Genomic DNA, 72,089 nt, shown 5'->3' on the forward strand with positions numbered 1-72,089 from the left:
AGGTGGATTGTACAATCTCTATCCATCCTACATGGTAGGCGTGGCCAGAGTGTAGATCCGTCAACACCTCAGTGTGGAGGTCGTATGTCCAATGATCATTAATGAACAATCCTTCTAGAGTCAACGTGTTAACGGTTTCTTGTGAGGTAGAAGCAATGTTGCTCCCCGTGGTTTTACTTGTCACCAACGGTACTCTAGAGGGAACTTCTGAAGGAGGCAGCTCAACAGGGCCTTCTTGGTAAGAAGTTGGCAGGATATCCACATGGACACTCTTTGGGGGTGTGGGATCCACGTGCGATGTGAAAGGAGATTCCACTTCCCCACCCCCTTCGTGTGCTTCATTTGCATCAGGTTCCGAGCGAGTAGCTCTACCTAATGTTTCCATGAAACGGCTAAACATACTAGTACTAGGCTGTGGAGCTTCGGGAGGTGCATGGCCTTCCACGATTTCTGAGTCGGAGGAGGAATCACTAGCGGCTATTTTAGGGTCTTGGGTGGTGCTACCTTGTGTCCCCGCTGAGGGTCTAGAGCTTATCGTGGATGGGTAATGGGTGTCCGTATGAATCGAGGCACCCTCAATATGCTCGTGTTCTAGCACCCGCCCAGAGCGTAAGTGCATGTGCTTCTGATACCCTAAGGTGTCAAAAAGCTGCTCTAGGAGGCCTTGTGACTAGTTTTTAGCATGTTTTTTGTTTGTTTTTTTGCTAGATTTTTTAGAGCGTGTCGTGGAATGGGCCGTGTGATAGCTCGAAACGAGTGTATCGGTCAGAGGGTCGTGCTGTGCTTTACAGCCCTCCGTTTGGTCACTCTATGCCCTCGGAATCCCTAAAACTGTCAATTTCCAGTAGGGAACTAGGCCCAAACTAGAAAGTCTAAGGGTGCAAGTGGGAAGAGAAAGGAGGAGAGTGGAGGACTTGTCCCACATGCTCTCATTCTCTCTTGAGGGGGTAGGGTATATATATAAGAGTGAGTCTAGTATATATCATAAGACTGAGGACTGAGGCCTGGGCTTGGGCTTGGGCTTGGTGGGCTTGGGCTTGGGCTTGGGCAAACGATCCCGATCTACCTTTTATACAAACCAACCCGTCCGTTTTAAGAGTCACGTTTTTTATTTTTGAAAAATTTCGCCGCCCGCTTACTCGCGTTTTTAATTTCCGATTTTTTTTTTTTTATATTTCTTTTTTCCAAAAAAAATTTCCCTTTTTTTTTGAGAAAAAATAAAACGCAGAAATTGAAAAAACGCAGATACGCAGAAAATTGAAAAACGCAAAAATGCAAAAATTGCAGAAAAAACGCAGAAATTGCAGAAAATGCAGAAATTACAAAAAATTAAAAAAACGCAGAAATGCAGAAAATTGCAGAAATTGAAAACGCCGAACTTGAAAATGCAGAAATTGCAGAAATTGAAAAAACGCAGACAATAGCAGAAATTGAAACTTGACAGCAAATGCAGAAAAACGCAAAAACAGAAATCTCCACGCACTCCTTCCCGGCCTTTCCTATGATAGAAATTGCACCACAAGGAAGCGTAAAGTGCTAACCGAGCTTAGTGTAGGGCATATCCCCGGCAACGGCGCCAAAAATGTGCGCTCCTTGCCGCACTGTCGAAGCAAGGGACTTGCCAATACACCGTATGCGAGCCACAAACGGCTCCAAGCACACAACAAGCCTAAACTAGCAAGCTCAAGGAAACAAAGGGTGTGTCACTCACCGCTCTACGCTCGCCTTCGTGGTGGATTCCTCGCCGCGATGAAGAAGAAGCTGCAGTCGTGCCGCGCTCAACCGCTTCGCCGCCGTCGTTCTCTCTCTCTCACACACACACACACAAGGAGGTGAAGAAGAAGAAGATGGAGATGGAGCAAGAGCACTCTTCAATTGCACAAATGAGAGAATGAGTAAAAATTAGGTTTAGTTGGCTTTAATAGGAGCTCACCCCATTCACACTTGGGCGCCCATGCTTAACCAACTAATCCCTTGAATGTCCAAGTTAAAGTGCGCCTCTCATCGGCGATCACTCTTACCCTTTTCCTACTGGTCTGACAAGCCCGGTACCTGACTCTAAATAATACAACGTTTATAGATCATAGGGTGTCCGTGTGCCGTGAGGGTTAACAAGTAGGCTCACATGGAAAGCATTGTGTATGAGCCAATGACTAGGCAACTTGAGTTGATACGCCATCTCATTGATTGGTCTAAGAATCTGGAAGGGACCATAGTACCTTTTTGCTAACTTAGCATAGTACTTTTGGTGTCCCGTAGGATTCTTGCTTGTCCTCTGCCTTAATAGAGCCTTGGGAATTTAAGCAAGACCCAATCATTTTCTTTAAAGGCTTGGGCTCTTCTATGCTTATCAACAGCAGCCTTTTGCCTTTTTTGTGAGATAGAGATAGCATCCTTAATCTTTTGGAAAGATTCTTGTAGATCTCAACTATTCTTCCCGTGTACCTTAAGTAACAGGGGACTTTTGGATCTTCCCTCAATTACCTCAAAAGGTGCTTTTCCCATGGAGGTATATACAATATTATTGTAGGCATACTCCACTAAGGGTAAGTACTTCTCCCATTGGTACCTTTGATCTACTTCCGTTACGTAGGGTTCTAGTAGATAAAAAATTATTAGGTTAGCTATTTCACTTTTGGCCATCTATTTGCGGGTGATAGGCCAAAGAGAAGTTTAGCCTTGTCCCTAAATTCTCAAAGAGACCCTTCCAGAAATTACTGGTCATTCTAGGATCTCTATCCAATACTATGGACATTGGCAAGCCATGGTACTTGAAGATTTGTGATATGAAGAGGGTTGCCATTCGATGGGCTTTGATAGTATTTTTGACTGGTATAAATTGAGTTTGTTTGCTATTCTAATATCATCCATATTCCTGTATTCCCATGGATAGTAGCAATCCAAAGATAAAATCCATGGATATGCTCTCCCATGGTGAAGTAGGGATTGACAAATGTTAAAGCAATCCAGGTTGCTTCCCTCTATCAAACTTTTTCTTTTGGTAGGCCAATCGAAATATGTTTCTATCCCTTTTATGGTAAATTGAATCCCTCTATGCCCCACATAAGGAGGAGCATGAGATTCATACATTACTTTCTCACGTAGTGAGTTAGTAACGCATAGTCTATTGCCATAGAGAAGATAACCATCTTGTAGAGTAAATGGTTCCTCTTTCTTCCCTAGTGCAAGGGCTGAAATCACATCTCTCTAAAATTGGGATCAATAGCGTACTCATCTATCATAGAAGATAGATCATTGTGAGTTGCTATGGAAACGACATTCACTCTCGGCCATCTTGAGAGTGCATCGGCTACTCAACTATGCTTGCCAGCAATGTGAGCAATATGAAAACGAAATTGCGAGGAAATTTTCTCACCTCATTTGTTTGTTGGAGAGCTTGGTCTACGTCATGAAGTACTTAAGGCTTTGATTATCCATCCGCAGAATGAAAGGAGTCTCCAATAAATAGTGCTTCCACAAGTCTAAGGCATGTAGAACTACGAGGAGTTCCTTTTCATATATGCCTATAGCAAGCTCAATAGGGTCGAGCCTTCAAATTTTGTAGGCTATGGCATGCCAAGTAGACTCCACAAATCAAATTTGGTGAAATTTGGATCACAAAATTGAGACTTAAGCCAGATTCTTGGAATCAAAGTCTGCGACGGCAGACACTAAACAATTGATAACTTGGACAAATCTTGTTCAAACTCAACCAAATTTTTCCAGAGACCACAACAAGGTGATTACATGGAAAACAAGCCTAAAAAGCAAAAAAAAAATAGAGAAACGCAAATAATCACGATTATTTACTTTTAAGCCCCAGAAACAAGATTTTGGACTTTTGAGCTTGTACAATGTTAGAACAACATAATACAAGGCCACTGGTCAAGTTTGGGTTAAATTGGATCCAAATTAGTACATGATAACGCAATTTCCAGGTTGCATATTAGTCCTTTAGCTCCTTGCAAGGATAGAATTTGGCAATCTCATTTGCTGACTCACTTACCTCAGATTTAAGAACTAGGTTGTAGGAAAAGAATTGGGAGCTTGACAGGAGTTGAATTCAAGTCAAGTGGACAAACAGATAACAATTTAAATCCGCTGGTTGAGTTATTCAAGGCCCAAATATTTCATCATTTCAAAATTGCAATCAATTTTGACACTTTTGAGCTAAAGTTAATCAACTCTTGTGAGTATGAAGAGCAATCATTTGCAAAGTGCTTTGGCTAAAGCAGTTTTATCAAGCCGAGCAGAAGAAATTCTGCTAAGAGATAGTTTTTACAAAACAAGCCAACATGGGCTCAAATTGAGCCAAGAGTTCAAGTACAACAGAGCAAGCTAGTAATAGTGACAACACAGATACAAGTACAACATAGCAGATATCTGAAGGTGATGCAAAGTCTCAAGCTGCCAGAACAGATGACAAAAGAGTCAAAATCAATGAAAGATAAAGTCCAAAAGGCTACACAAAGGTCCCCACCAAAATATCCTCCGAAGAGACAGATTGTGCTAGAAAGTACAGTGGATCTTCTAAGATTAAAGGCTACTCAGATGCAGGCAGAAAATGCTCAATAGCTGCAAGAAAAAGGTGCAGTATTACAACAAAACAAGCCAACATCAACGAAAGTAGGTGATCAAGACAAAACCAATGTAGAAAAAGCTCAACCCAAGGACACTGCCACAACAGAATCAATCAATACAGAAAGAAATCTTGAGAAGATCAAGTGCAACATCACCAGTGAGAATGAAGAAAAACTCTCAAGCAAAGTAAAGCTAGATTTTCAGCTAGATAAGAACCTGGTGTCTTTTTGCACTTGGAAAAGATGTGGACAACCATAGCTGGAAGATGCTTTTGAATTTTGGATCATATCTGGAAACAAATGAGCAGAATGTTGGGGAATCATCTCCACCACCATTGAAGTAAGTTCACTCATCATCATAGCTCAATTTCACGTGATCACAGTAAAAGATATGCTAGACAACATCATAATGGGAATGCCAATGGCCTAGAAGATGTCAAAGATACAAAATTCAAACATGACAGAGTCATCACAGACAACAAAGAATGAAGACCAAGACTAGTCACCCGCGGATGATAGCACAATGTCCTCAAGCACAATTCAAATGGAAGATCTTATTGAAGATGATTCATCTCCATCAATCAGAATTGTAGAAGAGCTTAAATTAAATCACGCATCAAGAAGTGCAGATCAAATAGAAAAAAGGTCAACCATGATAGCTATTGAGAGCATAAAATTTCACCAAAGCTAGAAGTAAAGAAGAACAGGGTTGCAGACAACCATGTTGCAATAGGAAGTCCAGAGATCAATCACTCATTGCTAGCAGAATCAGCCCCGATGCAAGTCAGATTGGAAAACAGAGTCTCAAGCCACCCTCCATAGAGGCACAGCTAGATCAAGATGAGACCATGGCAAAAGCACGACAAAGACCTTCAATAGAACCAACAAAGAGAATAGTTATAGTTCTCAGTAGTACAAAAGGAGCAAGTGTCAGATGCAATGCTCTATTGGATAAAGACGCAAAGTGCAATATGGTTGCAGACAACATCCAGAGTATTTTAGAGATTACTCCAAGCAAGCTAGGTAACAGAGAAATCATGGATGACACTACAAGTCAAAAAGAGATGGCTGCTACCATTAGCATCCACTAGAGCTAAGCAGCATCAACAAAGGAGATACATAGGTCATCAAGAGATTTGGATTCCTAAGTCTTCCAATGCTCCTAGTCAAAATCCAAATGCCAATAGTGAACAAAGGCCTACAACAGCATCAACGACTCCTATAAATAGGCCTAATTGGAGAATCAAATAGATAATGGAGTCTTCACAGTCAAAGAAGGACAATTGAACCAACGAGAATGCAGATTCAAATAAGATAAAACAAATATGGCAAAAGAAACCTTCAATGCCAACTTGGTCCTTCACTAATCCTCTTTTTGAGGACTCAAGCTTACTTTTACCTGAAGAAATGTTTGTAATAAGCACAAGAATGTAAAAAGTCAAGTCACTATGGTGCAAAAAAACACTCTTTGGCATAGTCAGAGTCGGGGCTACTGAGCCATAAAATGAGCAAAGCATTAGTCCCAAAGCTTCAAGTCACATTAAACTCTGTGCTAAGAATCATAGTTATTAGGCTTACGCTCAAGCTGAAAGAGTTGAGCATATCTAAGTCATGTCTCTCATGCTGGATGAGATGAGCATAAGAATCAGAGTCTATTAACTTACAATTGGTGGAGTGTTGTAGAGTCCAACACTCACGTACAGTGCACAGTAAGATGAGAGCACATATCCTCATCAACAAAAAACATTCTTAAAAGGGTTCCCGCTTGCAAATCCATGTCATATGCTTTTATAGCTACACCATCTTTCTGAAGAACCCCTCAAAATCCTTCATGCATAACATATTCTTTTCCATGCATTTTTGTGTATGCATAAATAGGCCGATGTACCATCATTGGACATATGCATTAGACGCTCTTTTTTGCTTCCACCCATGCACCTTGAGTGGACTACAACAGGCAAACCAATGTTCCATCATGCTAACCTCTCATATTTGTTGCCTTTTGAATTCCATATCTATCAGCAAATAATCCCTTGAGTACCTTATTAATATTTCCCATTCTAATAAGTACCCCAATAATGCGCGTATCCCAAAGACACTTTTTTTCCACTGGGGTTTTTTCCTTTGGTCATCCAGGTATAATGTAGAACCTCATCATTCTACTTTCCTTGTACATAGTTTTCATAAATAAACAACAGCCTCATCATTATGATATTACAACGAACAAATGAAACGTCATCACTCACAACCGACATATTTCAACCAATGAAGATGTTGTAACAAATTGAACCTCATCAACAAACATCTTCATTGGTTGAAATATGTTTTTTCCACTGGGTTTTTTTCCTTTGGTCATACAGGTATTAGACCCTAATTTAGAACCTCATCATTCTACTTTCCTTGTACATACTTTTCATAAATAAACAACAGCCTCATCATTATGCTATTACAACGAACAAATGAAACATCATCACTCACAACCGACATATTTCAACCAATGAAGATGTTGTAACAAATTGAACATCATCAACAAATTCAACGACAAATGAAGACAATGAACCTATCAACACCCAATCAAAAACCTTCCACAACCTCCATAGGCACTTTTCAATAGTGCCCGAGGACGGGCACTAAAATCAAAAGGGGGAAATGTTAACTGAGCTGATGTCAATTAACATGAGCTGCTAAAGATTGAAGCCTTATGAATGCAGATTAAAGTTGAATATGAAGAAGTAGTGAAGATTGGAGTTACACACTTTTCACATTTTTCCAAAATGGCCATGTATTGTAATTTCTTCGATTTATTTAGACCTTGTGATAATTGTAACGTGTTACGGGCTCAATAAGAGTTCCAAGATGTAAAGCATAGGTCAGTTAGTGTACCTAAGTTGTAGATACAATAAGTGTGGAGCCTCAAAGGTCTTGGGTGTCGGACATTACACATTCTAGACTTTGGCTAAGGTATAAAAGCCAACTTTGTAAAGTTTTGATTAAGTTTTGGATAATAGAAACACAGCGTGATCTAACGACACTCACTTCTCTCTTTTCTCGGTTGTCACATTTTGCAGTGCCGTCTGTTGCATTGCAACCGCAAGTAATAGCTCTACGCATTGACGTAAGCATTTCATGGTATTTCGTAGCTTTTGGCGTTGTTGACTCGCAACCTAATTTCATCATAAGTAGGAATTTAAGCTTCAAAATCATAAACTAAGTATAGGCGGGGTATTGGGGCACCATTGCTAAGCATTTAGATGCATTCTGGGTCAGAAATGACTAGGTCCAAAACTCACTGCTACTGTTAATAATCGTGATTTTTGCACTTGACCTAAAATGAGATTTGAGACCATAAGCATGTGTGCTTAGGTCTTATAAACATGTCCTAGAAGTTTTTTAATGTTTGGATGTCGTCTAATGCTGTAATGGTTGTGATTTGTTTGTCGATGGCGACTAGCTTTTGGTGATTTCTGTCATTTGCATGTAGCTTGAGATAGATACAAGTTGTTTGGTGTTCTCCAAGAGATTGACAACCTCTTGTATCCTCTATGCACTAGTCGAGTCAGCTTCGTCCCATGGATTGATAATTATATTCGTGGTTCTCGCTATGTATGCAATAAGATAGGAGTGAGTTTAGACACCCGTCCCACACCGCATAATCTCCTCTTGTTGAGCTTGAGAAACTCTATAAGGAGGTTTATTAGGTGGTGAGCTTCCTGGAAGAAGTTCAATTGCATGTTCATCATTGCCGCATTTAGGAAGTAGTTCAAAAGGGATGTCGTCAATAAAAACATCTTGAAATCCCTTGAGAAAATTGGATAACTCTAATTCCTTGTGATTGTTTTTTTTTTTTTTTGCTAAAGCATTAGGTTCATTTTGAGAATCTTTAATTAAAATCATGTACATGGAAATATATTTCTTTATTTACCTATTGAAGCTTGCGTTTGTACAATGGGTATGGTGTTACCCAACTCGTTGGCATCTATGTACATATAGTTTTCCTTGAACCTAAAGTATATTGGCCTTTGAGGGAATTTAACATTGGCATCCATGCAATCAAACCGTGGTGCCCCTAGGATTACATCCTCACACTTGAGAGGAGAGATAAAGAAGTCCTCCTTGTCCACATAGCTTTGGACATGGAGCCTCAATTTCCCAATTAAGGGAGTGACTGACGCTTTCTGCCCCTTGAAAGCACCATCGGTAGGTAGGACATCTCCCATCTCATAGGCTTGGATGCCTAGCTTGGTGGCCAACTCTGTGGATATGAAATTGTGAGTAGAACCAGGGTCAAAGAGAATAAAAGCATCATGTTCTCTTACCTTTCCCCAAGCATGGCATAGATGAGATCCTTTGTGGTGAGAATCCTCTTCTTGGATTTTGACCAAGGTAGCTCTAGGAGGCTCATTTTGTGTATTCTTGTGGGGACAAGCATGATAAGCATGCCCTTGCTCCCCACTCAAGCTCTTCAGGAGAGAGTTTATTTTTTCCTTTATAAACTCCCTTCTCCTTATCTTTGTTGTTGTTGACGTTTCCTTTAGGAGACTTTTGGACTGTGTCCTTCCCCTTAGGCTCAATATTACGGTCCTTGTTCTCCGGGGCTTAAGATTTCTCTTAGCCCCTTGTTGGAAATTGATTCATGAAGCCAACATGGTATGGTGTATGACCGCAAATATGGTGTGTGGCCTTTGGGAGTTGACATACTCCGCTATATCTTCAGTTAGACCCGCACTAAATTGTTGTTTTTTCTCTCCAAAATCCATCTTTTTGAAGACAGTAGCTTTGAGATGTAAGTCCCAAAACTTGTCTACATATTTGTGAATAGATTCATAGGGAGAGATTTAAGCTTCGCCATTCAGTGAGTACTTTGTCTTTGGCATCGGTAGCCAAAATATGCTTCATGATGGAAGCTCTTAAAGCTTTCCATGTTCGGGGAGCTTCACCGATTGCCCGTACTTAAAAATGCATAGCTACATGGCATAGCTTAGAGGACTCTGTGAAGCCCTCATCTCCAAACGCCGCATCAAATTGTTGAATGAAGGCCAAGAATTTGTCCGTAGCACCAAGGGTGCCATCGTAGGTAAGGAAAGAGATATTCTTTCCTCCCTCTTTGAACTTTTTGAGCTTGGACGACCTCTTCCATGCTGCATAGGATTTCCTATGTCCTCTTCTTTTTGGTGCTTCAAAGGTTGCACTATCACTTTCTTCAGCAAAGGAAGAATTTGAGGAATATGGAGAAGAGGGTGACCTCTTTCTTGCCTTTTTCTTCCATTGATCTTCTTTGTCACTTTCTTCATAACAGGAAGAGGGTGAAAAGGATGGAGAAGAGGGTGACCTCTTTCTCGCCTCTTTCTTCTCTTGTTTTCTGTCATCCCTCTTTGAATTATGGTGTGGAGAAGTGTGCGATGGTCTTATCCATTTAGGGAGTGTTGGAGAGCATTTTGCTCGCCATCTTCCTAGAGCCATCTCTACCGAGGTGGCAAAAGACTCACTTATTTCTTGTTCTTTTGGTGGGGGCTCTACCATTGAAGCTTGAGTTCTCCTTTGCGAAGGAGATGTGTCGTCAAGTAGTAGATTTTTGAGCCCTTCCTATGGATCCTCTTCTTCTTCCCTTATCAAAGAGATGCCTCTTTTGGAAGTCTCACATGGAGGCTTCCTAGGTACTCTCTCTTCTTGCTAGGGAGTTTGGAGAATCCCATGAGCACGTAGCTACCGGTGCACTTCACTTTGGAGGGATGGATTGCCCATGGCTTGTTGAAGCCTAGAAACAAGGTAATTAACAAGCATAGGGGCATCATTAGTAGCCTGTTCAGTAGCAAAATCAAAGCTATCAACATTAATTTCATTCTCTTTACTATTGTCATCCATTCTAACACCTTTTAGGTGTACTTTGGCACTTCAAGCCCTAGTTGCTACTCCTCTTAACCACTTTAGAAAAGCACTCAAGCTCCTATACTCGTGGCCCAAATATCATTAATTGCAAGGAATAGAAGAGAGGATCTCTCAACACCAAAACAATACCGGCTCCTATCAAGCTTCTAATAGCTCAATAGTGGTTAAGCCATAGACAAGTAGGACTCCACTATTAAGACCATAGCTCTCGACGGTGATGCCCCGTTATTTGCATGAATTAGGCACACTACAAGGCTGCATAATCCCTATTCTACTTACTCAATTGCAATTAATAATACCAACCTTTTATAGTTAGCTTGAGGACCTATCTTCTTGAGCAAGAAAAGAGAAACCTTGTGCTCTAATACCAATGTAACATTTAATGGTCTACAAACTTGTGTGTAGCGGAAAATAACATAGACATAGTGAGCATTTCATTAGAATAGATTCCTAATGAGCATAGCAAGAGTGCTTGGATGGAGAGCGAAACAAGTGCATAACACCTAGTTAGATAGGCATGAACAATACTTCAAACAGAGAGAGAAATTAAGCTATTGACAACAGTTGAGGACCGGATTTACATGGAGCCGGTCTCCCCTCCAAAAGGCTTTGTAATATAGGTTCCCCCCATCAAGGGAGACATTTTACAATACAATACTTTGTAATATAGGTTCCCCCCATCAAGGGAGACATTTTGCAATACAATACTTTGTGTTCCTTCAATAACTTGCTCGTGCAATGAATATGGAAGCTTCAAGCATCAAGATCACACTTATAGAACACAACATCAATTCCCTCACGATCTCAAAACCAAGACCTCACACGCCTTCGATGATGGTGAGATCTAGAGGGGTATGAGAGTAGATCGAGAGGAAGAAGGCTTATTCTTACTAGAAAGAAGCATGTATCCTCACATAATCATAATAGCTTAGCATAGCTTAGTAACTAGCATGGTAGAGGAGATGAGCATGCATTGGAGCTTGGCTCTTGGTTGGATTTTCATCACAAAGCCAAGAGTGGTTGGTGTAGGCCTCCCTTATCACAAGCTTAGAGTAGATGATGAGATTTCCATTAAACCTTGAGAAGGATTTAGTCTTCTTTTTCCACACATGAGATTGTGTGAGTGTGTGTGTGATAACTCCTTGACAAAATCAGTCCCCCCTCTCTCTCTTGGTCGACCCCTCTTGCTTTTTACTCATGATGGCATCCTATTGGACCCTGCAAAGCTTAGCCAATGATAATTAAGAAGCATAAGTGATAGCCTTGTGACATGTGTCCCCCTTTCCCCTTTTGTGAGAGCTTTAGGTATTTAAATAATGCAATTAAACTCTCATTGGACCCCTTAGTCTTTTGGCCAATAGGAATCAGGCAAGCCATTAGGCTGCTGAATGCTCATTGGACCCCTTGGGAGACTGTCCAATAGTCTTCTAGAGAGCTTAATTTCTATTGGTTCTTTTATCAAGTGTTTCTAAATGAATTAAAATAAATGTACTCTAGCGTAATTCTCATTGGTCCACCTCTATGGCCATCCAATAGGATTTGAATGCACCTTGGGGGCAACTGGCCTAGGGAGCTGACATGTGTCCACTATGCCCTTTGTGTAAAGGGAGCTTGCAAGAGTGTGTGTGTGTTTCTCTCTCATCCCCTACTAAAAGGGCGCTCGCCGCCTCAAGGATAGGGATGTGGGAAGACTTTTGAGTCTTCCCACAAGCATCCAATTTACCTAGAGTTTGACCATTGAACATAAACAATTTTGGAACCTTAGCATTTTGGAAGTCTTAATGGGCTGAACCTTAGGGTCTTTGAAGCCCATTGTTTCACATTGCTCTTTTTCAAATGCATGGTCACATTCCTTGGGTCATAATCTATCAAATGACCGTTGGATCTTGCAAAATAAATTCTACATCATAAGATATCTGGTGTAAAAAAACTAAGTTTTTGTAAATAGAAATTCTAACAAAGAAAAATGAATATTACTTATACAAAGATCCAAAAAATTATCAATAAATCAAGTTAAATTGCTTGCCAAGTGAACATATCATGTGCAAGAGAGTAAGTAAAGAAGAAAATCCCATAAAAAGTTATAAGTATTTCTTCATCAAGGTCACACTGCTGTGACCAGGTGTGACAGGCTGAACAAGATTAGTCCTTGACTCATTGAGATGGTTGCACATGGGTGTGCCCCAATCCATCTTCAATGAATGAATGGTTTTGTACCACCTAGGACCACTAATGAGCTTACTAAATTTCACTTGTGAACCATAGTGATGAATCCAAATGAGAACCACTATGATGCATCATGGGAGATTGAACCATGGTGATGAATCAAATTGAATCGACACGATGTATCAAGTACATGAATCATGTTAGCCCAGGAGTACACCATGACATGAACACATGAACCCAAACACATGAATTCTTTGTAAAAACCCCATTGCAAGTTTCGCTTAGCGGAGCAATTGTTGGGGTGATGTCTAGGTCTTGTTTTTTTTTTAGGCTCATCTACGTGGTTAGTGCGTTGGGGTTAAATGACCTACACAACTAACATGTCAGGGATATTATCTTGGCTCTGCCTAAACACCCGATGTTGGGCATCAAAGAGGTGTGGCATCTAAACTGGTATGGTTGGTGTTGACACCCTACCACTTGTTGGTATTTGGGATGTCATAATAACAAATACCTAATTCTGCTAAATGATTTTCTCATGTTAAACTGATCATTTAATAAGGGAAAGTGCAAGGGGAGAAAAAGCTAGAATCATTTAATAAGGGAAAGTGCAAGGGGAGAAAAAGCTAGAATAATTATTAAGCTAGCAGCCGGCCACAGTAGGGATCCAAAGGAGGGAAAATAGGGATCCAAAGGGGGGGCCATCTACAAAAGAGCAAGGTGCAACAATGGGCTAAAAATGCCCTAAGGCTCAGCCCATTAAGACTTTCAAAATGCTAAGGTTCCAAAATTTAAAGGTTGTGTCCAAAGGCCAAACACTAGGGAAATTGGATGCTTTGTGTGTGTCCCAAAAAGTCTTCATAATCCCTACATAGGACGGGGCGAGCCTTGCAAGTAGGGGATGAGAGAGAAACACACATAGACACACACACACACACACACACACACACACACACACACACACACACACACACACACACACAAGCTCCCTTTACACAAAGGGAATGAGGGACACAGGTCAAATCCCTAGCCCAGATGCCCACAAGGTGTACTCAAATCCTATTGGATGGCCATGGAGGTGGACCAATGAGAGTTAGGCTAGAGTAAATCTAGTTTAATTAATTTAGAAAACACTTAATAAAAAGAACCAATAAGAATTAAGCTCTCTAGAAGACTATTGGACTGTCCCCCAAGGGGTCCAATGAGCATTTAGCAGCCCAATGGCTAGCCTGATTCATATTGGCCAGGAGACAAAGGGGTCCAATGAGAGTTTAGTTACATTAATTCACTACCTAAATCTCTCACAAAAGGGGAAAGGGGGACACATGTTAGAAGGCTATCACTTATGCTCCTGAAATCCTATTGGGCTAAGCCTGGGGAGGTCGAATGGGGTGTCTGCATGAGCAAATAGCAAGAGCGGTCAACCAAGAGAGAGAGGGGGCTGATTTTTTGAAGGAATTATTGCATTACACACTCACACTAGTCTATGTGTGGAGTAAGAAGACTCTCTCTCTCTCTCTTCTGAAGCTTTAATGGAAAGCTTATCACCTACTCCAAGCTTGTGAGAAGGGAGGTCTACACAAACAACTCTTCGCTTTGTCATGCAAATCCAACCAAAAGCCAAGGTTCAATACATGCTCATCTCCTCGGCCATGCTGATTACTAAGATAAGCTATGAGTGATTATGTGAGGAGATGTACATCTTTTTCGTAAGACTACTCCTTCTTCCTCTCAATCTACTCTCATACCCCGCTAGCTCTGACCATCTTCGAAGGTGTGTAAGGTCTTGGGTCTAAGATCGTGAGGGAATTGATGTTGTGTTTAATAAGTGTTTTTCTTAGTTCTTGAAGTTTCCATCTTCATTGCACTAGCTAGTATTGAAAGAACACAAAGAATTGTATTGTAAAATGTCTCTCTTGATGGGACTCAACCATAATACAAAGCCTTTATGGAGGGGGGACCGGCTCCATGAAAATCCGGTCCTCAACTGTTCTCATTAGCTTAATTTCTCTCTCTTTTGAAGTATTGTTCATGCTATCTAACTAGGTGGTATACTTTTTGTTGCTCTCTCCACCCAAGCACTCTTGTTATTCTCATTAGGAATCTATTCTAGTAAAATGCTCACTATGTTCATGCTATTTTCAGCTACACACAAGTTACTAGGCCATTAAATGCTACATTGGTATCAGAGCACAAGGTTTATGTTTTCTTGGTCAAGAAGGGAGGTCCTCAAGTTATCTATAAATGGTTAGTGTTATTAATTGCATGTGAGTAAGTAGTATAGGTATTTTTAGCCTTGTAGTAACTCCTGCCTTTGTGCAGTTAACGGAGCACCACCATCGAGAGCTATGGTCTTAATAGTGGAGTCGTACGGGGCTTGCGTATGGCTTAACCACTATTGAGCTATTAGAAGCTAGATATGAGTCGGTGTTGTTTTGGTGTTTAACAACCCTCTCTTCTATTCCTTGAAATTAATGGTATTCGAGCCATGGGTACAGTAGCTTGAGCTCTTTTTTTTAAGGGGTAAAGAGGAGTAGCAACTAGGGCTTGAAGTGCCAAAGTACACCTAAACAGTTTACACCTAAAAGTTGTTAGAATGGCTGACAATAGTAAAGAGAGTGAAATTAATGTTGATAACTTTGATTTTGCTAATGAGCAAGCTACTAATGATGCCCCTATGCTTGTTAACTATCTTGTTTCTAGGCTTCAACAAGCCATGGGCAATCCATCCCTCGAAAGTGAAGTGCAACGGCAGCTTCGTGCTCACGGGATTCTCCAAACTCCCCACCATGACAAGAGAGGATCTAGGATGCCTCCTTGCGATACTTCCAAAAGAGGCCTCTCTCCGATTCGGGAAGCAGAAAAGGATCCATACGAAGGGCTCCAAAATTTGTTTCCTGATGACGCATCTCCTTCTCAAAGGAGAACTCAAGAGACCCACTGAAGGAACGAGAAAGAAGTGAGTCTCCCGCCACCTCGACGGAGATGGATCCACAAAGACGGCGGGCTAAACGCTCTCCATCACCTCCAAAATGGAGAAGAACATTGCACACTTCTCCACACCATAATTCAAAGGGGGATGACAAAAAGCAAGAGAAGAAAAAGGCAAGAAAGAGGACACCCTCTTCTCCATCGTCTTCATCCTCTTTCTCTTATGAAAGTGATGGTGAAGACAAAGAAGATCAAGGCGAGAAATAGGTCACCCTCTTCTCCATCTTCCTCAAATTCTTCATCCCTTGAAGAAAGTGGTGGTGCAACCTTTGAACCATCAAAAAGAAGAGGCCATAGGAAATCCTATGCCGCGTGGAAGAGGTCATCCAAGCTCAAGCAGTTCAAAGAGGAAGGAGTATCTCTTTCCTTACCTACGATGGCACCTTTGGTGCTACGGACAAAGTCTTGGCCTTTATCCAACAATTCGATGCGGCGTTTGGAGATGAGGGCTTCACGGAGTCCTCTAAGCTACACCCTGTAGCTATGCACTTTCAAACGTCCGCCAGACAATGGTGGTCTAGCCTACGGGCCCCTACGGGCCAATCCACGAACATGGAAAGCTTTAAGAGCTTCCATTATGAAGCAATTTTTGGCCACCGATGCCAAAGACAAAGTACTCACCGAATGGCGAAGGGTGAGTCTCTCTCCCTATGAATCCATTCACAAATGTGTAGACAAGTTTTGGAATCTAAAACTCAAAGCCACTGTCTTCAAAAAGTTGGATTTTGGAGAGAAAAAGAAACAATTTTGTGCGGGCTTAACTGAAGAAATGGTGGAGTATGTCAACTCCCAAAGGCCACGCACCATATCGGCGGTTATACACCATACTATGGTGGCTTCTTGAACCAATTTCAAAACAGGGGCTAAAAGAAATTCTAAGCCCACCAAAAACAAGGGTTCCAATGAGCCTAAGGGGAAGGACAATGTCCAAAAGTCTCCTAAGGGCCACTCCAACAAATCTAAAGAGAACGAAGTTTACAAAGGCAAAATAAAACTCTCCCATGAAGAGCTTGAGTGTTATCGCAAGGATAACCGTTGTTTCAAGTGCAGCGAGCAAGGGCATGCGTACCGCGCTTGTCCCCCAAAAGAACACCTGCCATGAACCTCCTAGAGATACCTTGGTCAAAATCCAAGATGAGGAAACTCACCACAAAGGATCTCCTCTATGCCATGCTTGGGGAAAGGTAAGAGAACGTGATGCTTTTATTCTCTTTGACCCTAGTTCTACTCACAATTTCATATCCACAGAGTTGGCCACCAAGCTAAGAGGATATTACGCGGCAAGTGCATGAGTTAGTTGAGAAGGGCATGTTTAGGCCTAGCTCATCTCCATTTTTCTCACATGTGCTATCAGTGCAAAAGAAATATGGCACATATCGTATGTGTGTCGACTATAGAGCACTAAATAGGATCACTATCAAGAATAGGTCTCCCGTTCCACATGTAGAAGACCTATTTGGTAAGCTACAAGGGTCTACCTACTTCAATAGGATTGATCTAAAAAGTGGCTATCATCAAATAAGGATAGTTGATCAAGACATTGTAAAGATCGCATTTTGCACTACGTTTGGTCTTTATGAATATATTGTCATGCATTTTGGCTTGACCAATGCACCAGCTACATTCAACCGCTTGATAGAGAAGGTATTCAAGCCTCACCAGACCTTTACTGGAGTGTTCTTTGATGATATCATCATCTACTCTAATTCATTAGACGAACACAAGCAACACCTCCAGGTAATATTTCAGGTTCTAAGAGAGAATAAACTTTAGTAGGACCATTACATGACCTAACAAAGAAAAAAGTTAGGTATACATGGACTGCTAAGGAGAACAATGCTTTCAAAAAGCTTATCTCAACATGTGCTTACACTCCTGGATCTCTCAAATCCATTTGAGGTCCAATCTGACGCTTATAGTGATTGCCTTGGAGCTATTTTGCTCCAAAAAGTGCACTCCATAGGCTAAGAAAGTTGAAGGCTTGACCCTGTTGAGCAAGCTCTAGGCATATATGAAAAGGAACTCCTCGCATCTCTACATGCCTTATACTCATGGAAGCATTATTTGTTGGGGAGTCCTTTCGAACGGATCACCAAAGTCTTACGTACTTCATGACGCAGACCAAGCTCTCCGACAAACAAATGAGGTGGGAAAATTTCCTTTCATTGTTTCATTTTCATATTGCTCACATTGCTAGCAAGCATAATCAAGTAGCTGATGCACTCTCAAGACGACCGAGAGTGAATGTGGTTTCCATAGCAACTCACAATGATCGATCTTCTATGATAGATGAGTATGCTATTGATCCCAATTTTAGAGATGTGATTTCAGCCCTTGCATGAGTGTGTAATTTTTTGTAAGCTTTTGATTTAGGGCTTTTGTAAGAAACTTAGATCTTTTCTAGTTTTGAGCTTTATATGTAGACTATCTAGACATTACATAACTAATACAATCAGATCAAAGTAATTTTCCACCTTGTTGCAAGAGGTTTCCCTCCTTTTTCGATACTATGGGAGTGTCCATTTTTTGTTTAGGAATTGATATTCAATAAATCCCCTTGGAAATTTTAAAAACCCTTTTCATCACTTATCGTTGAAAGGCTACGATGTTTGTATCCACATGATGTAACAGCTTGTTTTTCACCTACTACCATACACAAGACTAAGATCACAATATGGTGTATTATTGAACCCTATTAATCTTATGGCCAACCCTATGGAATTTAAATCGCCACATTGACTTCATATACATTTTGTTTAAAATGTCTAAAATGAGGCTTAACCTTGTTACACACAAACAAAAGTAAATGTCTTGTCTCTTTATCAACTTTCCCTCACTCTCTCTCATCCTTCCAAGGCACTACACACAACAAGCTCTTGGCTACATCAAACAAACTCCATCTCTCTCTCTCTCTCTCTCTCTCTCTCTCTCTCTCTCTCTCTCTCTCTCTCTCTCTCTCTCTCTCCTCTCTCTCTCTCTCTCTCTCTCTCTCTCTCTCTCTCTCTCTCTCTCTCTCTCTCTCTCTCTCTCTCTCTCTCTCTCAAGTCTTATCTACATTATGTTACATATTTATGAAATTCATACAGAGAATCTATTGAATATCCTAAGAGCTTGAACTCCAATCCCTTTGACCTGTAAGGACATTGAGGCTTCTAATCCGATCTTTGATGATAATCAGAGTTACAATAGACTTGAAGCAGTGAATTCTTTCAAATCAGAGATGGTTTCTAATACATGTGAGGGAGTGTAGACAAATGAACATTGTAGGATCATGAATCTTAAAAGTAGCAAATTGCATGATGTACTTAGTGGATCTCTACACCCTAAGCATCTTTGCATTAAAATACTACCCATTTCCACCATTTGTAACAAGTATAGATGACCAAAAACACTTCTAACAATCTACAACCTATTAATAACTTGTAATATGTTGTTTATTAGTGAAGCCTTTTTCACAAGATTCACAACATTAAGGTTAGCACCTACCAAAAAGCTCTCCAAATAACTAATATGAACTTAAGTTGATTAGGAATATACCATACATTTTCTAGAATGTGACTCCCTTAGTGTTCAACATGAGTGAGGGACCTATGAGACCAAACTATTACAAAATTGTGAATCTGATACCATGTCTGGGTGCAAAAAGACTAGACAAAAGTACTACTACTACTAAAATCCATGCTCATTTGCACGCTGGATGTCGAGAGAGTATGGCTCAAATCCTCTGTTCTAGTCTCTGTCGATGTTGTGTAGCCCCTCTCCTCAATCGTGACCATTTGGATCTCCGCAGCTTGAGTGCTCGAACGATGAGAGTGCCGGTAGTGGTTGAATGAGTGTGGGTTGAGCTTTGCAGTGATGGATGCTCCTCTGGCTGTCCCATATTTAGTGAAAAGAAATCTGTAATATGTCTCAAGGAGTATCTCTCTCTAGCTCTCCCCAGTAAAGTGTCTTTATATCTGTGTAGCTCAAGTATATTTAGCCCAAGACATCTTTGATCCTCATAACTCATGATCCTGGAGAGTGCCGGTAGTGGTCGAATGAGTGTGGGTTGAGCTTTGCATTGATGGATGCTCCTCTGGCTATCCCAAATTTAGTGAAAAGAAATTTGTAATATGTCTCAAGGACTATCTCTCTCTAGCTCTCCCAAGCAAAGTGTCTTTTATATCTGTGTAGCTCAAGTAGATTTAGCCCAAGACATCTCTGATCCTCATAATGCATGACCCTAGAGAAAGTACCGAAACCCTCTGTGAATAAGCAGTGAAAACGGCTCCGAATCTCATAGTACATTGTGCAATGACATATGTAATGTAGCCCTATCTCTGGGACTGAACCTGCCAACACGTCCTCTCCAAGCCTCCCAAGGACACATAAGCTCTAGTCAGTCTAGTCTCTACTGCTCTCCCCAAAGATAACCTAGGCCCAGTAAAGACAACCCCAAGGTAAGTGTATGCATCTGCATACTCTGGAATATCCTGACCATATGTGAAAGTCGGTGTTGATCTCCTAATCCACCAAGGTTTATAGACAATCCACTATCCTCTTCATGACTGTGGAATGCATCCAACTGTCATTGCATACCCTCTGGTGAGTCAGAGATCAACCCAATATCATCAATATATAACAACAATGGGAACCATGTCCCTGCCGATGGGCACCTATATCACCCTGTTTGTCAATGTAATCAAACACCTCATCAACATACATACCAAATACAGTAGGAGACAAAGGGCAACCCTATTTCACCCCAATAGTGGAGTGAACTAAATCAGATATCTCCTCCAGGGTGCGTACATGTTGCATCATGAGAAGGGTAAAAAGGGATTATTTGAAATGCATAAAGCTACATTTTTTTCATGTATTTCATTTTTGTTAATGCTAGAACGAGTCTTTGTGGATGGATGGCTCCTCTTATGCTCTTCGAGGAGATGTTGCTTGAGCAACCCCCACAACCCATAGGAAACCAAGGCATGTGAGAGAGAGAATACCCTGCAGTTAGAGAGAAAGAGAGAATGACTCTCTGTAGCGGGAAATAGCCGAGAGCGATAGTCGAGGCGCAAGGTTGGGGCCATGTGGCTAACTGGCAAGGTTGGTGAAGGCGATATGGGAGAGGTAAGAGAAGGGACCCACGAGTTATATGCCGTTGTTGTTGGCAATGGTAACTTCTAGAGGTGGTGTCAACAGGGTATGATGACATCGTGTGTAGTAGTCTCTCTCTCTAGCTTTCTCTTCTTCAGATTCTTCTTCTTCTTCTTTTCTCTCTCCCTCGCTCTGTCTCTATCAAACATTCCATATTCCTAGAAATCACGAGCTATCAACAACTGGCTGTAATGAGGCTAAGGTGCTTGTCTGAGATGCATAATATCTCTCCCAAGTTGGCAACCGTCGTAGAAATTAAAAAGGCTCACAATTTGGGCACAAATCTTAAACGGAAAACTCTATAGACTATTCTCTACTGGGAAACTTCAAATCAAACAGAGGATAATAGACTCGCATCACCAAGCATAATTTATAGGAAATGTACCACTAGCACCATTCAATGTGTTCTCGCAAATTAGGTGCAACACAACCTGAGGATCCAAGATGCAGAAGATCCAACGGAGGTCTTCTACTCCTGATCTTGTGCACCTCTAGTGCACACATCCATGGCGTCAAGAAAATCTTACGTAAATATAACTGTGTGGAGTCATTCGAAGCAAACACTGAGGATATGAGCACCCAAACCGTCCGCGTGCGCGCGGACGCTCTGCGAGCTCATGATTTTGTAGCAAGATTTTGCAGTGATTTGATACATTTTTTTCTTGTTTGTTTATAGATTCTACAACACAGATCATGGAGACCATCTGTGCGCGCGAATGCACTGTGACCTCATAGCTTGTAGGAGGATGCATGCACATGGACGGTATGTCGCCTTCATGTATCCAAATTTAAAACTTCATTAAAATTAAAGTTGAAACACTAGAAATTTAAAAGGAATTTAGTTTAATAATGTATCTATGGGTGCGTTCACACTACTCATACACGCATGCAGCAACACCCCTTTCTTAGAGAAGCAAATATTTTACTCCATAGCATCACAAGAAGGATCACCTAGAAGTGTATTTGCATGTTACATTATTGGTGGAGGTTTGACATACGCCAACATTTCAAACTAAAAATACTATGGAGTCTGGACATGCTTTTGTTTTGAGGGTTGGAGGGCACCTTCATTTGTGGTGGTTCTAGAACGTCATCAGTTTTTTTTTATGAATTGGAAGCTGCCACATCTACTACAGCATAGCTCATGGTCTAGGCAATATGAATTCTGCCTATGCCTAACCTTTCTCATAGGCATGTTTTTCAAGGTGAGTTCCATTGACCTTGTTTCTTGGTCTCCTTGCTAGCTATGCAGGTCCTCCTTTTTTGTAGCTCATGATATTATAAAACAATATGTGGGATTATCCTCGCGGCTTTGAAACGTCATCAATGGCATAGCTCTCATGGTCTAGGCAGTCTGAACACCACCTATTTCTAACCTTTGGCATATTTTCCAAGGCCAGTGCTAGTGACCTTATTTCTTAGTCTCCTTCCTTGCTATGCGGGCCCTCCTTTTTATTAGCTCGTGACGTTATGAAACACTATGTGGGATTATCATGGAAAGTCTAGAATGTCCATCAATTATTTTCTGACCAATTGCAAGCTCCCATGTCTATGGAATAGCTTATATTTCAGGAACTTTGAACACTACCTATGTCTAACATTTTTCATATGCATACTTTCCAAGGAAAGTGTCATTGACCTTACTTCTTAGTCTCCTTGCTAGCTATGCGGGCCTTCCTTTGTCATAGCTCATGATGTTATGAAACACTATGTGGGATTATCGTGGTGGCGAGTTTAGAATGTCGTCAATATTTTTTCACAATTGCAAGCTCCCATGTCTATGAGGGCCCTCCTTTGGCATAGCTCATAGTTCGGGCACTTTGAATGCAGCCTACGTCTAACATTTTCCATATGCATACTTTCCAAGGCAAGTGCCAATGACCTTACTTCTTGGTCTCCTTGCTAAGTATGTGAACCCTTCTTTGTCATATCTCATGATGGTGTGATACACTATGTGGAATTATACTGCAAATATTGTAAAAACTTCTTATGTCTAAATATGCCATTAAGATGGATACTATGTTTTGCCACCTTATGGCATACTTGAGTGTTGCATATCTGAGCATGGTCCAATGTTGATTAAATTATTTTGGTAAGGAATATGAATTATTTATCTATTCTTCTAGATGGGATGGAACATTTGTTATCAATGCTAGCCTTGCTCTTTATCAAAGGGCTTCACCTTATGTGGGATCATTGCTTGGCAAGATCATTAGATGAATACCAAGATAGTTAATAAGCTATTATTGGAAATTATCCTCGAGATTGAGCATTTACTTTTGATGTTTATATAGATGATATATGAAAATCGTTTGGCAGCTTCAAGAATTCAGACGAAGGTTTAATGTAGCAAAAGGTTGCCCTTTCCTTAAGGAGGCTCTTCTAATACCCCACCTTGTTTTCAAAACACATACCTTGAACATATCAATCATACCCCTTGACATCACGGTTAATTAAGACAACCATATCAACACTAATAAAGTTTTTCAAAGTGCACATTTCACTCCTTGTATGCACACATCCATTCCATATTTGATCTTGTTTGTCCTCCATCTTTCCAATCCCCTCCCTGCATCAATCCATTCCCTCCCATTTGCCTCCTTTTGGAACCCCCTCCCTATCTTTTCTGTAATTCAACCACTCTTTTGGACTTTGATAACCCTCCTTACTTCGTAGCTTAGATGAACTTGGAAGAGAATACTTTCCTTGTTTTAAGTAGTCATTTTTAATGGGGCAACCATCTTGATAGGGAAGACTCCATGTAAAACCATATTATGGACTTAGACTCTTCGCATAAGATGCTTCTGAATGTAAGAGAGCTAAATCATACCTCTAGACTTGAATCTTCTTCCATCCATCAACCCTATAATATGAAAGCTAGAATCATAGATTCCCATGGCTATCTAACTACCTCAATTTCCTTAGAATCTATAATTAAACCACCTTCTAGTCAAAGAACACCTCTATTTCCAATCAGGGTCATATGAAAACCAACTCCAAAATCCTATGCCTTCCACAATCTAGCTTAGAGAGGGACCATCATATTCTTAGCATTGGGTTAAGGGCCACAAAGTAGTTTGTATTGTTCTGACATTGTTCCTACAAGCAAAATTCTTGATTTTTCTCCTCGGGGGGTGCACTATGTAAATCATGTTAATGTACCACACGGTTTTTTAATTAATATGTGAACTCACATTGTATAGGGAGGTATTGAATATTGAACCCCCCAAGGTTTCCCCTTGATACATGGCCACCCATCCTCCCTACCAAGAACTATAGTTAGGCTATCCTAATTCAATCCAACCTAAATTTCTTTGCAATGGTAGACTGATCCTCTCTAATCATGCATGTTTAATTTTTGATACATTTTTATTAGTCCAAAACTCTTTCCGCATAAGATATCCCAAACATATGTATGAAAGCTAGCCTAACAACTCCATGCCCTTACTAATCAAAGCATTGGGTTTTGAACCTTATTCTCCTAGTAGTGTGCCCTCATTCAAAGAATTTTGTTGAATACATAAGCTTCCAGCACAAGGCATCGTTATGTGTTTGATGAGACCTAGGGAGGTAAACTGTCTAATCATAATATCATCCATACCTTGTCATCCATGCCTATTATATCTTGTTTTACTGCTTTGGTGGAAATTTTTCATGTCTCTTCATTACCATGGTGTAAACATGAGTTCAACCATGCACACACAAACACAAACATTCACACATAAAAGATATTTTTCCATACAAAAGACACGTTCTATTAATTATGAAAGGTGAAATTAAGCTCCCAACCAAAATAGCTCTATATTTTTTTTAAAAAAACTCTAATTGAAAAGCTCACATACTTATTTTTCCCCCCTTGCATTAGGGAAGAAAGAGGAACCATTTACTTTACAAGGCTGTTATCTTCTCTATGGCAATAGACTATGCGTTACTAGCTCACTACGTGAGAAAGTAATGTATGAATCTCATGCTCCTCCTTATGCAGAGCATAGAGGGATTCAGTTTACCCTAAAAGGTATTGAAACATATTTGTATTGGCCTACCATGAAAGCAAACATACAAGACTATGTTTCTAAATGTGTGGTATGCCAAAAGACGAAATTTGATAGAGGGAAGCAACCTAGATTGTCACCATGGGAGAGCATATCCATGGATTTTATCTTTGGATTGCCTAAGTCTATCCATGGGACCATAGTGGATAGGTTTAGTAAACAAGCTCATTTTATACATGTAAAAAAGACTATCAACCCCATCAAATGGCAACCCTCTTCATATCACAAATCTTCAAGTACCATGGCTTGCCAATGTCCATAGTGTCGGATAGCGATCCTAGAATGACCAGTAATTTTTGGAAGGGTCTCTTTGAGAATTTAGGGACAAGGCTAAACTTCTCTTTGGCCTATCACCCGCAAACGGATGGCCAAAGTGAAATAGCTAACCTAACAATTCTTGATCTACTAAAAGCCTATGTAACGGAAGTAGATCAAAGATCCCAATGGGAGAAGTACTTACCCTTAGTGGAATATGCCTACAATACCACTGTACATACTTCCACGGGAAAAGCACCATTTGAGGTGATTGAGGGAAGATCAAAAAGTCCCCTGCTACTTAAGGTACATGGGAAGATCTTCGCTGCAGATGAGTATAGCTGAGACCTACAAGAATCTTTCCAAAAGATTAAGGATGCTATCTCTATCTCACAACAAAGGCAAAAGGTTGTTTGCTGACAAGCACAGAAGAGCTCAAGCCTTCAAATAAAATGATTGGGTCTTACTCAAATTTCCCAAGGCTCGATTAAGGCACACAATGGGAAAGAATCCTACGGGACACCAAAAGTAATATGCTAAGTTAGCAAAAAGGTACTATAGTCCCTTCCAAATTCTTAGGCCAATCAATGAGATGGCCTATCAACTCAAGTTTCCCAGCCATTGGCTCATACACAATTCTTTTCATGTGAGCCTATTAAATCCTTACAAAAGAGAGCCACCTCAAGAACCAACTATTGAAGACCCACCAAAGATTGAGGACCAAGAAGAGGTGCTGCAGCCCGAGTCCATCCTCCGACATGAAGACAAGGTACTAAGAGGCGGTAAGACTATCTGACAATATCTTATAAAGTTAAAGAATTATCCTTTTAAAGATTCTAGATGGATGCAAGGCATGCAATTAAAGGATAACCTAAACTCTGCCAATGCTTACAATTCTTCCCAAGAGTAAGCAAATGTACAAATGTTAAAAATGAACAAATTTTTTGTCTTATAAGACTCTCTTTTTCTTTATTGTGCACAAAAATGAAGTAGTATGCATGCTTAGGTCAATTCTGTGGAGACGACGTCTCCCGAACACCAACTAGAGCTTGTCACTCTAGTATGGAAGATTGATAGGACTAATGTGCAGACATGCTTGCGGCAGCTTAGGCTCTCAAGCACCAAATGGACTAGTCATCCATTGTGGAAAGATGTCGTAAGGTAACATAGGGATCCTCTATCCGCTAGGAAAAGGACTAATGAATATGCTTTATCTTCTCTACCCCACAGTCGAGGACGACTATGACTTCAAGAGAGAGGTAATGTCATAATAATTAATATCTAATTCTCTTAATGATTTGTTCATGTTAAACTGATCATTTAATATGGGGAAGTGCCAAGGGAGAAAAAGCTAGAATATTGGTTAAGCTGGCAGACCGGCCGCAGTAGGGATCCAAAGGAGGGAAAATAGGGATCCAAAGGGGGGGCCATCTGCAAAAGAGCAAGTTGCTACTATGGGCTAAAAAGACCCTAAGGTTCAGCCCATTAAGAATTCCAAAATGCTAAGGTTCCAAAATTCAAAGGTTGTGTCCAAAGGCCAAACACTAGGGAAATTGGATGCTTTGTGTGTGTCCCAAAAAGTCTTCATAATCCCTACATAGGAGGGGAGAGCCTTGCAAGTAGGGAATGAGAAAGAAACACACACACACACACAAGCTCCCTTTACACAAAGGGAATGAGGGACACATGTCAAATCCCTAGCCCAGATGCCCACAAGGTGTACTCAAATCCTATTGCATGGCCATGGAGGTGGACCAATGAGAATTAGGGCTGGAGTAAATCTAGTTTAATTAATTTAAAAAACACTTAATAAAAGAACCACTAAGAATTAAGCTCTCTAGAAGACTATTGGATAGTCTCCCAAGGGGTCCAATGAGCATTCAGCAGCCCAATGGCTAGCCTGATTCTTATTGGCTAGGAGACAAAGGGGTCCAATGAGAGTTTAGTTACATTAATTAACTACCTAAAGCTCTCACAAAAGGGGAAAGGGACACACATGTCATAAGGCTTTCACTTATGCTCCTGAAATCCTATTGGGCTAAGCCTAGGGAGGTCCAATGGGGTGTTTGCATGAGCAAATAGCAAGAGGGGTCGACCAAGAGAGAGAGGGGGCTGATTTTCTGAAGGCATTATTGCATTACACACTCACACTAATCTATGTGTGGAGTAAGAAGACTCTCTCTCTCTTCTCAAGCTTTAATGGAAAGCTTATTGTTAACCCTCACACACATTTCTATCACCTAAGACGGGTGCCGTATTATTTATTTGGTAGAGTCAGGTACCGAGCTTGTCAATCCAATAGGAAAAGGGTAAGAGTGATCTCTGATGAGAAGCTCACTCTAACTGGAACATTCAAGGGATTAGTTGGCTAAGCATTGGCCCCCAAGTGTGAATGGGGGGTGCCGTATTATTTATTTCGTAGAGTTAGGTACCGGGCTTGTCGGTCCAATAGGAAAAGGGTATGAGTGATCGCCGATGAGAGGCACACTCTAACTGGAACATTCAAGGGATTAGTTGGCTAAGAATGGGCGCCCAAGTGTGAATGGGGCGAGCTCATATAAAAGTTAACTAAAACTAAAATTCACTTATTCTTTCATTTGTGCAATTGAAGAGTGCTCTTGCTCCATCTCCATCTTCTTCTTCTTCACCTCTTTGTGTGTGTGTGCGTGAGAGAGAGAAAGAGAGTGCAATCGAGCATTGCGACGATGGCACGGCGGCGGCGAAGTGGTTGAGCACGACGCAGTGGCGGCTCCTTCTTCTTTGTGGCAAGGAATCCTCCACGACAACAAGTGTAAAGCGGTGAGTGACACACCATCGCCATCTTTGAGCTTACTAGTTTAGGCTAGTTGCATGCTTGGAGCCATTTGTGGCTTGCACACAGTGTATGGGCAAGTTCCTTTGCATTAACACGTGCGATAGACGTGCACATTTTTGGCGCCGCTGCCGGGGAATGCCATACACTAAGCTTGAATGGCATTTTGCGCTTCTTTGTGGTGCAATTTCAATTGTAGGAAAGGTAGAGAAGGAAGGTGTGTGTGTGTTGAGAAGAAGGAGTTTGTTTTGCTGCTGTGTATTTCTTTGTTAATGAGGTTTTGAAATGTACTGTGTTTTCTCTGTCATAAGGTGTTAGTATTAAGGTTGTAGATCCATAATGTTAGTTCTGTGTAAAGTACAGTAAGTAGGAAGTAGATCTATTAGAGCTAATGAAGTGTGTTAGTATGTAACAGTAGGTGTATTAGTTGTAAGGAGGTAGGTAGAGTGTGTGTATGCTCGCGCGCACAGCGCGACCGCGACAACCTTATCCAAAATAAAATAAAATAAAATAAAGGTAGGACCGGGATCGGGAATATCTCCCAGACCCAAGCCCAAGCTCACGCTCAGGCTCAGGCCTGAGTCGCTCTTTAAAATTACGTATTTTGGCCTCACACATACCTAAAAATCGACTTTTTTGAGGACCAACGAGGCTCAGGTGACCGAACGTTGTGCTGTAAAGCACACTACGGCCCTCTAAGTGATATTCTTGTTTCGAGCTATCACAAACTTTAATAAAAAAAACTGATCATTAAAAAACATTTAAAAACATCAAAAAACGAGTGAAAACGAATGCCTAAAAAAGTAAGCGGTTAACCTTCGAGGTTATTCGCCGACACTTGTAGGGTGCCAAAGTCACATGCATTTGCGCTCTGGTCGTGTTCTAGAGACGGAGCAACTAGAGAGAATTTTGACTTACGCGAGTTCTCAATATCCACCTACCTTAGGTTCCGGGCCCTCGACAGGGACCCAAGGTAGTACAAACCAAGACCCAAACGGCTAGTGACTCTTCTTCTGAATACGACATCATGGAGGGTTTCCCAATGCCTAATCCCAATAGTTCAAGCCAAGACATGCATGCCATGGGCCCACGGTCCGGGCCAAGCGTGCTTAGCCGCTTGAAGGAAACCTTTAGTAGAGCCACTCGCTCCGAACATGGAGCTAATGATGTAAATGAGGGGTTTGGGGAAGTAAATTCACCATTCATGACCAACGTAGACCATATGCCCTTAGAGAATGTGCACATGAATACTTCATTCACTGCACCCCCTGACTCTTCAAGCTATTTTCCTCCGAGGTTATATTACCTGATGGTAGAATCCTTACCGAAGTGCAAGAGGTTGAGCGATATATCATTGCAGCTAGGGAAAAGGAAATCGAGAGCTTATGCAAGGCGGAGCAACGGAGAGAGTTAAAAGCAAAAGCTCCTATGTCAATATCCTTGCTAGGAGAGCAATCAAGTGCTCTTGAATTAGCGACCACTAAGAGCCAACCCCTAGAAAGCAACATTGCATCTAGCTCAAAGGACACCCCTAGCACCTCAATCCTAGATGGAGCGTTCTTAAATGAGATCTGGGAATACGAACTACAAACAAAAACTCTAACCGACCTATACACAGGTCACACCTATCACGTGGGTTGGTTAGATGTCCTACAATCCACAATGGGTGCTACTAGTGTGGAGGATCAACAACAAAGAGTTTGTGAGGTCATCTATAGGGTCATTGAGTTAGAGACACAGAACAAGGGGATCAACATGCCTTCAATGGGTCTCATGAGATTCTTGGATACAGGAAATGCTAAACAACCGACCTTATCACAAATGGAGACTCCCTCAGTAAGTCCGATGGATCCTCCATATGTTGTTTTGCTAGGGGTCTCAATGCAATCTGAGCCCACAAGTGATAGCTTTACCTTTCCAAGTCTAGCTCATCTTTCCTTGATGACACCACACCTACCATGCCTACCCCAATGATGGACATGCCGAGAAACACGCCATGGACCTCATTTGTTAGTAAAGGACCGCTACATGGTAGCTCAATGCCTGCAACAGTACCTATAAGTGTGTACCAATCGTATACACCCATGGGTCCTCGTACTCATGGAGTCCCAACCCCTTTCATTGTTTCAACAACCTATGCTCCACAACCACAACACACAAGTTCTTTTTTCCAAGGGACCATACCGGCTAGCATTAGCATGTCACATTCATTGTCTGCTATGCCTAGGGCCACACATATGAACTTTGGGCCGCCACATGGCACGACACCGTACCAAACATGGAACCCAAGGGCTTCCTATGTGCCAAGCCCAATGCCAATACCTACTCCACATGTAGTCTCTAGAGCACCTCCACCCACGGTTCTTGCTCACTTAGGTGACTTGGCAACGTTTGCTCAAGCTATTGGTCGATCTATTGCTGAGAATATGCGTAACACGCTTGATAGAGAGACTAGAGGTAAGGCAGTACAAATAGCCAAGCTCACACAAAAATTTAGTGGAGACGGGGATGTGAAAAATCATATCGAAGTGTTTGAACAAATATGCGATTCTCTAGGAGAACAAAATGACCTACATAAGAGTAAAGCTTTAAGCCTAACCTTAAGTGGAAAGGCTGGGGATTGGTATAGAACCCAAAGGGTGAAAGAAAAAATGATTTACCCTACTCTTAGGAGACTGTTCTTGAAAGAATACATACGAGAGGGAGTGCTTTGGGGTGTAGCCTCTCAGCTCCAAAAAGCCCAATGAGAGGAAGGAGAGTCGGTGAGAGACTTTATTAGTCACTTGAAGCATTTGAATTATCGTTGTAATCCAAATGAGCACTTCAATAATAATCAATTGCTTGATAGATTCATTAGGGGATTATGACATGAGGATATCTACAATGGCCTAGTCATTAGAGGTATCACCACTTGGGAAGCGGTTACCACCAATGCGATCCAATTGGAGGATAATTTAATGATTCAAGGAGAAAGAGTGTCTGTTGAGCCTAAATCTATTAGCTCACAACCATCGGGGCATCAGCCACCAATGACCCTAAAGCCTATTGCTAAGGAGCCAAAGATATCTGAGATGACTTTAGCACAGCTTACCAAGGCCATTCAAGAGAGTCTTAGAGATAATCGTGCTCCGCAAAACAATTATATGTATCCAGGAAGGGAGCAACAATGGTGCTCAGTATTCTATGGACCGCATAGTATCAGTGCATGCCCTACTTTCAGAGTAAAATTCAATGGGAACTCCAATGCGTGTGGGAGGTATGGTCATCAAGCTAAGGATTGCATAGTATTTAAGCGTGAGATGGCCAATAGACCAACCTTAACATGGACAGACACACCTCGAGTGCCTGCATTGATGCCGTCCCCACCTCTTGAACAAACAGCACAACACATAATCCCTAGGACCCAAAATGTTGTTCAATCAACACCCTTACCACCTCCAGTGCTAGGACCACAACCACCACATCCGAGAATCACTTCAGTGAATCAAGTGGTTTGTGAGTCATCTATTGCTTGTTTGGAAGGCTGTGAGGAAGATATAGACCCTAATATTGCCTATGGGATGGATGCGCTTGAAGAAAGTCCACAAAACTACATGGAGGACTATTGGGGACAAGTCAAACCTATCTATCAAGTAGCTGCTCTTGTTGCAAGAGGCCAAAATATCAATTACACTGCTAAGAGACCACCTCTTCAATGCTATGAGTGTGGAGGTCCACATCGTATAGCCAAGTATCCTATTAGGCTACAAAAGAACGCCACACCAATGCAAACCAATCAAGCGAGCACGTATACAATACTGATACTCATGTGTAATCGATGTAGCATAGATCATTTGATTGCCCAATGTCCAAATAATCCAAATGCACCGAAGATCACGCCATTAAACTTGATTGAGGTTACCGAGGAGCCATCACAAAGTACACATGTGGTACCAATAAACATACTCACACGATCGATGCTCTAAAAACAAAATTATATTCTTGAGGAAAGAGACACGGCATCAATTTCCCAATCTCAGAAAAAGAAGAAAACACGAAGGAAGAGATCGCAAAAAGCAGCAAAGTCAGACCCCAGTTCAAAGACCAACATAGGGACTAGTGACGACTCCGTATATATGAACGACGCTGAAGAGGATTCTAATTCAGGTGAAACCATGAAGACCAAAACGTCCACTAAGATAGAAACAAAGAAGGAAGATCTTCATGAGCCACAATGGCCAGGATCCAAGAAGACGATAGGAACTTATCCAGACCCTATAGAGGAGATCGAGTGAGTCAAGCAATTAAGGAGTTTGGTAGAAGATATCCAAAGGTATCTAGAACCAGCACCTAGGCAAATCCAGATTACAGACACAGTGTTCCCTACGCAACAACAAGATCACCAAGTCCATAGACCCTTAGCCATACCTAGTGTCATCCAAGAAGAAAGTGACTTAAAGTCATGGGAAGTGCATGTAATCACTTCTTGATGGAAAGAATGTTTACAGAGGGACTATGTGATCCTATCGAAGAAATCCCATCTTCCCCACGTCAAGGGACTGAAGCCCAAAAGGTGCCTTAAACATTGTCAAATTGATGGATTTCATGTCTTCAGAAGTTAGAACCACCATCATGTCCAAACTATATAAAGGCCCTGCGCTAGCCTCAGCTCTTTGAGCCTTCCTTAATGGAGAACTAACGTTCAGGCTACCACAATTTTCACAAATGGATGGAGCTGGGGAGATGCCAATAGAAGAGGAACACTTAGATCCACAACCCAACCTAGATGAGAACCTTGTTAGAAATACCGGTTAACAAGTGGGGACAATACTTTGAGGGTGATGAATCCAATGCGACCATACCTATCACTACTAAGGGATTAACTATGAAGGGAATCCTTGATGGTGGCGCTGGGGTTAGCATTGTGACTAAAATTTGCTGGGAAACTATGGGAAGACCTCACCTTGCGACCACAACCATAGTAGTGAAGATGGCCAATGGGTCTATTGTTAAACCTATTGGGATGCTAGAAGATCTCAAGATCAAGGTCTTTGGACATAAAATAAGCATTACCTTTATTGTTATGGATTTCTCCAAACACACTATGGCATCGGAGATGATCTTAGGACATCCTTTCATGAGGGAAGCAAAAATGGTGCATGACTGGTCTAAAAACCATGTCTACTTGCAGTTCCAAGATTCTATCATTCGAGTGGATCTTGTGACTGGTCAGCACATCCCCTAGGAAATAGGTTTATAATTGATCATAGATCTGACACCACAGTTCACTCGGCCCCATTGCAGTATTGTTACACGTGTAAAGCGGACACCGATGTTGGGGAAGATTCTCCTTATATGTATGTACTACCTGGGATGACTGAGTCGGACAATGTGGATTGGGTCCACCTAGCAGCAACCATAGACACTTGGGGAAATAGGGGGACAACCTGGGTAACACCTGAGGGGGATGAAACGCCACCACTCGTACCCTTAAATATGCTAGAAGCAATGCATATAGCTTCTGATGACCTACAAGATGAAGGTTTGACTGGCATTGGAACCAGTAGCGCCTCACAAGACTATAGCCCACACAATTTCATCAATTGAAATTGACTTTGAGGACGAAGAATATGAGTTAAATCTTAGTATAAATGTGGGGACAAACCATTCAGGGCCCAGTGGTACCCTAGATTCATCTAGTGAATCTTCACTAGAGATCGGCCGTAATAAAAAATTAGACAAGAAGAGTAAGAGATATAAGAGGCGACGATATCGAGCAAATGTGCGTGCTAGAATAAATGAAAAGAAATCTACCGTAGAATGGCTTAATTATATAGGGGCATGTGATGCTCATCGAAAGTTGGTAGATAACTGGGGTGAATACCTTCAAAGCGTTATGTGGTGTAGCCCACAACCCATTGACATCGCACAACTAGAGGCACAGAGAAGCCAAAGTTGAGCCGTACCATAAGGAGACGACAAAATCGAGAGTTAGCTCAACAACAAAAGGAATCGAAAGTGACATCACAGTCCACAAAACAACAGGACCCCACAAACTTACACCCTGCACCTGAACATTTCAAATCCTATACTACAAAGGAACATAAGGTTGTGTATACAAAGGCTCAAAGAAAACCTATCGATGGGAGCAATGGAGTCTATGACGGTCCAGTGATAGTTAAGGAAATAGAGTTAGCAGACCCAGGAGAAGAGTCCAAACTCGTTTTCATTGCCCAAGATCTGACAGAGACTGAGGAGTGTGTACTTAAAGAACTCCTCAAGGAATTCAGGGATATATTTGCATGGAGATATCATGATATAAAAGGTGTTCCAGCTTCCGTGGTGCAACACACAATCCCCATGAATAGCATGGCTAAACCAATTCAGCAACGTCCCTACCCAATGAATCCTAAATATGCAAAAACCATTCAGGAAGAGATTGAAAAGCTTGTGAAATGCGGATTCATATACCCTATTGAGCACTCAGAATGCATGTCTCCAATAGTGATTGTGCCAAAAAAGAATGGAAAACTCAGAGTGTGCGTGGATCTCAAGAAGTCCAATGCCGCTACTAGGAGGGACCATTACCCCTTGCCATATTCAGAACATGTTCTTGAAAGAGTTGCAAGGAAGGAAGCTTATAGCTTTTTAGATGGGTACTCTCGGTACAATCAAATCACAATTGCGTTGGAGGACCAAGCTAAAACAGCCTTTATAACCGAATTTGGAGTGTTCGCATTTTGTGTTATGGCTTTTGGTTTAACCAATGCCCCTATTACCTTTCAAAGATTAATAAACACTGTGTTTAGAGAATATTTAAGGGAGTTTTGTGAAGCTTTCTTAGATGAATTTTGTGTTTATTCCTCTTGGAAAGAACATCTATCATGCTTACGAAAAGTGTTTGAGAAGTGCAGATTGTATCGCATCTCCTTAAACCCTTTCAAATGCCAATTTTGGGTTAAACATGGAGTCGTTTTAGGGCATATAGTGTCCAAAAATGGGATTTCCACAGATGAGAGCAAAATTAAAGCCATTGCTAAATTGCCACATCCTACAAACTATAAAGGAGTTCAAAGGTTCATGGGCCATGTTGGTTATTACCGATGGTTTATTTTAAACTTTGCCAAGATAACTCGTCCTTTGTACAAGCTTCTTATTGAGTTCCAATGGACCACGGAGTGTGACCATGCTTATGAGTCATTGAGAAAGACCTTGACTAGCGCTCCTATTCTACGAGTGCCCGATTGGAATATAATTTTCCATGTGCATATTAATGCATCAAAATTTGCTATTGGTTGTGTTCTAGCTCAACCAAGAGAACATAAATTGGACTACCCCATTAGCTTTGCAAGTCATCAATTGAATGATGCCGAGAGAAACGACACCACTACAGAGTGAGAAGGTTTAGGTATGATTTATGCAGTGAAGAAATTTCGCTACTACCTTCTAGCCAACAAGTTTGTTTTCTATGTTGATCATCAAGCCTTGTTGTATCTAGTAAATAAACCTTGTTCCACGGGAAGAATTACACGATGGTTGTTAATTCTCCTTGAGTTTGATTTTACCATTGTGGTGAGACCTAGTAAAAGACATGTCATGGCGGATCATTTGTCTCGCATACCCAATGGTGAAGCCCCTACTAGAGTCAATGATGAGTTTCCCGATACTTCTCTATTCCTAGTCGAAACCATACCTGAATGGAGTGAGAAGATTGTGAAATTTCTAGTTAATGGTTTTCCAACCAAAGAGCTTCGTAAGGACATAGCTCAAAAACTGTTAAAAGAATGTGAACCTTACTCTCTCATTGCAGGAACTCTCTACAGGCTAGGGAAGATGATATTCTTAGACGTTGTGCGCGTGAGGATGAGTATTTATACATACTGCAAGAAGCCCACATGGGTATAGCCGGAGGACATTTCTCAGGGGAACTAACAGCTAGAAAGGTGTTGCAATCAGTCTATTGGTGGCCTACCTTATTCAAGGATGCATCACTTTTTGCAAAAGGATGTGATGAATTTCAATGTTACAAGATCACACAACGAAAGGATAGGAAGCCCTTACATCCTGTTAAAGTGACTCAACCATTTGAAAAATGGGGTAGTCCGGCATCTCGTAGCAGTCAATCTCGATATATTATCGTTGCCACTGACTATGTGACAAAGTGGGCGGAAGCCAGGGTGACACGTAAGGTCAATGCAAGATCAACCGCCAAGTTTCTCTTTGAGAACATTATTACAAGATTTGGTTGTCCCTTTGAGATTGTGAGTGACAATGGTACTCATTTTATAAATGGAGTAATAAAAGAACTCACTGCCAACTTTATGATAGCTCACCATAAGTCCACACCTTATTATCCACAAGCATATGGCCAAGCTGAGAGCACCAACAGGTTTCTACCTTCTCACAATATGCTGGCGTTCGAGGAAGCGTTCTACACGGGAATCTTCACGTGGCAGACGAAGATATTTGCACCAGTGATCAGTAACTTGACCTCAAGGTTTGTAGGATACTCAGCAGTGGAGCTGAAAAACAGAGTAATTATGCAGTTCTTGCAAGTGCTAGATAAGGAATGGAAAATCAGATATCAAAAGGCTCTAACAGCGCTTAAAGACCGCCTCACCAGCCGCTAGCCCAAAGACGCCCGAAGACTACTTCAACCCAGATACCACGGATACCATTTTTCGGAGTTCTCATTGTAAAAACACTTATTATTTGATAAATTGGGAATATTGTAACTCCTAATTTTCAGATAAACCTTGTAATGGATGAGCCGGGGCTACAAGCTTCCAGATTGTATCAACCTGTCATTACCCATCTTTGATAGAACTCCCAGATTTTGACCACCAAAAACCTTGGCTAAGGTATAAAAGCCAATTTTAGTAAGTTATTATTAAGTTTTGGATAATGAAATACACAGCATGAGCTAACGGCGCTCACTTCTCTCCTTCTCGCGCTTCTTACTCCCTCTCGGGTTGTCACATTGCAGTCGCATTTGTTGCATTGCAACCGCAGGTAAGAGCTCTACGCATTGACGTAAGCACTTCACAATAATTTGTAGCTTTTGGAGTCACTTACCCGCGGCCTAATTTCATCATAACTAGGAATTTACACTTTCAAATAAAAAACTAAGCACAGGCGGGGTATTGGGGTATCATTGCTAAGCATTTAGATGCATTCTGGGTCGAAAACAACCAGGTCAAAAATCCACTGCTGTTAATGATCATGATTTTGGCACTTGACCTACAGTGGGATTTAAGACCATAAGCATGTGTGCTTTTCCTAGGTCTTATAAACATGTCCTAGAAGTTTCGTTACATTTGGATATCATTTGATGCTACCGGATGTGATTTGTTTGCCAATGAGCGATTGGTTTTTAGTGATTTCAGTTTGAGTGTAGCATGAGTTAGATGCGAGTTGTTAGTTGTTTTTTGAGAGATTGACACCCTCTTGTAGCCTCTATGCACTAGTCAAGTCAGCTTCATCCCATGGATTGGCAATTTAATCGTGGTTCTCGCTAATATTGCAATAAGATAGGATAATGAGGTCAGACACGCGTCCCACACACTTCATCAAACCTATTTATCGATGAAAATTGTGGTAACCCAACCTTCAACTCTCCATTGAGGAAAGCTCAAAGAGCTAGAAATAGCTCGGGGTCTCCATATAGTTTAGACATGATGGTGGTTCTAACTTCTGAAGCCATGAAATCCATCAATTTGGCAATATTTAACGGAACTTTTGGGCTTCATTCCCTTGACATGGGGAAGATGGGATCTCCATTTCTTCAACAGGAATGGAGTACGCCCACTTCCTAACAATGACTTAAAGTCACTTTCTTCTTGGATGACACTAGGTATGGCTAGTGGTCTATGGTATTTGTGAGGTTGATTTTGTGTAGGAAACATTGTGTCTGTAATTTGGATCTTCCTAGGTGTTGCTTCTAGCTGCCTTTGGGTCTCATCTACCAAATGCCTTAGTTGCTTGACTCGCTCGATCTCCTCTATAGGGTTTGGGTAAGTCATGAACTTCTTCCTATGTTCCATGGGTTGTGCTCATCATAATCCTTCTTGTTTTTTTCTTTTCTAATGGTCGTTTTAGTCTCCATGTTCTCACCTGAATCAGAATCATGTTCAACATCGTGCATATACACAAGGTCGTCACCAGTCCCTATGTTTGTCTTCGAACTGGGGTTTGACTTCATTACCTTTTGCGATCTCTTCCTTTGTGTTTCTTCTTCTTCTTGGATTGGGAGATTGATGCCATGTCTCTTTCTTCAAGAATATAATTTTTGCATCAATCGTGTGATTACATTTACTGGTACCACTGGTGAACTTTTGTGATGGTGCCTCAATAATCTCAATTAAGTTCAATGGTGTGATACTTGGTGCATTCGGATTATTAGGAGATTGGGAAATCAAATGATCTATGCCACATCGATTACACATGAGTATCGGCATTGTAGATGTGCTCCCTTGATTGGTATGCACTAGTGTGGCATTCTTTTGTAGTCTAATAAGACTCTCAACTACACGATGTGGACCTCCACACTCATAGCATTGAAGAGGTGGTCTCTTAGCAATGAGAATGATATTTTTGGCCTCTTGCTGCAAGAGCAGCTACTTGATAAACATGTTTGACTTATCCCAAGTAGTCCTCCATGTAGTATTGTGGACACTCTTTAAATGCATCCATCCTTCCAAACAAGCACTAGATGGTTCGGAACCCATGTGATTCATAGGGGTGACTCTTGGATGTGAGGGATGTGATCCTAGCACTAGAGGTGGTAGATGTGTATCTTGAGGAACATTTTGGGCTATAGGAACCATGTGTTGTGATAGTTGTTCAACATGTGGAGCAGGCATCAATGCAGGAACTAGAGGTGAATCCGTCCAGGCCAAGGGTGGTCTATCCGCCATCACACGTTTGAACATTATACTATCCTTAGCTTGGTGACTTGTGCGCTCCTTGCCGCACTGTCGAAGCAAGGGACTTTCCTAACACTGTGTGTGAGCCACGGATGGCTCCAAGCACACAACTAGCTTAACTAGTAAGCTCAAAAGAGGGCAATGGTGTGTCACTCACCGCTCTATGCTCCTGCCATGGAGGATTCCTCGCCGCAAAGAAGAAGGAGACGCCGCTACGTCGCGCTCAACCGCTTCACCGCCGTCGTGCCACCGCAATGCTCAATCACTCTCTCTCTCTCTCTCTCTCTCTCTCTCTCTCTCTCTCTCTCTCTCTCTCTCTCTCTCTCAAGTACACACACACACACTAGTACACAAGGAGATGGAGCAAGAGCACCTTTCTTGCATTGCACAAATGAGAGAATGAGTGAATTTTAGGTTTAGTTGGCCTTTATATGAGCTGACCCCATTCACACTTGGGCTCCCATGCTTAGCCAACTAATCCCTTGAATGTCCCAGTTAGAGTGCGCCTCTCATCGGCGATCATTCTTACCCTTTTCCTATTGGACCGACAAGCCCGGTACCTGACTCTACCAAATAAATAATACAATGTCCACCGTAGGTTACAACGTCCGTCTCGTAGGTGATAGGGTGTCCGTGAGCCGTGAGGGTTAACATGCCCCCCTTCCTGACATAGATTCCGTCCTCGGAAGCTATTGAGTTGAAGCTCGTTGGTCGAGGTGGAAGAGCATTTGAGATGAATGTCCTTAGCCTTCTTCAGTCACTGCAAAATCAAACAACATTGCACAGTAATTGAATTCTCATAAGCGATTAAAAAGCATATGCAATTTTAGGCAGACAATTGATTGGTAACAGAATTTTAAACAATTTGTCAGCAATAAGCATTAAATTGCAATGTAATCAAATGCATAAACAGATGTAAAGGTAAAAAAATTAAACAAGTCTGGGGTCGCTAATTTAATGGTCGAAAGGCACTAGAGATCGACTATTAATACCATGGGTAAGCTTCTTAATTTTCTCTGGTTAATTAAGTTGTTTAATCGCGAGATCCAAGTATTTCATGTTCGAGGGCTGACTAGAGGCTATACCTAGAGGACCTTGTAGTTAAGCTACGATAAAAGGAATTTCTCATGAAATCATCGCCTGACTGATTACCTTTGCTTTGACCCCCCAAAGTCTTTTCACAGTGATTCAATTTTGATGTGTGTGCTTATTTTGTATGCCTTGGGTTTTTTGCTTTTTAAGGAAAAGCGCCCACACTGGGAACCTCTAGGGCTCTAGTACCATAGGCGATACATGTGAGTGGAGTACCAATTTAAGCAGGGATTTCTCTTCCAGCTTAAATTTTACATTGTGGCACTTTGATATTTTTTTGTGTTGTTTGTGTTCATCATTTTAATTTTGTAGCTTTGGGGGGTCATATAACTCTGATACACCTCCCCAGGCTCATCACACTAGTAAACTCCCTTTATAATACTTAAGCTAAAGGTCAATAGGGTCAAGCCCATTAGAAAGCCCTAGTACATTTCACACAATGCTGCCTAAATCGGATTAAGAACCTAAGTAACCATTGCTTATTAGGAAGGCATTCCCCATGGTATTAAGAGAAGATTTCTAACACCTAGCTTGGTCAAACTAGCTTAGTCGGACTACTTGATTTTTAAACCTAGACAAGTGATTATGACAAAAAATTACATTGAATTAAATGTTTGATACTAAGCAAATGCGGTGAATATTAGGCTACCAATCACAATTAAAGCAGACAAACATGGATGCAAAATAGATCGGGGAAATGCTAATGGACAAAAAACACCTGTTTGCGTTGATGGTTGCGCTTGATCTGAAGTGTGAACGAGAGAAAGGTTCCATGAAGGTCCAAATCCTATCAATAGCAACACGCTCCTGTACACATTAGGAAACAAAAGGAATACCTCCAGGAGGCACATTAGTGGGAAAAGGTACCAACACTTATTGAACACAACAAAAAACATAAGGAACCCTAACCTAATTATTTGCACTCCCCCTAGAGAGTCAAGGGAATAGGATATTGTAGAGGTTGGGGGGAAACCCTAAGGCTAAACCCCTATCCTCATCGTCGAGCTAAACAAAGTCATCATCCATAAGACCATATGTGCCATCCGTGTAGTCCTGTAAATTTTCTTCTTCATCATAGGTGTCCATGTTTACTAAGAAGGTCACTAGACGCCTATAGTCATCTTGGTCAAAAGGGTAGGTTTGTGCAATGGGAGAAACGCTCTCTACTAAGTATGGATCAGATGTGGTCAAGAGACGTATCAGCCATTCTAACTCCTCAAAATTCCTCTCACATGCTAGCGTACCTATCAAATCCCATTCACATGCAAGCACTGGAAAGACCATGTGAAATATTTGTGAAAAGTAACAAGCGTACCTCTCACCCAAGGCAGGAGTGGATGACTCTAGCGTACTAGCCATATCTGTACACGCAAATAGATGATGGTTAGAGTGCAAATATTACAAGGGTCGTGTTCTTGTGCATAATTTGTTTTTATGATTTTGTGTTATGGCTCTTGCTCTTTTACTTTTTTATCTTGTTTTTGTGAGTATAAAGCTTTATATATACATTCCCTAAGATTGGAGATTAAGAGGTCAGGGAGAAAGGTTGAGAGGGAAGCAAGTGAATAATGGATGTCCACAAACACTCCCCCCTTCCCTGGGTAGATCATAATGTTTGAAATGATGTCGTCACCCTTTGAAACCAGTTGTTCCAAGTTCTTATAGGTGAAGATTTTTGCCAGTAGTTTTCTATTACCTTAGGTGCCTCGTCGAGTTGCAAGGGTGGTAAGGTACTCTCCCAGGATCGAACTTGAAGTGGTTCATCAGGTGATTCTTGAACACTGGAAGGTGTGGATTCCTTTGTAGCTTCATGGAGGTCCACCATTGTAGGTGGAGGCTGTGTAGAAGCTTTTACCTCTATGGATGTATTACATGAGGAGCTAGAAGCTTCATGGAACTCCTCCCTTCCTGAGCTAGGTTGAATAAATTGGTTTTGCCTTGGAGCCCAAACTAGCTCTGGACTAGGTGTGTAGCATTCTGTGACCTTTCCCTTCCCACGGTCTGCCATTGGCTTTAGCGTTACACTGTTTGACTCATATGGGTATATTGTCGATAGGGAAGGACACATTTTACGTTTAGGTACCCAAATTTGCTCATTTCCATCATAGTAGACTTGGGCTTCTAATAGTCTTTTTGGAATCCATCGTGATTTGGTCTTGACTCTCCTAGAGCGCGCTCTTGGTTTTCCAGGGAAGTTTTTTCTTGAAATGGATGGGAGGGTTGAGGTAGTTGGAAATAAGGCCTTGGGGACCCATTGATATGTACTCTTAGGTCGTGCAGGTTGAGTACTTGCAATATTATTGCTTGCTGCAACTTCAAGTGTTGAAGTGCTAGGTTCATGGGTAGACGGCAAAGACGAGTTAACCACCTTGGCTTGTGAATGTTGGCTATCCTTCAACTTTGCTAGAGTTTGCAACATAGGTGACTTTGCTTGAATGATAGGGGTAAGAGTCGGTGGTCGCGTCGTGACACTACCAGTATCCCAATCAATAGTGCATTTGGTTGCCAACATCCACGTGCGTCCCAGGTTTACGTTGCCTTCCATAGCTCCCGCGGGCATGACTAGAAACCTCTGCACTATGCTTCCATTGTCATAGACAACAGGGGTCTGAAGGACTCCAAGAATAGCAGTTTTCTTTTTATTAATGCCAAACTCCATAGGATAACAAATTGTGTTTAACTCCCGTATCTAATAAGACATTGTATAGTACTTTCCCATAGGGGCTAAATAATGAATTGGCTGTGCATTAGGAGGTGTCAAATTAGTGACATGGGGATGCAATGGTGCCCGTGAAGCTGAAGGCCTATAAGGGCCGAGTCGCACCCTGTGCGAGTAGGGGGAGAGGGGTGGAGGATGCAAGCGGGTCGCACCCAAAGGAAATTGAGAGAGAAGAAAAAGCAAATGAGAGTGTCTCTGGCCACTAGATTTCTCATTGGGGAAGTAGCTGTGCGAAACAAGGTAAGACAAGCTTCAACAAAAAAAATAGCGTAATAACACCCTTTTTTTTTGAGGTATTAACGGAATCACAGCATGGGGTTCTACAAACCAGGAGAAATTTTCTCTCTCTGTATTTTTGGTACTCTCTCTCTTCCCACTAGGGCCACAAAGGAATTCATTCCAAGAACTGTGGCCGACCAAATTTCTTCATTTGTGGTCTTAAAATGAGCATCTACAAGACGGGGCCCGAATCATTGTCGCAATGGATTCTTCCTCCCGATGCCCAACCCTCCTCCGCTTCTTCCGTTCTCTCCTCCTCCTCTTATTCTTTCCTCTGCGTCTCCTGCTTCGTGAATGGCCTCGCTTGTGGCCAATGTTCCCCTGTCCCTGCCTCTCGATTCCCTGCTCGCAAGCTCATGGACGTGGCTGGCTCTCTCCTTGGCCACCATCGCCACTCTCCTACGCGCTCTCAGCAGGATTCCCTTCTATCGCCACCGCCGTCCAGCCCTTCTACCCTCTCCCCCCTCCATTTTTTCTGCAGAAGCAGAGCAACTTTCGTCCATCATCTCTGACTTCTCCCTCCCGCTGCAAAAGACACACAAGCGGCGGACCAGTTGCAAGAATACCGGAACCCTCCATGCCCTTGTTGGCCATGGGGGGGTTTCATATGGATGTCTTTCCTGCGATGGTAAATGTGAATCGACGTTGCAGTGCCTTTGCAAAGCGGCATTGGCATCCGATGTGGGGGGCCTCTGCGGCAGCTTAAGAACAGATGGTGTGAAGAATTCTGTATGTTCCTCAAATTGTACACTAAATGTAGGGTCTACATTAGGGTTTCTTGTTGACGAACAGGAAAGGGTTCTCACGCAAGGCGGTTTTGAAGGAAGTGGTGAAAGGCATAAGGTAACATGTATGTCACCACATAAGCCTCTCTTGAACAGCCCGCCTCCACCACCAAGTGTGCCCCCTTGCTTTGAGACGCAGTTTGGGTGGCACAAATTGTTACGAACAAAGCTTGGCATACAGTGGCAGGTTGGAACGAGTGCATTGTCTCTCAAGCCTGTTCGATGGTGTGTGAAGTCATGGTCTTCTCAGGAAATTAAACTGTTTGAGGTTCTGAATGTGGAGGGGCCTTCTGTCGGAGCCATGGACGTGGATATCGCAGCAGGGCTCGCCTGCATTGCTCAGACACATGGAGGGCTCTACCTTTGGGACATAATGAATCAAGCTTGTCTTAGCAGAGTATTCTCTGGCATACACTCGGTTTCTGCTCTATGCTGGAGTGAGGAATCGAGGTTTTCTATAGCAGGAAGTTGTAACGGGCTCGAATTATGGGATGTTAGGTCTCCCAATCTGATATCTATCTGGAATGGGAATGCTTATTCAGAGCCTTGTGAAAAGCTTCAATGTGAAGCTAATACAGTTTGCGTGTCCAGGTGTAAGGGCATGTATCAGATTTATGATCTAAGAAAGTCGCAGGTGTATTGTTTCAGTAAGGCAACGCTTGCCCCACCTTCCGGGGCCGTACTGGCATTGAGAGTGGAGGCAGAAGAATGGTCTATGGCATTGTGGGAGAAGCTGTCCTGCGCTGAAGAAGAGACTGCGTGGGATGTCGAATTAGCTGTGCCTGGGAATGATGTAGTAGTTGCATCCTACAAGGGCAGCAGCAGCTCCTTCACTTCAAAGTGCGTTACTTTGGTGCGCTCGCTGTCCTCATCTGGCTGCTAGACCTCAGCCCTTGCCCTTGCTTTGTATACAAACCATTTTGCTGGTGCCTGTTGAATTTGATCATCCTTAATTGCCTGCCTACATATTGTTGGGCAAGTGGTGAGGAATTTCTTCCTGAACCCAGAGCCTAGAGGAGAGGAGAGAGTTACATTTTCAACATTCCTGTACATATGTAGATTATTAGATCACAAATTTGCAAGGCTGATTCTGTGCCTTATTACGGGTTGTCTCTTGGAAGTTGGATTACGTTAAAATTCTCCTCCTCTGAGTCCTCTCTCTCTCTCTCTCTCTCTCTCTCTCTCTCTCACACACACACACACACACAGGCCACACACGTGGACATTGAATCTCCACGAATCCGGTTTCGAATTGGTCAGCTGAGTTCCGTCCGGAGGCGCGTGTGTGTGCGCGCATCACGAAACACTACAGGCAAGCCGACAAAGACAACGGTGTGCGAAGAGTGATCATTAGAGTTCCCCTCCACGAGACTAATTGACACCCCTTTCCTTTCCCAGTGGGGATCAAGGGTGGGCATGCCCTCTTCACAATATGGCACAGCTCTAGTTCAGAGTGCATCTAGGGCCCAAATTTAGGGGGTGAGGCGGCTTTAGTTCCAGCCGTAGGATCATGCGGTGAACTAGGGGTGGCTGAACTAAGGGTGAACTAGGGCGGGTAAATTAGGATATTATCATGTGCCATGCCAACATGGGCAACGACGTGTGCTAGCGTGGTGATAGGGCATTTGTGTAGCAATCGAGACGTCTCGGATTCGACCCACATCGTGCGAGCGGATGAACTAAAAGTGAACTCGGGGCGCCATTTTTGCCCCGAGTTTACCCTTAGTTCACCCCCTAGGTCACCCCTAGTTCACTGATTCGACTCGGGGCGTCATTTTTGCCCCGAGTTCACCCTTAGTTCACCCCTAGTTCACTGAGTCGACATGCGACTGAGAAAGCAATTTGCGAAGTCCAGTATCGCATCCTTGAAGCAAATCTTCATGTTCTACATTTGTAGATGTACGTCTTGGTGCTTGAAATCTGTTCTCCTCTTCATTAACCAACACAAGCATGAAGATATACTTCATATTGAATTTATTCTTGATATTGCAGTAAGTGGGAATAAGACCATAGTGACTAGGAAAGAATATGAGGGGTATTGATTATCCACGGATAAATGTATCATCCATTAGTTCAAAACTTGATATGCAAACAATCTTCAATACCGACATAACCATCAAGGGCACCATCCCTATGGAGCAGCATTTGAAATGCTACAAGTGGGAGTTACCTCTATCGTCACTTGGCAAATGCCTTTGAAGCCCGTTGGATGGTGTTTTAGAATGCTACAAGAGCTGCCCACCATATCACCTTTGTAGTGCCTCAAGATGCCTTCACTTGTTGAGAATAGGTAACCTTTTGAGATGCAGCAAAAAATTGCCTTTAAAGTGCTCCTATATTGCCTGCTTTTTAAGATGCTAGCAAAACTTTTTTGCCAAGGGCGTTAGATGCTTTCCTGGATGAGCTTGCTGGCTTGAATACTATGAGCGTTTTGAAATGATGTGCAGAATTACGCACTGCGGATTCCAACCTCCTTGCAAAACTGCCCACCACCCACAGACAACATTTTGAAATGCAACCTCACTTGTAGATTGTTGTCAAGAAGTGTTTTGAAAACGCCGTAGGTTGATTGTTTCACTGCCTGCTGCAGCAACTACGTATGCCTTTTGATATGCACACAAAATGGTTTTCCGGATGTAGCGCTTGCAATCTACTAACGTCAAGAGATGCCAACCTCGCCGACCTCCAAGGCTTGCCTTGCCAGCACCAGAACATGCAACGTTTTGATATGTGCCCTCTTGGGCTCTGATACCACGTGTGGGGACTGCGAAGCTAAGGGGGATGACGACAATGTGGAGCCATGGTTCCTTGAGCGGGCAAAACAGAGAAAGAGGAGGTGAACGAGCGGGAGAGAGAGCTCGACACACAATACAAAAATAGAATGCTTGCTTTTTTTATATTAAAAGCCTTACAACATATATAGGAATTTGGCCATGCAAACTGGATATTTTAACTGCATACTATAAAAGTATGTTCCCATGGGTAGACGACCCTTTAGACCAGGGCTTGAAACCTAACAAACAAAGCTGGCCCTCACACCGTTGTCGAAGGTGACCCTTTGTTTGTCTATGCGTTGCACTCTGAAGTGTCACCTATGTGACCACAAAGCTCTGTTCTTGTAATACTGAGTGGCACATAAAACAATTTCAGACTCACATTGCATATATTTTCATGTTGTTAACAAAAAAGTAGGTACAATACATACATGCCAATCGCATCCCCTTGACATCTCCTCTTCCTCTTCAGTGATTAATACTCCATTTTGCTTTGCCTCCGAGATTGTTGCATCGAGCCAGCTTCTAAATGGAAAGTTTGGCATTTTTTACAGGTGATTTGGAAAGGGAAGATTCCTAGTGATACGATTACGCTTAAATCACATCCAATCAGTCAAAGATTGTTGCTTCTCCATTTCGTATGTCTCCATACACTTTTGCATGACTTTTGAGTTGAGAAGGCAAAATCTCATAACCTTTTTTCGCATCGACGACCTACCCATGTGGCTCCTCCCTAGTTACCTTGATGTCTGCTTGAGAGGTCCACAATCGGGGCATCCGTGGTGGATCAATTGAACCCAAGAAACCTCTATTAGCGACCAAATCTTAAGCCGCTTACCCTAAGCGGCCAGCCCTAAGCAGACTGAAATGGTCTAACCTAAGTAGCTAGCTCTAAATAGAATGAAATGGCATAAACCTAAGTGGCTAGCCCGAAGCAAACTAAAAGGGACTTAGCTAAGCTAATAACCCTAAGCGGCTAGCCCTAAGGGGATTGAAATGGCTAAATGCTACCCTAATCCAATTTGGAGCGGCCTAATCTAAGCGGCTTTACATAGCCTGACATAACACCCTAAACACGACCATCTATTAGCAACCTAACCTAAGCAGCTTTACAAAGCTTACCATAACACCCTAAACACAACCATCTATTAGCAGCGTCCAAACCCTAACCCACTAACCCTAAGTGGCTAACCATAAGCAGACTAAAATGATCAAACGCTACCCAATTTGAAGCGACCAACCTAAAGCCGCTAACCCTAACCGGCCCAAAATGCGAAGTACTAACATATAAGCGGCTAGCCCTAGGCGGCAAGCCCTAAGTGACTAACCCTAAGCGATTACTAAAGTGGCTAAAGTAATGCAACACTAGGTTGAATTAGAGCGACCAAATCAAAAGCCGCTAATTAACCCTAAGCGGGTAGCCCTAAGGAAACTGAAACAGTCAAATTACGAAGAACGTTAAATCCTAAGCGGCTGAAACAACCAAATTGTGAAGAATTAGAACCTAAGCGGCTAACCGTAAGCAGACTGAACGTAAGCGGCCGACTAACCTTAAGCAGACTGAAACAGCATAACCACCTTTACAAAGCCAACTATGAGCGACCGACATAGCAACTCCGCTTTACCTTGAGCGATAAATTAACCTAACACTATAGCCTAAATCTAAACCTAACCCGCTAATAAATTGTTTTAAATCAAAATAAAAGCACTAATTATAAATTATAAAAAACGAATTATAAATTGATCTAAATTGGAATAAAAAACTAATTATAAATTGATCTAAATTGAAATAACTCTTTTTTTAATTACCAAACTTCATTATGTTTTTTGTAAATGAATATTCAATCAAAATTTACAAATAACGAAATTGAATTTTTTTTAAATTTGAAAATCTGTGTGTGTGCATAGTGTGTTTAATTATGTTCAAGTTTATGTGTAATTTATTTATTTCTTTGTTTAATTATTTGCATGTCTGTGTGTGTATGTATGCAAGAGAAGAAAAGGATAGGGCACTCACATGCGGCCTATATGAGCACAAAAACTTGAAAGGATACCACCAAATCTGCAAAACACACACACACACACTACGTCTCTCTCTCTCTCTTTCTCTCTCTCTCTCTCTCTCACACACACACACACACACAAACAAACAAAGACATCTAGCATAGATCTCGAAAAGAATCTTACCTTGGTGATGCAAGAAAGTATGTGAGTGGATTTTCCAAGCCCGACAAGCTCCACACTAGTAGATCTGAAGCAAGAGAGGAGGAAAGCAACACAGATTTAGAAAAAATAAGGCAAAACGCAGAGAGAAGCCGTAGGTTTTGTTTTTGCGGCAGGTGACGTTGATATGACCATGGGGATAGCCGTCAGTATACAACTCTAAACATGAGTCGGTACAACAGTCGGTACCGCCGTCAATATGAGCATTGTAATTCAATATTTTTTTTTCAAAAAAGTTAGGTCTCCCTCCAGATTTAGCTACGCATATACTGACGCCCGCTATAAACATTGGTATTGGGTTGATCTCTTGTAGTGCCCACCCACTATGTCGCTCATAGGTGGTGGGTGTTGTATGCTCCAATTCTTGTGGCACGCCATAATCGAGCTTGCCTTCCTCGCCATAAAGTGCATACTCGCCTGCTACTTGCCCCATTTTCATTGACGAACTTGGAGATCGCGTTTATTTCATTATTGCATCTACTGATTAGGCCATCATTCCTTTGGACTAGAGAGCTTCATGCAGGTAGTTATGAGTCATGGGAGCTCTAATATGCAGGAACAGGCCAATGTAAGGAGGAACTTGATCACTTTGAGCTCAAACTTTGGAGGAGATAATTGTTGAAGGAGGCGACTATGGAAGCGTCACCTGTAATGTAGGAGTACAACCATTTGAGCATTAAAGGGTGATGCCATTGAGGAGCTAGTAGGGGCATGACATAAGCAAAGCACTGAACACTAAAGCAGTTGTTGCAGGCCGAGCAGACACATCCTGAAAGCACCATGGCCTGGGAGTTCATGCATGCTGCAATGCTTGTATGAGAGCTCCACTTCAACTCCAAACAATGCTAGCTAGGAGGGCAACAATCAAAAGTCCTCCACCGACTAACAAGCCTTCCTTTCTTGATAGCCTGCAAGCTGCTGGGTAGCACCTCCTCTGTCAATCCCTACGTCCTACTGCCTAGTTTTTGGAATCGTACCAAACTTTAGAAGTGATTATCGGTTGTCGAAAGGCTTCTTGCTTTGCCGCAAGAGAGCGGTGATGAGAGCTACGTAGAGGTTTACACCACGAAGTTGTTGAAGAACATGCACATCGTGAAAAGAGAAGAGAAGATAGTAATCAAATAGAGAGAGAGTGTGTGTTGTTGTTCTTCTTCTCCCCGCAAATGAGAGAGAAAATCTTATGGAGATGGTGATGGAGAACTTGCATCACTCCGTATAATACATACGTATTTCCGTGTGGTAGTAGACACAATTGTCGGCACTGGAAAATTGAGCTCTCTATGTCAATTTGTAGGCACTCTACCAGGCTGGAGTGTTACCCAAGTTGAGACAGGGTCCTTCTTTTTCCTAGAATAACTGCTAGCTTTTGGGAAAAGACTCCAGTATTTTCTAAAAACATGGCATACCTTTTGCTGGTCAACTCTCATCCCTTACCCTTCAATTTCTGCAATAAACTTGATTAATTGGAACAATATCCCAACAACTAATGAGATCGTAAGCGAACTATGTTGCATCGCGATGCCTCCACATAATTATGACTTTCCCATACTACCTTGACGTATTTACGATGTCGAGTTTATTAAAATAATTTTTGCAAAAAATCGTGTTTAATCCCGTTTCTTCACCGCTCGGGGTGGGTTGGGGGGGGGGGAGGGGTCACTACAATAAATAATGCCTATCACGTGAGTTCAACATTAGGGATTATTTTTTTCTATATATTCTCACATTTTCACATACAAAAGGGTCTTGAAAAAATGATCGTGAAAAAAAAATACAGATTGAATAGGAAAAGGGTCATTTTTATTGGAAAAAAATTCACAGATAAGTGGTTTTATAAATGGTCCTTGAAAGCACACGATAAATAGGTTTTACATATAGTTGCCCCCCCCCCCCCCCCCCCCGAGCTTCATTGGATGATTGTTTTTATACTTGTTGACGGTGATTACAATAATATTTTTATAATTAGTTGAACATAAAAAGCACGTTGCTTTTCAAAAACCGTGAAAAGCACAAAAGCTAAAAATAATGTTAAAAGAAAAAAAATATATATATAAAAAATATATATAAAATTGAACCACAGGTTTGCCTTGTCCGTTGGAACAAGAAAACGGGCTTGTTTTTTACTAAAAAACATTGAAAGTCATGAAAAGCTAAAAAAAGCGTGAAAATGTCTGAAAAGTAGATTTTTACAAAATTGAGCTATAGCTTCCCAGCGACTCATAAATCAAAGATCCGGCCCCTGTTTTTTGCAAAAAAAATCACCAAAAGAAAAAAAAACATGGAAAAGCTTAAAAAAACGGATTGTGTTAAAATTGAATCAAACGTCCATTTGATCTACCGAAAAATGAAAATGACATTGGTTTTTCACTTTAGAACCTTACAACATTGCCAAATAAGCATTCTAAACCAAAATTTTACGAAGCAGGTATTGGAATCTATTTTTCTTATTTTCAAGAGACCCAAAAATCGGGAATCTTTTTTCCTCCCACACTTGAAAAATTTGAGGTGTCCTCACATCGACATGAAAAATCAAATAATTAAGTCTAAAATCCTTATAAATATAAGCTAAATTGACTATTCTATAAGATATTCCGCTTTGATCTTATCCTTGAGGGATTTTGATCGTGACAATATGGAATAATGCTAGAGCATTAACAAGTCCAAAAGGTACCAAAAGTTCTTCATTTTCTCCTTTATATACAACGGCTACATGGACACAAATGTCATGGACATAAACATCTAATGGATTTCGTCCACCTTGAGCATTCTGAGTTCTATTGGCTTGGGTTCCTCGTTGAGGTGTTGATTTCCTCCTAAACGAGGTGGTCGGTTGTTGTTGAGTGGTCCATTTCTTGTAAAGATTGGATTCCCACGTCTGAAATTCCCTTGGTTCTATGGTGGTCTCTGGTCTTGATACAAGTTCTATTATGTATTATTAGGTCTACATTGTGAATTTTTGGGGTTCCTGGTATTGTCCGTACTTCCAAAATCAATGTATCTTGCAATTCATAATTGTCTGGATCATTAAATGGACAATCTCAAGATACATGGTCAGGCTCAAGAAAATTGAAGCAATGGTGATCTCTTATTACCCTCCTATGTAACATGGCCTCTCGAGTTTGAGAATGGGAAGATCTAGACTCATCCTCTATTCAAGGTTTTTGACTACCATTAGATATTTTGAGCTCAATGGGTTTACTTGCATCAAGAAAATCTACAAAATTTGTAAGTTGCAAACTCTGTAGTCTAGTCTTCAAAGGATTATGTAGGCCTGACACGAATCGTGCCACTTTGACTTCTTCAGTCATCCCCACTAGAGCATACTTGATTAGGGTCAAGAAATGTTGATAATATGATTCCAAATCTCAGGTTCCTTGAGTACAATCAAGAAACTCATTCATATGGTCCGAATGATAAACCTTGTTTTGATAGTTCTTCTTTAGTTGTGTTTAAGATCATCCCAAGTTGTTGTATTTGGGTTGACATTGTTCTCACTACAATGATCTCTCCACCAACCCTTGGCCATCCCTTGTTCTCTGCAGATGAATGAGCAAATCCAAATAATCATCTATACACTCAATCCAATCTTCAAGAACGTTGCCTATATCTTTGCCTTCCCCTCTAAAGTTTCTAGGTTGAGACTTCCGGAGCATATCATCGATGTCTTTATCAATGATTGTTGGTTGAGGCACAATAGAGACATTAGCATTAGCAGCCACTCCATTTCCTCTAGGAGGCATGATTGATTACTGTATCATGTCAAATTCAAAACCCTATATTAAATGGTTGACAATATGTTACTTTAATCTTCCTGCACTATAAGTCAAAAGGGTGGACGAGAGGAAAATTTTTTAACCATACTTCTCTAAGAAATAGATAGTCATTTACACCTAGTTAGAAGACAAAATCTAGTTATGAGGTGTCAGAAGTCAGTTATACTATCGTCAAAACCCTCTACCATTTTTCTGAAGTAATCAAGAGTCACCTCAAGAGCCATTGTTAACTACGAAACAAATATTCAAAGAAATCCTTAATACACTTATATGACACTCCAATCAACTTATTGAATCACAATTTCTCATAAATCCATACAAGAAGACACCTCAACCAAGTTTCACCAATCAACGTCACTCATAAATACATCGTGAATACAATATTCTGTCTCAAATAGCACGCATGAATGCGTGCATGATGTATGACTAACCCAACTAGTATCAAGCTTTAGACTGTCCCCATAACCTTTGGCTCTGATACCATAATAGAGATACCCCTCCCCAAGGGTCTATGTAAAAATATACAATTTACACATTTATACAATTTTAATATACATGAGAGTTGCGAAGCGTTTTCATAGGGGAGGAGTTCTCAGTGCCCGACCTAGCATGGAGTTTAGGCCATGAGCTAGACTGCATTGAAAGGCACCTAGATACTAGTGCTACCTCTGAATGGGTGATATGAATGAAAGTGTACTAATGGAAAATAACATTGTGGAGGGTAAATATATATGTACACCGCATTGTAGGAATAGATAGATAGAGAGAGAGAGAGAGAGAGAGAGAGAGAGAGAGAGAGAGAGAGAGAGAGAGAGAGAGAGATCCCTGAACCTCAGCTTTGAAAGGATCTGATGTAACATTTAATGGCCTAGTAACTTGTGTGTAGTGGAAAATAGAATGAACATAGTGAGCATTTCATTAGAATAAATTCCTAATGAGAATAACAAGAGTGCTTGGGTGGAGAGAGCACTTCAAAAGAGAGAGAAATTAAGCTATTGACAACAATTGGATTTTCATGGAGCCGGTCCCCCCTCCATAAAGGCTTTGTATTATGGTTTCTCCCATCAAGAGAGACATTTTACAATACAATTCTTTGTGCTCTTTCAATACTAGCTAGTGCAATGAAGATGGAAACTTCAAGCACTAAGCAAAACACTTATTAAACACAACATCAATTCCCTCACGGTCTCAGACCCAAGACCTCACACACCTTCGAAGATGGTGAGAGCTAGCGGGGTATGAGAGTAGATCGAGAGGAAGAAGGAGTAGTCTTACGAGAAAGATGTACATCTCCTCACATAATCACTCATATTAGCATAGCTAAGCTTAATAATTAGCATGGTAGAGGATATGAGCATGCATTGAAGCTTGGCTCTTGGTTGGATTTGCATCACAAAGCCAAGAGTTGTTGGTGTAGGCCTCCTTTCTCACAAGCTTGGAGTAGGTGATAAGTGTGCGCGTCTGTCGCACGTGTCACTGCAAAGGAACTTGCCGATACACTGTGTGTGAGCCACAAATGGCTCCAAGCACGCAACTGGCCTAAACTAGTAAGCTCAAAGATGGCGATGGTGTGTCACTCACTGCTCTACACTTGTTGTCGTGGAGGATTCCTCGCCGCGAAGAAGAAGGAGCCGCCGCTTTGTCACGCTCAACCGCTTCGCCGCCCACCGCCGTGCCGTCGTCACAATGCTCGATCGTGCACACACTCTCTCTCTCTCTCTCTCTCTCTCTCTCTTTCTCTCTCTCTCTCTCTCTCTCTCACACACACACACACACATACACACACACACAAAGAGGTGAAGAAGAAGAAGATGGAGATGGAGAAAGAGCACTCTTCCATTGCACAAATGAAAGAATAAGTGAATTTTAGGTTTAGTTGACTTTTATATGAGCTCGCCCCATTCACACTTGGGCGCCCATTCTTAGACAACTAATCCCTTGAATGTTCGAGTTAGAGTGTGCCTCTCATCGTCGATCACTCTTACCCTTTTCCTATTGGACTGACAAGCCCGATACCTGACTCTACCAAATAAATAATACGGCACCCCCCATTGACACTTGGGTGCCCATGCTTAGCCAACTAATCCCTTGAATGCTCCAGTTAGAGTGCACCTCTCATCGGCGACGACTCTTACCCTTTTCCTATTGGATCGACAAGCCCGGTACCTGACTCTACCAAATATATAATACAACGCCCATCTTAGGTGATAGGAATGTGCGTGAGGGTTAACATGCCCCCCTTCCTGATGTGAATTCCGTCCTCGAAAGCTATTGAGTTGAAGCTCGTCGTTGAGGTGGAAGAGCATTTGAGATGAATGTCCTTAGCCTTCTTCAGTCACTGCAAAATCAAACAACATTGGCACAGTAATTGCATTCTCATAAACAATTAAAAAGCATATGCAGTTGTAGGCAAACAATTTGATTGGTAACAGAATTTTAAACCATTTGTCAGCAACAATAAACATTGAATTGCAATATAATCAAATGCATAAACAGTTGTAAAGGTAAAAAATTAAACAAGTATGGGGTCACTAATTTAACGGTTGAAAGGAACTAAAAATTGACTATCAATACCATGGGCAAGCTTCTCAATTTTCTTTGGTCAATTAAGTTGTTTAATCGCGAGAGCCAAGTATTTCATGTTCGAGGACTGACTAGAGGTTATACCTAGAAGACCTTGTAGTTAAGCTACGATAAAAGGAATTGCTCATGAAATCATCGCCTGACTTATTTCCTTTTCTTTGACCCCTCAAAGTCTTTTCACATTGTTTCAATTTTGATGTGTGTGCTTATTTTGTATGCCTTGGGTTTTTGCTTTTCAAGGAAAAGCACCCACACTGGGAGCCTCTACGGCTCTAGTACCATAGGCGATACGTGTGAGTGAAGTACCAAATCAAGCTGAGATTTCTCTTCCAGCTTAAGATTTTACATTGGGGCACTTTGATTTTTTTTTTTGTACGTTTTCAGCATTTTAATTTTGTAACTTTGGGGGGTCATATAACATTGTTACCCTTCCCAGGCTCATCACATTAGTACACTCCCATTTATAATACTTAAGCTAAAGGTCAATAGGGACTAAGCCCACTACAAATCCCTAGTACATTTCACACAATGCTGCCTAAATCAGATTAAGAACCTAAGTAACCATTGATTATAAGGAAGGCATTCCCCATGGTGTGAAGAGAAGATCTCTAACGCCTAGCTTGGTCAAACTAGCTTAGTCGGACTACTTGATTTCTAAACCTAGACAAGTGATTATGACAAAAAATTACATTGAATTTAATGTTTTATATTAAGCAAATGTGCTGGATATTATTCTACCAATCACAATTAAAGCAAACAAACATGGATGCAAAAAGATAAGGGGCAATGCTAATGGACAAGAAACACCTGTTTGTGTTGATGGTCGCGCTTGATTTGAAGTGTGAACGAGAGAAAGATTCCATGAAGGTCCAAATCCTAACAATAGCAACACGTTCCTGTACACACTAGGAAACACAAAGAATACCTCTAGGAGGCACATCAGTGGGAAAAGGTACTAACACTTATTGAAAACAATTAAAAAACATAAGGAACCCTAACCTAATTATTTTCACTCCCCCTAGAGAGTCGAGGGAATAGGATATTGTAAAGATTGGGGGAAAACCCTAAGGCTAAACCGCTATCCTCGTCGCCGAGAAAAACAAAGTCATCATCTGTGAGACCATATGTGCCATCCGTATAATCATGTAAATCTTCTTCATCATCAGAGACACCAATGTTTACTAAGAAGGTCACTAGACGCCTATAGTCATCTTGGTCAAAAGGATAGGCTTGTGCAATGGGAGATACACTCTCTACTAAGTACAGTCCTGGTCAAGAGATGTATCAGCCATTCTAACTCCTCAAAATTTCTCTCACATGCTAGCGTACCTACCAAATCCCATTCACAGGCAAGCACCAAAAAGACCATGTGAAACATTTGTGAAAAGTAACGAGGGTACCTCTCACCCAAGGCAGGAGTGGATGACTCTAGCAAACTAGCCATATCTGTACATGCAAATAGATGATGGTTAGAGTGCAAATAATACAAGGATTGTGTTCTTGTGCATAATGTGTTTTTATGATTTTGTGTTATGGCTCTTGCTCTTTTACTTTTTTATCTTGTTTATGTGAGTATAAGGCTTTATATATACATTCCCTAAGATTGGAGATGGAGAGGTCAGGAAGGAGGGTTGAGAGGGAAGTGAGTGAATGATGACTGTCAGCAAACACCCCCCCCCCCCCCCCCCTTCCTTGGGTAGATCATACCGTTTGAAATGTGTTCATCACCTTTTGAAACCAATTGTTCCAAGTTGTTATGGGTGAAGGCTTTAACCAATAGTTTTCAACCACCCTATGCGTTTCATCTAGTTGTTGCAAGTGTGGTAAGGTACTCTCCCATGATTTTATTTGCAACATTGTTGTAGGTGGTGAACTTACAACGGGAGGTGCAAACTATTTCTTGCTTGTATGGATATGTACAATAGTAGGTGGAGGTTGTGTGGAAGCTTCTATTTCCGTATAGGAACTACACAAAGAGTAAGAAGCTTCATTTGATTTCCCTGTTCCTAAGCTAGGTGAAACAAATCATTCTTTCTTCGGTACCCAAACTAGCTCTAGAGAAGGTGTGTAACACTCTGTGATTTTTTCTTTTCCATGATCTTTAATTTGTTTTGGAGCCACAGGATTGGGCTCACATAGGGCCGGTGACAAGTAAGAGCACAATTTACGTTTTGGCACCCAGATTTGATCATTTCCTTTATAGTAGCCTTGGGCTTTCAATAGTTTTTTAGGAATCCAACGCAACTTTTCTATACATTTCTTGGGGTGAATGGGACGTCTCTTACTAAGCTCCTATCTTTTAGCACTGGCTATGGTCGCTAAAGAAGCTTTAGGGACCCACTTGTATGTTTTCTTTGTTATATTGGGATGGGTCTTGTGTGTCTCAAGCTTTATTTCAACTACATCAATTGAAGCTCTAGAGAGTTGGGCTATGCGGACATATGGTTCAACCTCTTGGACATGCAATGTTTTGGGTATTATTTCCTTAAGAGGCAATATCTCAGGTATTATGGCTTGAGTGGCAGGGCTAAGAGTTGGTTTCTGTGTTGTGACACCCCTTGTCCCCCAATCAATAGTGAATTTGATGGCTATCATCCACGTGCATCCTAGGTTTATATTACCGTCCACAGTTCCAACAGGCATGACCAAAAAGTCTTGAGCTACAACCCCATTGTCATAACTGATAGAAGTGTGTCACATTCCAAAAATCGTAGTTTTTTTCTTATTGACACCCTTGACTTGGATAATACTCTCAGATAGAGGTGGCTTCCCTAACTGACACCACACCCCATATGATAGCAGATTATATTTAGCACCCGTGTCCAATAAGGTGTTATATAGCACTTTCCATAAGTGCTGTTTAGCTCAATAGGGTAGCATAGAGGTGTGTCAGAGTCCAACCAATCCTCGTCGGTTTCAACGTGGAATGCATGTGTAACTCCAAGGTTAGCCTCTCATTGGAATCTTATGCGTTGTTGTCACTCCTTAGCCTCAGCTTGAGCTTGTATCTTCTTCAATTCTGTTTGCGCCTTGGCTGCCTTTTTTGTATGGATGGCACATAGCTCCTCTTGGCTTAAAGGATCATAGTATCTTTTAAATTTGCTCCCATTGAGGAATCCAATGGTTTCAACTCCATTATAAGTCTCCACACGAATGGTTCCTTGTGGGGTGATCTCACATACTCTATATGGTCCTTTTCCCTCATATTTCAACTTTTTCTTTTTGTTATGCACTCCATACATAAAGAATTTATCACCAACATTGATATCTTTGTTCTTTAGATGACGGTCAAACTATTTTTTCCTCCTATCTTTCTCCACAAGTGCATTTTGCACAGCTAATTGCCTCTCTTCATCTGGCCTTTCAAGGATATATAATCGCTCAACTAAGGGGTTACCATCCCAACCTTCTTGCGAAGCTACTCGAAGACTAGGAACGACAGACTCCAATGGCATAACTACTTCTTGGACATACACCATCTTAAACGGTGTGCAGTTAATGGAAAATTTATACTTAGTACGATAATCCCATAGAGATGATGTAAGCTTTAAATCCCAATCTGTGCGATGAGCTTCCACCGTCTTGGTTAAGATAGTGATTAAGGAACATGTACCTAGCGTAGAAGCCATAGAGGACTTCTTCAGAAGGTTGGCCACTGAGATCATAGCACAACCCTTTGCTACCCTCGAGGAATGACAATCAAGGGGCGCCTGCTTGCTCTGGCTCATTGAATACTTCGATGCAGGTGAGTAGCATTTGGTAGATTTTATATAACATAGCACATGACAAATCTGGTAGACTTTTAAAGAATGACATGGTATCCTTTAGGGTTTTCACCATCTATTCTTCAGTTGGCTGTCCCTTTTCTGGAGCAGGCAATCTGGGGTAATTCAGTCAAATTGGCCGCTTCTTTAGTAGTGCCTCATGTGCTATTCAGGTCCTTACTCTTGGTACAGGACAAAAGGTAGGATCCTTTTGCAGGGCCGCACGTGCTCTTGTGAACGGAATCAAGTACCTGAGATTCTTGTTCAGCCAGCTCAACCTCCACTTCGAGTGGTCTTTATCTGCGCCCTCAACTTGCATGTCGGTGTAAAGCCTTTCTTTTACTTGCATCAATTCAACTTTAATCAGAGAGTAGGGCAGGGATTGTTGGTGCCATTGCACATTTATTTGATTGGGAGTGAGTTGTGTGACATTGACAGAATGAAGTACTCTCAGCTCCCAATCCATTGCTGCCTTCCACTACTCATCTACCTCTTGTGTAACTTTTTTCTTCAGTGCATCTTCTTCAGTCTTTGAGAGCTGGACCATGGGCACTGTGTCTGCTTCAGTAATTGGTACTTCAAATTCTTCCTTGCCGCTCAGCTCTACTGCGGATTGTGTCTCCATGTCAGCAAATGATACTGAGGGACCAATCTCGAGCTTTGCTCGAGATCTGATACCAATCTAACATTTAATGGCCTAATAACTTGTGTGTAGCGGAAATTAGCATGAACATAGTGGGCATTTCATTAGAATAGATTCCTAATGAGAATTACAAGAGTGCTTGGTTGGAGAGAGCAACAAAAAGCATAACACCTAGTTAGATAGCATGAACAATACTTTCAAAAGAGAGAGAAATTAAGCTATTGACAACAGTCGAGGACCGGATTTGCATGGAGCCGGTCCCCCCTCCAAAAGGATTTGTATTATGGTTTCTCCCATCAAGAGAGACATTGCACAATACAATTCTTTGTGTTCCTTCAAGACTAGCTAGTGCAATGAAGATGAAAGCTTCATGCACTAAGCAAAATACTTGACAAACACAACATCAATTATCCCCGGTCTCATACCCAAGACCTCACACATCTTCGAAGATGGTTAGAGCTAGCAGGGTATGAGAGTAGATTAAGAGGAAGAAGGAGTATCTTACGAGAAAGATGTACATCTCCTCACATAGTCACTCATATTAGCATAGCTTAGCTTAGTAATTAGCTTGATAGAGGAGATGAGCATGCATTGAATCTAGGCTCTTGGTTGGATTTGCATCCACATGCCAAGAGTGTGTCGATGTAGGCTTCTATCTCACAAGCTTGCAGTAGGTGATGAGCTCTCCATTAAAGCTTGGGAAGAGATAGTCTTTTTTTCTTCACACATAGACTGTGTGTGAGTGTGTGTGTGATAATGCCTTGCAAAAATAAGTCCCCCTCTCTCTCTCGGGCGAGCCCTCTTGCTATTTGCTCTTGCTCTACCCTCATTGGACCTCCCCAGGTCAAGCCAATGACTATTAAGCAGCATAAGTGATAGCCTTCTGACATGTGTCCCCCTTTCCCCTTTTGTGAGAGCTTTAGGTAATTTAAAAATTCAACTAAAATCTCATTGGACCCCTTTGCCTCTTGGCCAATAGGAATCAAGCAAGCCATTGGGCTGCTGAATGCTCATTGGACCCCTTGGGAGACTGTCCAATAGTCATCTAGGAGACTTAATTCTCATTGGTTCTTTTATTAAGTGTTTTTAAATTAATTAAACTAGATTTACTGTAGCCTAATTCTCATTGGTCCACCTCCAAGGCCATCCAATAGGAATTGGGTACACCTGTGTGCATCTGGCCTAGGGAGCTGACATGTGTCCCTCATTCCCTTTGTGTAAAGGGAGCTTGTGTGTGTGTGTGTGGATTTCTCTCTCATCCCCTACATGCAAGGCTCCCCCCTCCCAAGTAGGGATTGCAAAGACTTTTTGGGTCACACACAAAGCATCCAATTCCCCCCATGGTTGACCTTTGGACACAACCTTTAAATTTTGGAACCTTAGCATTTTGGAAGTCTTAATGGGTTGAACTTTAGGGTCTTTTTTGCCCATTGTTGTACATGGCTCTTTTGCAGATGGCCCCCCCTTTGATCCCTATTTTCCCTCCTTTGGATCCCTACAATGGTCGGTCTGCTAGCTTAACCAATATTCTAGCTTTTTCTCCCTTGGCACTTCCCCACATTACATGATCATTTTAATATGAGAAAATCATTTAGGAGAATTAGATATTGATTATTATGACATTACCTCTCTCTTGAAATCATAGTCCTCCTCGACTATTGTGTAGAGAAGATAAAGCATATTCATGAGTCCTTTTCTTAGCGGGTAGAGGGTCCTATGTTACCCTACAACATCATTCCACAATGGATGACTAGTCCATTTGGCGCTTGAGAGCCCGAGGCTGCCGCAAGCATGTCTGCACATTAGTCCTATCAGTCTTCCATAGTAGAGTGACAAGCTCTACTTGGTGTTTGGGAGACGTCGTCTCCGCAAACTTGATCTAAGCATGCATACTACTTCATTTTTGAGCACAATAAAGAAAAAGAGAGTCTTATAAGACAAAAAAAAAAATTTGTTCATTTTTAACATTTTGTACATTTGCTTACTCTTGGGAAGCATTGTAAGCATTGACAAGGTTTAGGTTATCCTTTAATTGTATGCCTTGCATCCATCTAGCATCTTCAAAAGGATAATTCTTAAACTTAATAAGATATCGTCGGATAGTCTTACCGCCTCTTAGTACCTTGTCTTCATGTTGGAGAATGGGGACTCGGGCTGCAACACCTCCTCTTGGTCCTCGATCTCCGGTGGGTCTTCAATAGTTGGTTCTTGAGGTGGATCTCCTTTGTAAGGCTTTAATAGGCTCACATGGAAAGCATTGTGTATGAGCCAATGATTGGGCAACTTGAGTTGATAGGCCATCTCATTGATTGGCCTAAGAATCTGGAAGGGACCATAGTACCTTTTTGCTAGTTTAGCATAGTACTTTTGGTGGCCCGTAGGATTCTTGCCCGTCGTGTGCCTTAATCGAGCCTTGTGAAACTTTAATAACACCCAATCATTTTCTTTAAAGGCTTGGGCTCTTCTGTGCTTGTCAGCAACAGCCTTTTGCCTTTGTTGTGAGATAGAGATAGAATCCTTAATCTTTTGAAAAGATTCTTGTAGGTCTCAGCTATACTCATCTGCAGCGAAGATCTTCCCATGTACCTTAAGTAGCAAGGGACTTTTTGATCTTCCCTCAATTACCTCAAAAGGTTCTTTTCCCGTGGAAGTATGTACAGTGTTATTGTAAGCATACTCCACTAAGGGTAAGTACTTCTCCCATTGGGATCTTTGATCTACTTCCGCTACATAGGCTTTTAGTAGATCGAGAATGGTTAGGTTAGCTATTTCACTTTGGCCATCCGTTTGTGGATGATAGGCCGAAGAGAAGTTTAGCCTTGTCCCTAAATTCTCAAAGAGACCCTTCCAAAAATTACTGGTCATTCTAGGATCTCTATCCGACACTATGGACATTGGCCAGCCATGGTACTTGAAAATTTGTGAAATGAAGAGGGTTGCCATTTGATGGGCTTTGATAGTCTTTTTAACAGGTATAAAATGAGCTTGTTTACTGAACCTATCTACTATCGTCCATATTCCCGTATTCCCATGGATAGACTTAGGCAATCCAAAGATAAAATCCATGGATATGCTCTCCCATGGTGAATTAGGGATTGGCAAAGGTTGAAGCAATCCAAGTTGCTTCCCTCTATCAAATTTTGTCTTTTGGCATACCACACATTTAGAAACATACTCTTGTATGTTCACTTTCATGGTAGGCCAATAGAAATATGGTTCAATTCCCTTTAAGGTAGACTGAATGTGTCTATGCCCCGCATAAGATGGAGCATGAGATTCATACATTACTTTCTCACGTAGTGAGTTAGTAACACATAGTCTATTGCCATAGAGAAGATAACCATCTTGTAAAGTAAATGGTTCTTCTTTCTTCCCTAATGCAAGGGCTGAAATCACATCTCTAAAATCGGGATCAATATCATACTCATCTATCATTGAAGATAGATCATTGTGAGTTGCTATGGAAACCGCATTCACTCTCGGTCGTCTTGAGAGTGAATCAGCTACTTGATTATGCTTGTCAGCAATGTGACCAATATGAAAATGAAATTGCGAAAGGAAATTTGCCCACCTCATTTGTTTGTCGGAGAGCTTGGTCTGCGTCATGAAGTACTTAAGACTTTGGTGATCCGTTCACAGAATGAAAGGAGTCCCCAATAAATAGTGCTTCCATGAGTCTAAGGCATGTAGAACTGCAAGGAGTTCCTTTTCATATATGCCTAGAGCTTGCTCAACAGGGTCGAGCCTTCCACTCTCATAGCCTATGGCGTGCCCTTCTTGAAGCAAAACAGCTCCAAGGCAATCACCACAAGCATCACATTGGACCTCAAATGGTTTTGAGAGATCTGGTAGTGTAAATACAAGTTGAGAGATAAGCTTTTCAAAAGCATTTTTCTCCTTAGCAGACCATGTATACCTAACGCTTTTCTTTGTTAGGTCATGTAATGGTCCCGCAATTTGTGAGAACTTTTCTATGAAGCGTCTATAGTATGCACACATACCTATAAAGCTTCTTAGTTCATGAAGATTCCTTGGTTTAGGCCATCCTTTTATTACCTCTAACTTGGATGGATCCATTTGGATGCCATCTTGAGAGATAATGTGACCTAAATATTGAATCTCTTGCAAGAAAAATTCACTTTTCTTTCGATTAACATAAAGTTTATTTTCTCTCAAAACTTGAAATATTACCTGGAGGTGTTGCTTGTGTTCGTCTAATGAATTAGAATAGATGATAATATCATCAAAGAACACTCCAGTGAAGGTTCGATGAGGACTGAACAGCTTCTCCATCAAGCGGTTGAATGTGGCTATTGCATTGGTCAAGCCAAAAGGCATGACAATGTATTCATAAAGACCAAATGTGGTGCGAAACGCGGTCTTTACAATGTCTTGATCAACTATCCTTATTTGATGATAGCCACTTTTTAGGTCAATCCTACTGAAGTAAGTCGATCCTTGTAGCTTATCAAATAGGTCTTCTATCCGTGGAACGAGAAACCTATTCTTGATAGTGATCGTATTTAGTGCTCTATAGTCGACACACATACGATATGTGCCGTCTTTCTTTTGCACTAATAGCACAGGTGAGCAAAATGGAGATGAGCTAGGCCTAACCATGCCTTTCTCAACTAACTCATGCACTTGCCACATAATCTCCTCTTGTTAATCTTGCGAAACTCTATAAGGAGGTTTGTTAGGCGGTGAACTTCCTGGAAGAAGTTCAATTGCATGGTCATCATTACCTCGTTTCGGAGGTAGCTCACAAGGGATGTCGTCAATAAAAACATCTTGAAACCCCTTGAGAAAATTGGATAACTCTAATTTCTTTTGGTTGCTTTTATTTTCTTTTGCTAAAGCATTAGGTTCATTGACGTAAGCACTTCATAGGGAGAGAGCTTTAAGCTTCGCCATTCGGTGAGTACTTTGTCTTTGGCATCGATGGCCAAAAATTGCTTCATAATGGAAGCTCTTAAAGCTTTCCATGTTCGGGGAGCTTCACCGTTGGCTCGTAGGCTAGACCACCATTGCCTGGCGGACTTTTGAAAGTGCATAGCTACATGGCGTAGCTTAGAGGACTCCGTGAAGCCCTCATCTCCAAACGCCGCATCGAACTCTTGGATAAAGGCCAAGACTTTGTCCGTAGCACCAAAGATACCATCATAGGTAAGGAAAGAGATGCTCTTCCCTCCCTCTTTGAATTTCTTCAGCTTGGACAACCTCTTCCATGCGGCATAGGATTTCCTATGGCCTCTTCTTTTTGATGGTTCAAAGGTTGCACCATCACTTTCTTCAGAAGGTGAAAAATTTGAAGAAGGTGGAGAAGAGGGTGACCTCTTTCTCGCCTTTTTCTTGTCTTGATCTTCGTCGTCTTCACCATCACTTTCATAAGAGGAAGAGGATGAAGAAGATGGAGAAGAGGGTGTCCTCTTTCTCGCCTTTTTCTTCTCTTGCTTTTATCATCCCTCTTTGAATTATGGTGTGGAGAAGAGTGTGATGTTCTTCTCCGCTTTGGTGGTGATGGAGAGCGTTTAGCCCGCCGTCTTCGTGGAGCCATCTCCGCCGAGGTGACGGGAGACTTACTTCTTTCTCGTTCCTTCGGTGGAGGCTCTAGAGTTCTCCTTTGGGAAGGAGATGCATCATCAACAAGTAAATTCTTGAGCCCTTCGTATGGATTCTCTTCTTCTTCCTGAATCGGAGAGAGACCTCTTTTGGGAGTCTCACAAGGAGGCTTCCTAGGTGTTCTCTCGTCATGGTGATGAGCTTGGAGAATCCCGTGAGCACAGAGCTGCCGTTGCACTTCAATTTGGAGAGATGGATTGCCCATGGCTTGTTGAAGCCTAGAAACAAGATAGTTAACAAGCATCGGAGCATCATTAGTAGCTTGCTCATTAGCAAAATCAAAGTTATCAACATTAATTTCACTCTCTTTACTATTTTCAGCCATTCTAACAACTTTTAGGTGTAAACTTTTTTAGGTGTATTTTGGCACTTCAAGCCCTAGTTGCTACTCCTCTTTCCTTTAGAAAAAGCACTCAAGCTACTGTACCCGTGGCTCGAATACCATTAATTGCAAGGAATAGAAGAGAAGGTCTTTCAGCACCAAAATAGCACCGGCTCCTGTCAAGCTTCTAATAGCTCAATAGTGGTTAAAGCCGTAGGCAAGCCCCGTAGGACTCCACTATTAAGACCATAGCTCTCGACGGTGATGCCCCGTTAACTGCACGAAGGCAGGCACACTGCAAGGCTGAAAAATCCCTATTCTACTTACTCACAGGCAATTAATAATACCAACCATTTATAGCTAGCTTGAGGACCTCCCTTCTTGAGCAAGAAAAGAGAAACCTTGTGCTCTGATACCAATGTAACATTTAATGCCCTGATAACTTGTGTGTAGCTGAAATTAGCATTAACATAGTGGGCATTTCATTAGAATAGATTCCTAATGAGAATTACAAGAGTGCTTGGTTGGAGAGAGCAACAAAAAGCATAACACCTAGTTAGATAGCATGAACAATACTTTCAAAAGAGAGAGAAATTAAGCTATTGACAACAGTCGAGGACCAGATTTGCATGGAGCCGGTCCCCCCTCCAAAAGGCTTTGTATTATGGTTTCTCCCATCAAGAGAGACATTGTACACTACAATTCTTTGTGTTCCTTCAAGACTAGCTAGTGCAATGAAGATGAAAGCTTCATGCACTAAGAAAAACACTTAACAAACACAACATCAATTATCCCCGGTCTCATACCCAAGACCTCACACACCTTCGAAGATGGTGAGAGCTAGCAGGGTATGAGAGTAGATTAAGAGGAAGAAGGAGTATCTTACGAGAAAGATGTACATATCCTCACATAGTCACTCATATTAGCATAGCTTAGATTAGTAATTAGCTTGATAGAGGAGATGAGCATGCATTGAATCTTGGCTCTTGGTTGGATTTGCATCCACATGCCAAGAGTGTGTCGATGTAGGCTTCTATCTCACAAGCTTGGAGTAGGTGATGAGCTCTCCTTTAAAGCTTGGGAAGAGATAGTCTTTTTTACTTCAAACATAGACTGTGTGTGTGTGTGTGTGTGATAATACCTTGCAAAAATTAGTCCCCCTCTCTCTCTTGGGCGATCCCTCTTGCTATTTGCTCTTGCTCTACCCTCATTGGACCTCCCCAGGTCAAGCCAATGACTATTAAGCAGCATAAGTGATAGCCTTTCTACATGTGTCCCCCTTTCCCCTTTTGTGAGAGCTTTAGGTAATTTATTAATTCAACTAAACTCTCATTGGACCCCTTGGGAGACTGTCCAATAGTCATCTAGGAGACTTAATTCTCATTGGTTCTTTTATTAAGTGTTTTTAAATTAATTAAACTAGATTTAATCTAGCCTAATTCTCATTGGTCCAGCTCCAAGGCCATCCAATAGGAATTGGGTACACCTTGTGTGCATCTGGCCTAGGGAGCTGACATGTGTCCCTCATTCCCTTTGTGTAAAGGGAGCTTGTGTGTGTGTGTCGATTTCTCTCTCATCCCCTACATGCAAGGCTCCCCCCTCCCAAGTAGGGATTGCAAAGACTTTTTGGGTCACACACAAAGCATCCAATTCCCCCCATGGTTGACCTTTGGACACAACCTTTGAATTTTGGAACCTTAGCATTTTGGAAGTCTTAATGGGTTGAACTTTAGGGTCTTTTTTGCCCATTGTTGCACATGGCTCTTTTGCAGATGGCCCCCCCTTTGATCCCTATTTTCCCTCCTTTGGATCCCTACAATGGTCGGTCTACTAGCTTAACCAATATTCTATCTTTTTCTCCCTTGGCACTTCCCCACATTACATGATCATTTTAATATGAGAAAATCATTTAGGAGAATTAGATATTGATTATTATGACATTACCTCTCTCTTGAAATCATAGTCCTCCTCGACTATGGTGTAGAGAAGATAAAGCATATTCATGAGTCCTTTTCTTAGCGGGTAGAGGGTCCTATGTTACCCTACGACATCATTCCACAATGGATGACTAGTCCATTTGGCGCTTGAGAGCCTGAGGCTGCCGCAAGCATGTCTGCACATTAGTCCTATCAATCTTCCATAGTAGAGTGACAAGCTCTACTTGGTGTTTGGGAGACGTCGTCTCCGCAAACTTGATCTAAGCATGCATACTACTTGATTTTTGTGCACAATAAAGAAAAAGAGCGTCTTATGAGACAAAAAAAAATTTGTTCAGTTTTAACATTTTGTACATTTGCTTACTCTTGGGAAGCATTGTAAGCATTGACAAGGTTTAGGTTATCCTTTAATTGTATGCCTTGCATCCATCTAGCATCTTCAAAAGGATAATTCTTAAACTTAATAAGATATTGTCGGATAGTCTTACCGCCTCTTAGTACCTTGTCTTCAGGTCGGAGAATGGACTCGGGCTGCAGCACCTCCTCTTGGTCCTCGATCTCCGGTGGGTCTTCAATAGTTGGTTCTTGAGGTGGATCTCCTTTGTAAGGCTTTAATAGGCTCACATGGAAAGCATTGTGTATGAGCCAATGATTGGGCAACTTGAGTTGATAGGCCATCTCATTGATTGGCCTAAGAATCTGGAAGAGACCATAGTACCTTTTTGCTAGTTTAGCATAGTACTTTTGGTGGCCCGTAGGATTCTTGCCCGTCGTGTGCCTTAATCGAGCCTTGTGAAACTTTAATAACACCCAATCATTTTCTTTAAAGGCTTGGGCTCTTCTGTGCTTGTCAGCAACAGCCTTTTGCCTTTGTTGTGAGATAGAGATAGCATCCTTAATCTTTTGAAAAGATTCTTGTAGGTCTCAGCTATACTCATCTGCAGCGAAGATCTTCCCATGTACCTTAAGTAGCAAGGGACTTTTTGATCTTCCCTCAATTACCTCAAAAGGTGCTTTTCCCGTGGAAGTATGTACAATGTTATTGTAAGCATACTCCACTAAGGGTAAGTACTTCTCCCATTGTGATCTTTGATCTACTTCCGCTACATAGGCTTTTAGTAGATCGAGAATGGTTAGGTTAGCTATTTCACTTTGGCCATCCGTTTGTGGATGATAGGCCGAAGAGAAGTTTAGCCTTGTCCCTAAATTCTCAAAGAGACCCTTCCAAAAATTACTGGTCATTCTAGGATCTCTATCCGACACTATGGACATTGGCCAGCCATGGTACTTGAAAATTTGTGAAATGAAGAGGGTTGCCATTTGATGGGCTTTGATAGTCTTTTTAATAGGTATAAAATGAGCTTGTTTACTGAACCTATCTACTATCGTCCATATTCCCGTATTCCCATGGATAGACTTAGGCAATCCAAAGATAAAATCCATGGATATGCTCTCCCATGGTGAATTAGGGATTGGCAAAGGTTGAAGCAATCCAAGTTGCTTCCCTCTATCAAATTTTGTCTTTTGGCATACCACACATTTAGAAACATACTCTTGTATGTTCACTTTCATGGTAGGCCAATAGAAATATGTTTCAATTCCCTTTAAGGTAGACTGAATGTGTCTATGCCCCGCATAAGGTGGAGCATGAGATTCATACATTACTTTCTCACGTAGTGAGTTAGTAACACATAGTCTATTGCCATAGAGAAGATAACCATCTTGTAAAGTAAATGGTTCTTCTTTCTTCCCTAATGCAAGGGCTGAAATCACATCTCTAAAATCGGGATCAATATCATACTCATCTATCATTGAAGATAGATCATTGTGAGTTGCTATGGAAACCGCATTCACTCTCGGTCGTCTTGAGAGTGAATCAGCTACTTGATTATGCTTGTCAGCAATGTGACCAATATGAAAATGAAATTGCGAAAGGAAATTTGCCCACCTCATTTGTTTGTCGGAGAGCTTGGTCTGCGTCATGAAGTACTTAAGACTTTGGTGATCCGTTCGCAGAATGAAAGGAGTCCCCAATAAATAGTGCTTCCATGAGTCTAAGGCATGTAGAACTGCAAGGAGTTTCTTTTCATATATGCCTAGAGCTTGCTCAACAGGGTCGAGCCTTCCACTCTCATAGCCTATGGCGTGCCCTTCTTGAAGCAAAACAGCTCCAAGGCAATCACCACAAGCATCACATTGGACCTCAAATGGTTTTGAGAGATCTGGTAGTGTAAATACAAGTTGAGAGATAAGCTTTTCAAAAGCATTTTTCTCCTTAGCAGACCATGTATACCTAACGCTTTTCTTTGTTAGGTCATGTAATGGTCCCGCAATTTGTGAGAACTTTTCTATGAAGCGTCTATAGTATGCACACATACCTATAAAGCTTCTTAGTTCATGAAGATTCCTTGGTTTAGGCCATCCTTTTATTACCTCTAACTTGGATGGATCCATTTGGATGCCATCTTGTGAGATAATGTGACCTAAATATTGAATCTCTTGCAAGAAAAATTCACTTTTCTTTCGATTAACATAAAGTTTATTTTCTCTCAAAACTTGAAATATTACCTGGAGGTGTTGCTTGTGTTCGTCTAATGAATTAGAATAGATGATAATATCATCAAAGAACACTCCAGTGAAGGTTCGATGAGGACTGAACAGCTTCTCCATCAAGCGGTTGAATGTGGCTATTGCATTGGTCAAGCCAAAAGGCATGACAATGTATTCATAAAGACCAAATGTGGTGCGAAACGCGGTCTTTACAATGTCTTGATCAACTATCCTTATTTGATGATAGCCACTTTTTAGGTCAATCCTACTGAAGTAAGTCGATCCTTGTAGCTTATCAAATAGGTCTTCTATCCGTGGAACGAGAAACCTATTCTTGATAGTGATCGTATTTAGTGCTCTATAGTCGACACACATACGATATGTGCCGTCTTTCTTTTGCACTAATAGCACAGGTGAGCAAAATGGAGATGAGCTAGGCCTAACCCTGCCTTTCTCAACTAACTCATGCACTTGCCACATAATCTCCTCTTGTTGATGTTGAGAAAATCTATAAGGAGGTTTGTTAGGCGGTGAACTTCCTGGAAGAAGTTCAATTGCATGGTCATCATTACCTCGTTTAGGAGGTAGCTCACAAGGGATGTCATCAATAAAAACATCTTGAAAGCCCTTGAGAAAATTGGATAACTCTAATTTCTTTTGGTTGCTTTTATTTTCTTTTGCTAAAGCATTAGGTTCATTGACGTAAGCACTTCATAGGGAGAGAGCTTTAAGCTTCGCCATTCGGTGAGTACTTTGACTTTGGCATCGGTGGCCAAAAATTGCTTCATAATGGAAGCTCTTAAAGCTTTCCATGTTCGTGGAGCTTCATCGTTGGCTCGTAGGCTAGACCACCATTGCCTGGAGGACTTTTGAAAGTGCATAGCATCAAAGGTACCATCATAGGTAAGGAAAGAGATGCTCTGCCCTCCCTCTTTGAATTTCTTCAGCTTGGAAAACCTCTTCCATGCGGCATAGGATTTCCTATGGCCTCTTCTTTTTGATGGTTCAAAGGTTGCATCATCACTTTCTTCAGAAGGTGAATAATTTGAAGAAGGTGGAGAAGAGGGTGACCTCTTTCTCGCCTTTTTCTTGTCTTGATCTTCGTTGTCTTCACCATCACTTTCATAAGAGGAAGAGGATGAAGAAGATGGAGAAGAGGGTGTCCTCTTTCTCGCCTTTTTCTTCTCTTGCTTTTATCATCCCTCTTTGAATTATGGTGTGGAGAAGAGTGTGATGTTCTTCTCCGCTTTGGTGGTGATGGAGAGCGTGAGCACAGAGCTGCCGTTGCACTTCAATTTAGAGAGATGGATTGCCCATGGCTTGTTGAAGCCTAGAAACAAGATAGTTAACAAGCATCGGAGCATCATTAGTAGCTACCGTTGCACTTCAATTTAGAGAGATGGATTGCCCATGGCTTGTTGAAGCCTAGAAACAAGATAGTTAACAAGCATCGGAGCATCATTAGTAGCTTGCTCATTAGCAAAATCAAAGTTATCAACATTAATTTCACTCTCTTTACTATTGTCAGCCATTCTAACAACTTTTAGGTGTAAACTTTTTTAGGTGTACTTTGGCACTTCAAGCCCTAGTTGCTACTCCTCTTTACCCCTTTAGAAAAAGCACTCAAGCTACTGTACCCGTGGCTCGAATACCATTAATTGCAAGGAATAGAAGAGAAGGTCTTTCAACACCAAAACAGCACCGGCTCCTGTCAAGCTTCTAATAGCTCAATAGTGGTTAAAGCCGTAGGCAAGCTCCGTAGGACTCCACTATTAAGACCATAGCTCTCGACGGTGATGCCCCATTAACTGCACGAAGGCAGGCGCACTGCAAGGCTGAAAAATCCCTATTCTACTTACTCACAGGCAATTAATAATACCAACCATTTATAGCTAGCTTGAGGACCTCCCTTCTTGAGCAAGAAAAGAGAAACCTTGTGCTCTGATACCAATGTAACATTTAATTCCCTGATAACTTGTGTGTAGCGGAAATTAGCATGAACATAGTGAGCATTTCATTAGAATAGATTCCTAATGAGAATTACAAGAGTGCTTGGTTGGAGAGAGCAACAAAAAGCATAACACCTAGTTAGATAGCATGAACAATACTTTCAAAAGAGAGAGAAATTAAGCTATTGACAACAGTCGAGGACCGGATTTGCATGGAGCCGGTCCCCCCTCCAAAAGGCTTTGTATTATGGTTTCTCCCATCAAGAGAGACATTGTACAATACAATTCTTTG

General features: G+C 41.6%; 1 protein-coding gene across 1 annotated transcript; it reads left to right on the forward strand.

Annotated features, from left to right (window-relative positions):
• Positions 1 to 43,065: 43,065 nt before the first annotated feature.
• LOC147453407 (uncharacterized) lies at positions 43,066 to 44,798 on the forward strand. The gene has a single exon (XM_086517129.1). It carries the CDS (start codon positions 43,167 to 43,169, stop codon positions 44,538 to 44,540), a length of 1,374 nt encoding a protein of 457 aa, XP_086373255.1. The 5' UTR covers positions 43,066 to 43,166; the 3' UTR covers positions 44,541 to 44,798.
• Positions 44,799 to 72,089: the final 27,291 nt, after the last annotated feature.

The sequence above is a fragment of the Adiantum capillus-veneris genome, chromosome 7 (assembly GCF_014529385.1).
Source record: "Adiantum capillus-veneris isolate H3 chromosome 7, ASM1452938v2, whole genome shotgun sequence".
Lineage (NCBI taxonomy): Eukaryota > Viridiplantae > Streptophyta > Polypodiopsida > Polypodiales > Pteridaceae > Adiantum > Adiantum capillus-veneris.

Coding starts and splice junctions, on each gene's coding strand:
- LOC147453407 (XM_086517129.1), top strand. CDS start 43,167: ATGGCCTCGCTTGTGGCCAATGTTCCCCTGTCCCTGCCTCTCGATTCC.